At 42.8% G+C, this 72089-nt stretch overlaps 1 long non-coding RNA gene across 1 annotated transcript; it reads left to right on the plus strand.

The window, feature by feature from the left end:
- Positions 1-16842: 16842 nt before the first annotated feature.
- Positions 16843-45897, plus strand: LOC100699444 (NACHT, LRR and PYD domains-containing protein 12; the record flags this gene model as incomplete). The annotated part of the gene is made up of 6 exons (XR_003217621.1): positions 16843-17603; positions 21528-21701; positions 27657-27824; positions 28114-28287; positions 33731-33890; positions 45385-45897. It is a non-coding gene; the product is annotated as an NACHT, LRR and PYD domains-containing protein 12 (long non-coding RNA).
- Positions 45898-72089: the final 26192 nt, after the last annotated feature.

Genomic DNA, 72089 nt, shown 5'->3' on the forward strand with positions numbered 1-72089 from the left:
GTGCAAGATCGCCAGGACAAAACTAGTTTTTCTCCTCGTCAACGTCAAGATGACGTCATCGTACAGCAAAACATGCAGATCAGGTGACATGACTGTCTGAGAGGCGGAGTTAAACTGTGGCAGGTGAGCATGAGGAGGAGCATGAGCAGGTAAGCATGTGGAGGAGGAGCAACAACATGATGCTGGAACATCATCATTGCATTATACAGTTTCCTCTCTAACTGGATGCAGCTGTGAACAAGAACAGCTGTGGAACCAGAGTCCTGAGTGTCATCTGTGGATGAATGCAGGGCAGTGTGTTGCTGGTGGAGGTGCACATATGTGGATGTGTGTGTTTGATCAGTTGGAGTCTTTGTTGTGGAGTATGACAACAGGAGGAAAGACCTGTGAAATCTCTCCGTCCCACACCGTGGGTGCCGCAGTCTCCCACTGAAGGAGCTGCTCAGTGCTGTCACAGTCTCATGCATGGGGTGGGAGATGTTGTCCAACAGGGACGACAGCTTAGCCATTCTCCTGTCACTCACCACCTCCACTGGGTCCAGAGGGCATCCTAGAACATCATCCAGGAAAACAGAAAAAGCAGGGAGTTACAGGAAACTACAGACGGATTTGTAGGCTAATAGTTAGGCTAACACACTTACCTCTCATCTTTTCTTTCTTCACAAAACCGATAGATCCTCCACTTCTTCTTTTAAGTGTCTTAGCATATTTTCAGTTCCTGCAACTCGTCCATCAGGTTATTGTCTCCCCAGAAACACTTCCCGTGTGCTTTTGGAAATCTGTTTTTTCCTATTTCTGTTGTGTTTTGTGTGCTTTTGAAGCGTTTTTCTTATTGCTGGTGTTTTCTTAAGTTGCACTCCATTTGGCCTCTCAAGGCCACCGTAGTTTCTTCCTTTAACAGTTTGACTGTTCCTGTGATGTTTGGACCTAAATGTTATTCTAATGTCTTATTTCTGGACAAACTCTGGATCACTCGTCTGTTTGAAGACAAAGCCACATGATTATAGATTATTGATCAGCTTGAATCAAACTCACTGGCCGAATTTCTTCACAAACAAACTGTGTGTTTGTTTGTGTCCTGTTTAGTTTGTCCTCTTCTCCTTTAGTGCTGACAGTCCCTGTAAAACATGCAGTCTATTTATAGCTGAACATGATCCTGCAGCTGGGCCCTGCAGTCAGTGCAGGCAGATATCTTAGACCTGATCAGGGGAAACACTGGGGACTCAGCCCTGGAACCACAGCAGCTGTTTAAAGTTACTGTGTGTATTTGACAGTAAAGTGAATGTAAATATGAGACACTGTGTGCTCACAGCTGAAGGCTGCAGTCAGCTGTGTTAGAGCGTCTTTCACACAATGATCCTTTAATAAACACTCAGAGCTCCATGTTGATGAAGCAGTCATGTGTGAGCTCGTGTGCTGACATGTTGACAGAGTGACCTCAGAGCTTCTACTGAGCCATAATGGTTTTTGAATGGCACAACAAACTAACTAACTAACTACGAATGCGTACAACATTCTTGAGTGTGAACTAAGATTTATAATGTCTATTCCATGATGGTATTGTAGTATTGTGATATTAGACTTAATTCTTAAATTTACAGATTTTTCAATGGACTTTGATGGCAGCATATTTTACTTTTGCAGTGACTGAAGGATAACCCCCCGTTGTACCGTAGAGCCGACAGTCTGCTGCAGGACCCTGAATGCATCATTAGTGTACAGGTTACTCTCAGTCAGGGGCGATTCTAGGATCAGAGCTTTGGGGGTGCTGAGCACCCAGAGAGCTGCCCATCCAGGCAAAGTAAACTTTACTCGTCACGATGAGACTTCTTCCCTGTCTCTGTCAGTCCCTGCATCCTTAAATGTCTCCAGTTGTCCCGAGTTCCCTCTGACTGTCTCCTTGCTGCATTTAAACCCCTGTTCCTCCCTGTCCTCATCGTCTCTTGTCTTAGTCTCTGTTATCAGTCATCATAATTTTACCATCTCTGTGCAAGTCTGTAAATTTCTTTCTTAAATCATAAGAGTCTTAAATTCATCAAGTCTCTCTGTGCCTGGGTCCTCGTCACAAAACATGACATCACTGTTTTGTACATTTTAACACAATTTAATCCCCACATTTGTGAAAGAAAAGCAAAACACTTTTGAAAAGTCTGTAACAAAACCATCAAATCTGATAAAGATTATTTAAATGCTGCTAAAGAAGAATGGATTGGAATAAAAAAAAATACCTATTCTAACCTTAATTACTGCGGGAGAATAATGAATGATGCTCATAGTGAGTAAAAAGTAAACTGAGTGCATTTTCTGGACAGAGATTCACTTTTAATGTGTACGTATAATATAATACAGATACATAAAAATACACTCCAAAAATAGAAGAGTCCTTGAAATGTACAAAATATTATTACAAAATTAAAAAAATGGAGACACCTTGGCCTGTGGTACAATGTATAAAAAGCTCTTTACTGCAGATGCTACTATGGCTCTGCAGATTTGTTCTTTTCTTTTATCCTATGTCGCCTCACCTTGAGGTTGGCAAATCTGTCGATCATATTTTGGTGGTCAAGTCTCTCAAGCATCTCTTTCTCAACTGACATCACAGCCAGGTGCTGGAGTCTGCTTTGACCCATGGTACTTCTCAGCCACGTATGGAGCTGATGAAAGACTCTAAAAGACCTTTCACAGCTACAGCTGCTAACTGGGTTTGTTAGGGCAACCTGAATAACAGTTTTCAGTGTGGGGAAGATCTGATTATCCAGAAGATTGTACAATGTTAACATATCTGGGATGGCACCAGCCTCACTCTTGAGCTTCAAAAGGTTTTTGCCAACCGTGACTTCCTCTGACTGAAGCTCAATATGGTAATGCAGTGCCAGGGCTGACAACCCAGTTTGCTTTGCAGATTCTGTACAGCAGCTTTAATATAGGGAGAACACAACTTCCAGATTGTATAAGTAAAATTAGTTTTTTTTTCTTTGTCAGTTTAACAGTTTGTTTTGCCTGTTAGTATTCCCTGTCTGTTTTCTTACCTGGTTCTTCCTGATCCTGTACTTTCTCCTCATGTTTTCCTCTTTCCTCTCTCCCTCTTTGAAGTGACAATCACACACAAATACATTGTATTCAATTAGATTAAAAAATACTATTAAGATGACTAATAAAAAAAGTCCTCTCTCAATGTACTTTCAACCAAAAGGCAAATAACCAAACCACATGTACATCTAATAAAGGATATAAATATTGAAACACTGATCCAACATTATCCTTTATTGATGGATCATTTGATCCTACACTTTTACCTGAATGTTTTTTTGAAAAAACGTCCTCATATCCCTTAACAAATCAATTCAAATCAATTTATTTATACAGCACTTTTCACAGGATAAAAACCACAAAGTGCTTCACAGTAATATAAAACAGAAATACATAAAATACATTAATTATCAAACATACAGCACAAATCTAATTAAAAGCCAACCTAAATTAATGAGTCTTAAGCTGCCTTTAAGAAAAATAAATACAATCAAGGCAACGCAATGATGGTGGAAGTGAATTCCACAACCTGGGGGCACCGCTCTAAAAGATCTATCACCTCTGGTCTTAAAACGAGTTCGTGGGACAACAGCCTTGGATTAGATGATCTCAGGCTGCGAAGTGAGCGTGGGGTTATAAAATATCAGAAATGTAGGCAGGGGGCATCGCAATTCAAAGCTTTAAATGTCAGTACCAAGATTTTAAAATGAATTCTAAAATGTACTGGAAACCAGTGCAATGAACATAACACTGGTGTAATGTGCTCTCTTTTTTGTGTCTTAGTTAAAAGTCTTGCATTATGAACCTGGCTTTCTCTCTGTACACACACACACACACACACACACACACACAACAGGAGTTATAAGGTTAATGGGCATCCAGTCAGTTAGCTAGTTAGTACCTTGGGTTCAATATCAGCACATATGACAAAATAAGCAGCTTCTCTCATTACATTTCAAACAGGACAGTGGTAACAACAGCAGCTACGGACAATGTTAAGTTTTAGATTTTAAATAGGCTGTATAAATGTCAATGGGAGCAACAGCACGGTCAAATATCGCTGATTTTACTACAGAGCAGGACGGATTGTAGGGCAGCAAACATAAGTTTCCAACACTGCAGGTTACCTGGGTGTAAGGTTTTTCAGCTAAAAAGAAACATGGCCTGACTCCTACCTAACTATATAACTATATATACATACCTAACTATAGAAAGAGTAACTGAAGGTTAAGCCAGGCACTTCCACCTCCGCTCCGCTGCGTCTCAGCCACTATCGCTCTAGCAGCAGCGGCGCTAGAGCCGGAGAGCCGGAGATGGAACAAACCATTTTGGGGGGGGTTATCTATACTTTTGTTGTAAAAATGTTCCATCTCAATTACGTACTGTATGATTTCTATATTTTTAGTAGTGTATCCCACAAACAGCAAATATTGTCAAAAAAAGTACGAAATCTTTGGGGGTGCTTTGATTCATGGGCTAAAATGCTGCTCCCAGGTTAAATGTTTGACTGTCAGCAGAGAACTCTGAGGATGTTTGGATGAATGTGGAGCTGAAACAAAGTGTTGACAGATGTTTGTTTCAAACAGGAAAATGAGCAGAAATAAATCAGCTCTGAACAAACAGCCGCCTGTCAGTATTATTATGGTCTGTGCAGACAAACATGTGCTGTTCATTCACTCAAACTAATCTATTCAGTGTTTTTCTACGTTCAACAGAAAATCTTATGTGCTGCGTTCACTGACTCCATCCTCTCTGACTGTTACTGACACGCAGTTTACTGCTGTGGAGGAGGGGACGTAACAAAAGCGGAGTGAAATGGAGCGCTGTGATTGGTCAGAATGTTTGTGGCTGTGGGATTGTGGACCCTCTGTCCCACAAGCCCCTCCCTGGTTTTTCCCTTCCCGAAGTTTTTCTCTCCTGAAATTTGACGCTGATCGTCTCCGTGTGAAGCTCCGTGTTAAGGTAACGTTAGCAGTGTGTAATGTTTTCCTGGCTAACATCAGCTGTGTGCAGCTTAGTTCAGCACAAATCAGCCGCTCCACAGTTCACAGTAACGGACTCACAGCTGGACCAAGAGGCTGACCCGCCCTGAGCTCTGAGTGAGTGAGGCCGCTGTACGTGACGTGGAAACATGTTTCTGCCGAAAAAAGTAAACATGCTGTGAATATTTGCTCTGTCGTTTCTTTCTCTGCTCGCTCTGCTGTCGCTTTGTTTTTAAGACGAAAAAACGTTTTCAGTTAGTGTCTGTGTTTCAGGCTCTGAGTGTTTGTAGGAATCTGGACTTAAATGTAAAGTTAAAGTAAAGCTGTTTGTCATCGTGTGTCTGGGATGACGTCACATCAGAAACAGAGGGTTTGGAATCAACCTGAATAATTAGGAACAGAAACACACCAGAGTCATTACGTCACTGAGAACAGCGAGAAACTCCCTCCTGCAGCTGCGCACACTGACGTCAGCGCTGCACAGCCTCTCTCTGCTCTCAGTGCACACAGGTGACAGTCAGTAACCATGGATACAGGTGACAGGGAGGGTTTCTCTTGGATGAAGAGTCCCAATAAAAGATCTCAGCTCATTAACAGACAAACTGGTCTCTAGAGTAACTCGACTGGAAACCATATGATCCACAGATTTACACAGGTGTGCAGTGATTTGTGTGTTTCATCTGAGGACTCACAAGTGTGTGCTTCAATCCAAACATCCCAGCCTGAATAGATCGTCATCATTTACACTCAGTTTATTAAGTTCAGCTTCACCAATCAAAAACCTTCCTGTGCACAAATATCTAAAACTTTTCTCTCCATCACACGTGCAGTTTTGAGACAAATGTCACGCTGTCAGCTTCATGCAGCTTTCCACAAACTGAGCTACGTTTTGTCTTACAGATAAACAGATTTATCAGCATTTTCATGTGTTCCATATGGATTTTTTTTTTGTTGCTGAAAAACAAATGAACTGTAACAATGATGAAAAACCCAATGTGCTCTGTTTGCTTACATCAGCATCATCCTGTGACTCCAAGCTTTACTTTTCACTCTTTAATGTTTTATATACATTCTGAGCAGCATTAACATGAGTTAGCTTAGCAGTGCAGCTAGCAGTTAGAGTATGAACTCTGTAAGCAGTCAGCTCGGTCCTGGACATTGTTACTGACATAAAGCTGCAGCCATGTTTGACCTTTGTAGGACTACAGTAATGGAGGATTTGGAGGCTGAACTGGGCTCTGTGACACTTTTTGTAGTGAACTGATGAAAGCTGCGTCTCAGATGGATGTTAGTCCAACACATCAGACACGACCTCTGCAGCTCTCAGTTGATGTGCACATGAATGATTTGTGTTTCCTCTGCAGGTAGAAAGTGTGTGTGAGCTGAATTGAGCAGCATGGATCAGTGTGAGGACAGAGAGGAGGGAGTCCCTCCCTCTAAAAGCACTCTGTGTGGGGAACATGAGAGCCAGACCAAAGCTCAGAGGTGAGATGACCATCTCTAACTGTCCATGACTCTTCTCCATGTCACAGCTCAGCACTCACATCACTGCTCCATCATTATTCACAGGAACCAGCCTGGACCTCCACCCAGCTCTGTGTCCTTAAGGAGTGACCGGTCTAATGATCGCTGGATTAATTTTAAAGTCCAGCCTGTGTCTGCTGCAGAGAGGTGAGATGTTAGTAAGATGAACTCTTTGATGTTGTTGGATATAAACTGGAGTGCAAAAAAGTAATTCCCTCTAATCCCATTTAAACTGTTTCTTAAAAACGTGCCTTTGGTTTCTGAACAACTGAAAATCCACTTTAGCAACCAGGAAATTAAACATGTAAAGGATCCCGCAAATGGGCGATAGAAATCCGATCGGTGCCCATGTAATCACAAAAATGTGCTGGCATGATGTTGGGGGAGCAACCTTTTTTTTGCCAATGCCAACATTGACTCCGCCCCCACCACGATGCCGCCCTGATGTCGCCTGTATCAAAACCCACCACTGTACACAGGAGAGGAAACAGAACCATGATTAACACTAAATCAAAGAATATTAATGAACCCAGAGAACACATAAACCCTGGGTCAGAGGACCATAACAGGTACTTTCTGTTTAACACATTTTTGGGGCGTTCTTATTTCACATCACTACGAGCCGTCAAACATCTCAGCCTCAATAGAAACACATGAAAGGCTTCTGTTCCTTCATTTATCACCAGGAGATGTCGCATAAATACAGACGACGTATGCCAAAGCCGTGGGTTAAAAGTGGAACAGTGATTTATTTTGCCAGGTAATTTCAAATGCAGCATTTTTATCAGCTCAAAACATCAACTGACAAACTAACAGACAAAAAAGAAAGAGAGCTGAAGAAAGATCAGGATGGACAGGGATAAGAGAGCTTACATTTAAAGGTACAGACTGCTCATTAGTGTTGGATAAACTGGAAATGTAAATCTCACATATGTTTTTAAATCAGATATCAGGTCTGTACATGTGACATTATGTTTTTTTCATATTGTGAAACGTGCTGCAAAAAACTGAGTCAGACGAACTGTGTTTGATTCAAGCTGAAAACAATCAGAATTAAAAGTTTGGGTTCCCATCTACTGATATTTATTATATTAATGTTCAGTTCATTTTTATTTCAAACATGTGCATCACAATCATTACAAAAAGCAGGAACTCCAGCAACACTTGAAGAAAGAAGAACAATGTTAGGTTTTGTATTGTTGATTGTCATTTATGCTTAGAAATATCTACTCATATATGCTTAGAGTTTTATAATTAGTTGTAGATTAATAGAAGTTTGATCCTTAGTAGTCTGCAGACACACGTTGTGTGCATTCCAGAGCACACTGGCTTTCACACCCACATCCTGGGAGCATGGGAGAGGTCGTACCTTGTCTTATTGTTTTATGGTATAGGAGGACACCTACTCTGTATCTGGTTAAGCATAAGAGCCTTTTGTTTAGATGGACCGCTAGACTCCTGGCACCAGCTTTGGGGAGTCTTCCTGGGGTCACATCTTGACCCCACACATTTCAAACAGGACAGTGGTAACAGCAGCAGCTACGGACAATGTTAAGTTTTAGATTTTAAATAGGCTGTATAAATTTCAATGGGAGCAACAGGACGGTCAGATATCGCTGATTTTACTACAGAGCAGGACGGATTGTAGGGTAGCAAACATCGTCGGGAAACACGTTTCCAACACTGCAGGTTACCTGGGTGTAAGGTTTTTCAGCTAAAAAGAAACATGGCCTGACTCGTGACACACACACACACACACACACACACACACACACACACACACACACACAGGGTATTCTTTGTTCACATTTATACCTACAGTATATGAAACGTCATATGTTCATGAACCTATGTATGTTCATGTAACCACAATAAAAGGAGTGCTATGGGGAACCTGGCTGAGAGTCTGACGGAGGTCAAGCGGGTGGAACGACACTTGGCTCCAGGCAGGCCTCCTCATGCATGAGTAACACAAAGAACGTTGCCTACTTGTGTCTTGCTTTGCTGTGTAATTACATTGCCTTCAACGTTCCAGCGAATGGGTTCAAGCTACGAACCTATCAAACAGCTTTAATAATTGACCAACACGTTTCAGCTTGTGGCCTTCATCAGGGTCATTCACAATCATTACAAAATATACTTCCATTCTTTTGTTTGAAAAGGAGTAGGCAGAAGTATACACTTATTATTCCCTACCCCCTCAAATTGTACCTCTCATTTATTTAATTTTCTTTGTAGCACAAAGTTCAGTGAGCTTTGAACCAAAACAGGTGGTAGAAACGAGTTACGTTTACTTTCTTACTTTGAGCACAAACAGCACAAATCTGTTCAAGATTCTGATCATTTTCTCTTTCAAGACCCTTCCTGTGTGCACAAATGTATAAAACTAAGCAACAAGAAAATGATCTGAGTCAGGACAGTATGGGAACAATGATCAGTAGGGCTGTGCGATATGACCACAATCTCATATCCCGATATTAAGACATCTATCGTCCGATAACGATATAAATCACAAAAATGTAACATTTTCTGTAAATTCTGTGAATCTCGGGCAGCTCGACTTGCGTGAAGTGTTTCCAGCTGGGCGTCGCGTACCTGGAGTCGAGTGTTTTAACTGATGCATGAAACGATACATTTTTAGACATAGGTTGTAACGGCCGCCGTTTTCTTTGTGAGTATTTATTACACAGCGTGCTGCGGGGAAAAGCCTGTTTTAACGTTTGAGTCTAAGGTTTATTTTTTTAGCACCTGACGGCTCTTTTTTGCTTCTCATCCGTAAATACTCTGCATCTTTCACGTGATTCAGTTTATTTTGAAAAGTCTCAACAGGATCTTGAGCTTTATTGTGAAAGGTTTATGTGGAAAATAAACAAGCGGACACGAGGTGGTTTTACCGTCGTTGTTGCTAACGACAACGAATAAAAACAAGCACTTGTCCGTCTGTAGTGTGGTTATATTAAATATAAGAGAAAGAGAGAACTTTAAGACAGTGGTTCCCAAACTTTTTTTGCCAGGCCCCCCTTTTTTACAAGAAAAATGTTCGCGCCCCCCCACCACCTAACCCCCCCCCCGCACAAACACATCCTCCAAACACACACACCCATGTTTTGTTTACAAACTCCATTGCGGTTTATTTCACACCTCAAACATTTAGTAAACAATTAAGCAAATACAAGTAAACAGCAATAAATTACAGGTAGTAATAAAATATACTACTAACTCTTTTACGCTGCGTCCACACCTACACGGGTATTTTTGAAAACTCAGCTGTTTCTATGAGTTTGGGCTTTTCGTCAACACGTAAACGGTGTTGCGATTCACCGAAAACGGAGATTATTTAAAACTCCTTTTTTGCGTTTACGTGTGGACGAGGATTACAGAGTTCGTCACGCAACGTCAAAGGTATGTGCCTCTTTTCACGTCACACTGTGCGCCACGTTATTGTTTACATGAGATGAATTGCAGAATGGCAGATAGAGACAAAATACTGTTAATCTGACTATCTGCAGGTTTTACACGCTTACATATACACAGGCAGTTACTGTCCCTGCATTTAGAAAGGCAGAGGCGTCACGGTGTGATTATTTTACGTGTAGTTGTTTTTTTCCCTGTGTAATAATTTTCAACATTGTTATCAATACATTTTTCAAAAAATGCCTCTCTGTGCAAAATGGGTTTAAACACACAAACAGCTGTGGGATACTGTTTGTCCGTGATTTGGAGAGCCCAGCCCGTGCTCCCGCAGGGAAAACTATTTGCAGGGGAGACCTACCTTGGCACTTGTGCAGGTGAAGCCAAAGGGAAGATATGCTTCACCATATTTTCTAGTCTTTGGCTTGGAAGGAAGTTGGTTTGGAAACATATTTGGCGATGCTTCATCTCCTGCTTTGCGTTTGTGTGGGAGCCCCGTCAAAAACTTGTCCACAGTGTCCAAGCGCTCTTTTTTTTTTTTCTTTTCATACCGCGCCCCCCTGCAATGGCTCTGCGCCCCCCCTAGGGGGCGGGCCCCACACTTTGGGAACCTCTGGTTTAAGAAATTAATATAGCCACTACAGTGACCATCAAAATGATGAAAAAATATTGCCGTAAACAGTTTATTTTGCGACACCACGAAACCAATGATAGCGTAAAATGAAACGATAGACGTTTTTATATCGTCATCCGATGTATATCGTTATATCGAACAGCCCTAATGATCAGGTCTCCAAAGTGTTTCTACACTGAGTAGTTTCACTGTGGATCTTCTTCATGTGAACATCAGGTGAACTCTTCTGCTGTGGATCAGAGTTTCACACAGTCACAGAAACAAAGTTCTCCAATTCAGCAGAGAAGAGTTTGAGCTGCATGTGAATGAGTCTCTCTGACAGCTGATTGGTGCTGATTACAGCTGTCAGCTGATGTGTTAGTTTCACTCAGGATTAAACATCTTCAATTCAAACTGAGGAGATAAAACAGTCCAAATGTGGATAAAACCATGTGATTCATGTGTCTCCAGGAATAAAGTCAGAGCCTGCAGGAGCTCCAAGTTCATCCTTGTTTCCTCAGACTGTTTGAATTCAGTGTGTCAGAGAAACAGAAACATGGAGGTGTGTTCATGACAGCGTCTGATTCCTGATGTCAGAGAAACTTTAGATTATTCAGCAGAGCTGATGTGGAGCTCAGATCTGCATCATCATGAAGTTCACTAGGACAGTCACAGATATCATGTGTGAACATCATGTGATCCTAAAGTGTCTGAGAGCCCATAAAAGAGCTTTAATTCATACTGAGGTCGGAGTTTACAGTGAGCTGACTGTATCACACTCAGAGCTGTTCCTAATGTTCTGTCAGTTTCTGCTTGTTGTGTTTTGTTATTGGAAAGTCTTACATTTCTGAGTCAGCAGGTGAGATCAGGTTTCTGTGATCCCTGATCTGGATCATGTGACCTGGTTTCTAGGTTACATGACAGGTCAGAGGTCAGCGACTGTAACTCAGTGACTCCTGTTAATGTGAACTCACTGAGTGTTTGTGGTTTGCCTCTCAGACTGACTGAGGTCCACAAGAAGATGATGATGGAGGAAGAGGAGGACAGAGCAGAGTCTGCAGGGTCCAGCTGTCCGTCTGTGAGGAGTGACCGGTCCAAAGATCACCCTCCACACTTCAGTGGTGAACCTGGACCAACGAGGTCAGAGAGCTGTGATGACTCCTTTACATGTTTGTGTTTCCTGGATAAATCTGACCTGAAACATCCTCAGATTGTTACAAAGATTCATTAAAAAGAAAACAATGAAAGAGAAAAGATCCAAATGTTAGACTTGGTCATTTGCTGTTTGAGGACAGTGATGCTCATATCTGTGGGGAAAGTGTGACCTGAGTGGGTTCATGTTTGTCTTTAAAGAGCTGCTCTGATTCTCTTTGTGTCTGATCTGTTAAACAGTCTGAGAGGTCACACAGAGACCCAGCAGCTAAAGCCTGGATCATACTGGCTGCTGTTACTCCATCAGGACAACACTGAACCACAGTGGTGTTCATGGAAATCAGTGCAACTTTACACTGTATCACCAAAAGTACTGACTCGTCTGCCTTCACACACATGTAAACTTGAGTGACATCATATTCTGAATCCACAGGGTTTAATATGATGTCAGCCAAGTGTTGATGACAACTTTATTTTTTGGCGCAATGTAGTCATACAAGTACTGTCGCCCTGGCAACCACCAAACCTATAGTCATCAATAAGATTGCCAGATGGAGAAGCGTGATTGGTCACTCCACAGAACACATCTCCACTGCTCTAGAGTCCAGTGGCCGTGTGCTTTACACCACTGCACTAGTGATGGGATTTCCGGCACAAAAGGAATTGCTAATGTAAAAAAAATAAAACCACGTTGTTGTAAAAAAACAGCAACATGGTTTTATTTGTATATGTTTATATATAAATATATACGGTGGCACCTAGAAACGAAGCATGTATAAACTCCAAAACACATTTCTAGCGTTAACTGAACTTCCAAAACAGAGCTACCTAGATCACTTAAATTACACAATTGAAAGCATATGTGTATTGTTTGTGTATTTATACACAAGCACTCATATATATTCAAATAATTAAAAAAAATGTTCATTTACCTGTTACTACCACACACCAAATCCGGTTGTTGGTACTTGCTGGCTTGTGTAGCCTCTAGGTAACAAAACCTCAACGCTGGGCCTAGCATCCTGGAGCACTTCTGTTGAGTTTTTATGTGCTTTGTCTCTATTGGCCTCCGTAAATATACTTTTATTTATTCACTCCACATAAAATGTAATAAAAAAATCATATAATACAAAAACAACTATTTACATTTCAACTTTTAACTATTTAAATTTTCAGCTTTTTCCTTTTACAAATTTAAAGTGAAACAACACAAAACACTGCAAACCACAACACAATTAAATATAAATTAAAATATCAAAACAAAAAGAAGATGCATATTCTCTGTCATATGGACCTGCATGAATAAACTTTCTGAATCCTTTATCATCTGCAACTGAAAATAGTTGTGTATGATCACTATACCTTTCTAATGTGACGTTGTTGTCCCTGGCTCTCTTTCTCTCTCTCTCCCTCCCGCTCTGTTCCTGTGATACTGCGACTGTAACTACCGCCCCTCCCCCCTCTGCCCAGCGCGTGCGGAGTGAAGCGGAAAAAAAGTGCGAGAGAGAAAGGGGAAAAAACCCGGAGCCGGCTTGCGTCGTTCACTTCAGAGTCGGCTCTAAGAGCCGTTTTGTTCGCAACCAACACATCACTACACTGCACCATTGTGCTTGGTGATGTAAGGCTTGGATGCAGCTAGTCGCCATGGAAACCCATTTAATGAAGCTCTGTTCATGAGCTCATCTGAAGGCCAAATGAAGTGGTGATTGGCTCTGCAGAAACTCTGCACTTCACCATCCACGGAGCCCACTCTGTGTTTTCCACTTCATGGCTGAGCTGCTGTCGTTCCCAGTCACTTCCACTCTGTTATAATCCCACTAACAGCTGACTGTGGAATATTAAGTAGTGAGGTCATTTCACAGCTGGACATGATGCACTGGTAGCATCCTGTCACAGCACCACGCTGGACTTCACTGAGCTCCTGAGAGCGAGCCATTCTTTCACAGATATTTGTAGAAGCAGTCTGTATGCCTGGGTGCTGATTTGGTACATACACGGTCATGGAAGAGACTGGAACACCTGAGTTTAGTGTTTTTGATGGTGAGTGAATTCTGTTGGCAGTATCCTCCTGCAAACTGAGGCAAAAAGAATCGTCCCATCAAACTTTTCTTGTGATTTCCTGCCTATTTAGAGCTCAAAGAGGCCACCAAACATTAGATATCAATGGAAAGCCCAGGATGTCCTCTATCTAACACATCAGGAGTTAGTAGGGTAGCTTGAATAACTCAAAAGATATATACCAAAAACAAATGTCCTTTACAGAGGACATAAATAGGCTGGTTCTCATGAGGATATTGTGTCTATGAAGTAAGTGTCAGGAGAAAGTAAGACAGACACAAAGCAAACAAGTCGTTGTTCCAAAGAACATCAAAGAAAAGTAAGAAAATGTTTTAGAAGCTTCAAACTGATGGGAACGATCAGCAGGTACAGAAATGTTTAGAGCTGCTGTACAAAGTCGTCACAGCAGATTCTGTCAGCAATGTTTCACATATTTATTTGATCTTATAGATGGATCGTACTGCAGTGAATGATCACCTAAAACAGGTTTTCTTTTACTTCCTGGATACGACTCATCATGTTGTCCTGTGACAATAAGTTTCCTAGCATAGCATTTAAAGTCTATAGTTCTAATCTAAGAGTTGTAGTTTGATCAGCAGAGACCAGAGCTGTGGATGTGATTGTGGTGAACCTTCACTCCTGAGACTGAACTTAGGAAATATTGTGAAATATTTACTCTCTATGCAGACGTCCTGGAGTCTTCATCTCACACCTGCTGCACACAGAGAAAAATCTGATTAGTTTAACTCAGAGGAAAACTTGTCCTGATCAAAATGAGCTTGGGGGGAAAAGAACAGGAGAATCACATAAATAATAAATGAATGAATACTGGAGCTACTTGAGCCAGTGTGGACATAGAGTCACCAGGAGAACCCAACGACGCTACAGAAGCTGATCTGTTAGTGTTCCCTTTGATTGCTTCCTTTCCTCAGTCTTTCTTATCTCTCCTCCTTCTTTTGTAATTGTTGTTTGATTTGACACTAGGACCAGTGTGCAGTGTGGGCTGCCCTCAGACTGAGTGGGAGTGGGTCGGCCCACTGCATGACCCCCTGACTGTGACAGAGTCAGCAGTGGGTTGATTGTAATAACTTCTGTGTCGGCCCCTCTCAACAGTTTCTGACCATGTTTCTGTTGCAGACATGCTAACAATGCTAATGTTAAACGCTGCATAACTAATACTGGGACAAGAACTACATGTTGTGTTGTTCAATCAGAAAGAATCAGCAAAGACAAAGATGTTTGGACTTGTGTTTGATCCTGCAGCTGGAACAGCTGTCAGAAACCACATCTGTAATGTGGCACCGAGTACAGTCTGACTGACAGCTGGGACACTTCTTACATTCATTCATGTTTTAGCTGCTTAGAGGTGATGCTGGAGGGGAACCTGCTCGACTTGGATATGATTCTGTAACTAATCAGTTACTTCTGTAAAGTAATCAAAATGACCTAAACTAAGCTAATCTGCACACTGACTGGAAAACATGAAGAATATAAGCAGCGCCCTCTGATGGAAGGCTTTTATTGTGAAGTCTTTTCAGGAAGTGTGTATTCATAGCAAACTGCAGGCAGATCACTGAGTGTTTAATAAGACAGGCAGACAGGAAAAGCAGCTCATTAGTGTTGATGAAATCAAAGAAGCATCACTTTGTTTCCAGACTGAACGCTGCCTTCAAACAGAAAAGTATCTCCACTTTACTCTGTGACCATCACAACTTCTGCACAAACTGTTATATTTGAATAGTTTTTAGCAAACATTTTAGTGATGAAGAAATGTGTTCACAGGAAGAGGAAGATGAGTGGTGTGTGTGAGGAGGAGCAGCTGTCCTGCTGTGCTTTGTGTCAGGACGTCCTGAAGGATCCAGTCTCTACCAGCTGTGGATCCAGATCCAGACCCAGAGCTGGACTGCAGACAGCCAGTCAGAGCAGCTGTGTACAAAGTAAGACTGAACATCTGTCTGCTGATGGACTCGTTTCTGAAAACTGGACTTCTTGTTGTTGTTCAGACATTGAAGAGTTTTCTTTCTGTTTCTCTTTCTTTCAGCAGATGTTGGTCTGCAGGAGGTTTTAGATGAACATAAGATCAGTCTGAGGAGGAGATGTGAACGTGTGACTGAAGGCAGTGATGAAACAGGAAGTAGAACCCTCCTCAACACAATCTACACTGAGCTCTACATCACAGAGGGACAGAGTGAAGAGGTTCATACCCAACATGAGGTGAGGCAGCTGGAGACAGCTTCCAAGATGGACGCCCTCCATGACGCTCCAATCAGGTGCCAGGACATCTTTAAAGCCTTACCTGACCAACAGAGACCCATCAGAGTGGTTCTGACCAACGGCGTGGCTGGTGTTGGAAAAACCTTCTCAGTGCAGAAGTTCACTCTGGACTGGGCAGAGGGCTTGGAGAACCAACATGTCAGTGTGGTGGTTCTGCTTTCATTCAGGGAGCTGAACCTGATCAGAGATGAGCAGTACAGTCTTCTGGAGCTGCTCCATGTTTTCCATCCAACATTACAGAAGGTCACAGCAGAGAAGCTGGCTGTCTCTCAGCTTTTGTTCATCTTTGACGGCCTGGATGAAAGCAGACTTTCATTGGATTTCACCAACAGGAAGCTGCTGTCTGATGTCACACAGAAGTCATCAGTCAGCCAGCTGCTGACAAACCTCATCCAGGGGAATCTGCTTCCCTCGGCTCTCGTCTGGATAACTTCCCGACCTGCAGCAGCCAATCAGATCCCTCCTACATGTGTTGACAGGCTAACAGAAGTACGAGGCTTCACTGACGCCCAAAAGGAGGAGTACTTCAGGAGGAGATTCAGTGATGAAGAGCTGTCCAGCAGAATCATCTCCCACATGAAGACATCCAGGAGCCTCCACATCATGTGTAGTATCCCAGTCTTCTGCTGGATCACTGCTACAGTTCTGGAGCACATGTTGACTACAGAGCAGAGAGGAGAGCTGCCCAAGACCCTGACTGACATGTACTCACACTTCCTGCTGGTTCAGACAAAGAGGAAGAAGAACAAGTACCATGAGGGACATGAGACGAGTCCACAGGAGCTGACGGAGGCTGACAGGGAAGTTCTTCTGAAGCTGGGGAGGCTGGCGTTTGAACATCTGGAGAAAGGAAACATCATGTTCTACCAAGAAGACCTGGAGCAGTGTGGTCTGGATGTGACAGAGGCCTCGGTGTACTCAGGAGTTTGTACAGAGATCTTCAAAAGAGAGTGTGTGATCTTCCAGAAACCAGTCTACTGCTTTGTTCATCTGAGCATTCAGGAGTTTCTGGCTGCTGTCTACATGTTCCACTGTTTCACCAATAGGAACACAGAGGTGCTGAAGAACTTCCTCGGGAACAAATATAAAGAGTCATCGTTGGATGATTTTCTGAAGCAAGTCATGAGAAAATCCCTCCAGAGTCAAAATGGCCACCTGGACCTGTTTGTTCGCTTCCTTCATGGCCTCTGTCTGGAGTCCAACCAGAGACTCTTAGTAGGTCTTCTGGGTCAGACAGAGAACAGTCCAGGAATCATCCAGAGAGTCACCAAGAACCTGAGGAAAGTGAACAGTGATAAAATCTCTCCTGACAGAAGCCTCAACATCTTCCACTGTCTGATGGAGATGAACGACCTCTCAGTACACCAGGAGATCCAAAAGTTCCTGAAGTCAGAGAAAGGATCAAAGAAGAAACTCACTGAGATCCAGTGCTCAGCTCTGGCCTTCATGCTGCAGATGTCAGAGGAGGTTCTGGATGAGTTGGACCTGCAGAAGTACAACACATCAAAACGGGGACGACTGAGACTGATTCCAGCTGTGAGGAACTGCAGGAAGGCTCGGTGAGTCACACTTGATTATTCAACATCATCAGCATAGAGCAGTAGATTTGTTATCCAGAAATACACCAAGTGTCTGTGGGTTATTAAAGTCTGAATTTGAAATCAAGGAAAACTAACAGTTTAGCTCATATTTCTAAATTAAGCTATCTCTCAGTTTTATTTTGTATCTGGATACAGAGCATAGTCATTAAGATACATTCTTATGGTTTTATGTCACTCAGATATATATATGTATATATATATGTATGTATATGTATATATATGTATATAGAATAGAATAGAATAGAATAGAATAGCCTTTATTGTCATTGTACAGGGTACAACGAAATTGGAGTGCCACTCCCTTGGTGCAAAATGCAATAATAAATATAATAAATAAAAAATAGTAAGATATAAAAGGTACAATAAAACAAACATAAGTACTCAAACAAAAGTAAGTATGATATTTACAGGATAGCAGCATTAATATAATGACAGTATGACAGTATGAATAGCAGCATAATATAATGACAGTGACAGTATGATATATCTAAGCAGGTTCAATTGTTTTTGTGCTTATTTGCAATGGTGATAGCTCTGGGAAAGAAGCTATCCCTGAATCTGTTTGTCCTGGTTTTATGTGACCTGTACCGTCGGCCTGACGGTAATAGTTCAAACAGTTGATTGCTGGGGTGAGAGTAGTCCTTGATGATATTGCCAGCTCTGCTGAGGTACCGAGAGTTTGCAATGACCTCCAGGCTGGGCAGAGAGCAGCCAGTGATCTTCTGGGCTGTGTTGATGACCCTCTGCAGTGCTTTCCTGTCTGCAGCTGAGCACCCTGCATACCATGTTGTTATGCCGTACGTTAGGATGCTCTCTATGGTGGCTCTGTAGAATGTCACCAGCAGCCTCTCCTCCAGGTTGCTCCTCCTGAGCACTCTCAGAAAGTGGAGACGCTGCTGGGCCTTTTTTACCACCGCCGTGGTATTTGCAGTCCAGGAGAGATCATCAGAGATCTGCACGCCCAGAAACCTCATGGAGTGTACCCTCTCCACACGGTTCCCGTGAATGTAAAGTGGGGCCGGGTCTGCTCTTCCCTTCCTAAAGTCCAAGATGAGTTCTTTAGTTTTTGTGGTGTTCAGTTGGAGGTTGTTAACTGAACACCACTCAGTCAGTCTGTTGACCTCATCTCTGTAGTCCGACTCATCCCCCCTTGAGATGAGTCCAACCACAGTGGTGTCATCCGCAAACTTTATGATGGTGTTTGAGAGATGGGTAGGGGAGCAGTCGGATGTGTAGAGCGTAAACAGGAGGGGACTCAGAACACATCCTTGTGGAGACCCGGTGCTGAGTGTGATGGTGCTGGACAGGTGGGGGCCGAGTCTGACAGACTGAGGTCTGTTTGTCAGGAAGTCCTTGATCCAGAGGCAGATGGGGGTGGAGAGTCCCAGGTGAGACAGTTTCTGGACCAGGATCTCCGGGATGATATGATTGAATGCTGAGCTGAAGTCCAGGAAGAGCATTCTCACATAGCTTCCTCGGTGCTCCAGATGACTGAGCGCAGTGTGGAGCGCTATGGTGATAGCGTCCTCGGTGGATCGATTGTATATATATATGTATATATACATGTATGTATATATATGTATATATATATATATATATGTATATATATGTATATATATATATATGTATATATATGTATATATGGGGTGCAACGATACACAAAATTCACAGTTTGGTTCGGTTCGGTTCGATATTTTTTCGATACAAAAAAAATGTTCCTGCCTTTTTTAATCTTTAATTTATCAAAATGATAAATATTTCTTTTAACTCAAAAGTACAGTTTTTAAATTAAATGTTGCTGAAACAACAAACTAATAAAAAATAAATCTATCTGATCGGGAAATCACTCATCTGTGGAAAAGAGAGTTTATTACAGAGAAATGACTCTATACAGCTTATACAAAAACAACAAGGAATATTTTAACGGGGCTCAAGTACTCTCAGCATTTCCTGCAACGGTTGCGTGTCTACAGCAATAAAAGTAGACATTGCCCTGTCGATTTCTTTTGCCCTCTAAGAATCATGTGCTAACGGCTGTCTAAATGACTCGGGTATAGTTTGTAGCATGCGTGCTTTTTGTCTGCTTCCATTTGTCTTTTCACTAGCGTGATGTTGGCATAAATGTGCAGTCATATTCGTTGTGTTCCCACCGATGTAATACACACACATATCTGTCCTCTCCTCTTTGACTCCCATCACCCTCTGGAACACAAACTTGGAGTAATCAGGACCCTACACCACCGGGCAAAACATGTTCCCTCTAAGCCTGAAGGGAAAAAAGAAGGAACACACACACGTAAAGGAAGCACTTAAAACATGTGGTTATCCTAATTGGGCGTTCATAAAGTCAGTAAAGATGCACAGAAAAGAAGATCAGACACCAGCGAGGGAGGATAAGAAGGACAGACGCAACAACGTTGTCATCCCCTATGTAGCCGGTGTATCAGAGAAACTCAGGAGAGTTTTCTCCAAGCACGACATCCCAGTGTACTTCAGACCCAGCAACACACTCAGACAGAAACTGGTTCACCCTAAAGACAAAACTCCTAAACACAAACTGAACAACGTGGTGTATGCTGTACAGTGCAGTGAGGAATGCCCGGACCTCTACATCGGAGAGACCAAACAGCCACTTCACAAGTGCACAACATAGAAGAGCCACCTCCACAGGACAAGACTCAGCAGTTCATCTGCATCTTAAGGTCAAAGGTCACTCTTTCGAGGATGCCAATGTTCACATTTTGGACAGAGAGGACAGATGGTTTGAAAGAGGAGTGAAAGAAGCCATTTACGTCCACTGTGAGCGACCATCTTTGAACAGAGGCGGTGGTTTACGACACCAATTGTCTGCCATCTATAATCCAGTTTTGAGATCCCTCCCCAGACGCCTTAACGCCCACTCACATCCTGGGCCATCTGACCTCAGGAAATCACATGACAAGGTGGGGCCAGGTTTCACAATGAGCTCACAAGAAAAACCCTGGCTGATTGTGACCCACACCCGCTTTCACACCTTGGCTCATGTGATTAGAGGATCACCAGGGGGTCCTTTGTCCCTCTTTGGGGGGAAACTCCCACTGGGTTTAAATCTGGGACTCTCGGCCATTTGACCCTAGAACTGAAGAAGCTTCTCGGATGAGAGGTGAAACGTCTTCAAGCAACTTAAAGAAGTCCAGACGCTTTTCTTTGCAAACTCCTTTGACCCCTAACTATATGCTTTAGCAAAAAGGAAAGTTTGAAGCCTAATCTTGAAAGTAGAGATAGTGTCTGTCTCCTGAATCCAAACTGGAAGCTGGTTCCACAGAAGAGGGGCCTGAAAACTGAAGGCTCTGCCTCCCATTCTACTTTTAAATACTCTAGGAACAACAAGTAGGCCTGCAGAGCGAGAGCAAAGTGCTCTAATAGGGTGATATGGTACTACAAGGTCATTAAGATAAGATGGGGCCTGATTATTTAAGACCTTGTATGTGAGGAGCAGGATTTTGAATTCGGGATTTAACAGGAAGCCAAAACAGGACAAATATGCTCTCTCTTCCTAGTCCCTGTCAGGACTCTTGCTGCAGCATTTTGGATTAACTGAAGGCTTTTCAGGGAGTTTTTAGGACATCCTGATAATAATGAATTACAGTAGTCCAGCCTGGAAGTAATGAATGCAAGAACTAGTTTTTCAGCATCACTCTGAGACAGGATATTTCATCCCTTCACACAGCTTAGTTAATATTATTTCACTTCACCTGTCTCTGTCTGCTCTACATTTTAAGTGTGCCAGAAGTTGTAGGAAAAAGGAGAAGCTAGTGTCTGTCTATTATATGCATGCAGTCTGTTCATAATGCAGATTTTCTGCTGTTATAATAACACATTTTATATTTTCTATAATCACAGACTGACTCGGTGTGGACTCTCAGAGACTCACTGTGAAGTTGTAGCTTCAGCTCTGAAGTCCAACCCCTCCCATCTGACAGAGCTGGACATGAGTGAGAACAAGCTGCAGGATTCAGCAGTGAAGCTTCTGTGTGCTGGACTGGAGAGTCCAAACTGTCGACTGGAGACTCTGAGGTGAGTTCACTGACTGCAGCTGTTGTTTTTTTTCTATATTTCAGATCCTTGACTGATTTTTGAAAATTTCTTTAGTTGCTATATGTCCAGGATGTGTCTGAAGAGAAATGTGAAGACGTTTGAGTGCTTTCAGAAATGTTGTCTTTCCAAACGACAACAGTTTAAGCAGATTTCATTTAGAGACTTAGACTTAGAGACTTAGAGCTTTTTATTGTCATTGTGCAATTTCTTGCACAGCAAAATTGGGTAGCTGGACCACAAAGGTGCTAAAGTAAGAAGAAGAGAAACCAATATACAACGAAGGCGGAAAAAAGTAAATAAATAAATAAATAAATAGATAAGTAGAATAAAATACAAAGCAGTGTATATGTATACATATGTGAGTGGAACTATATACATGGTGTATGTGTAGGAAACATTGAACAGACTGGGACCAAAATAATTGCACATGAGCCATAAATATTGCACAGAAACATGGAAAGACTGAGATATTGCACATAGATGATCAACAGCAGTGTCAGGGTGGATGTGTTGGGGAAGTCTTTACACACTCTTAGTTTGCATTAATAGTTCTGACAGCCCACGGGAAGAAGCTGTTCTTTAGTCTGTTGGTTTTGCACCTGATGGATCTGAGCCTTTTTCCAGAAGGCAGGATGTTGAAGAGGTGGTGGTTAGGATGGAGGTGGTCCTTTATAATTGCACTGGCTCTGGAGAGACATCTTGAGCTGGCAATTAAGTCCAGGGAGGGGAGTGGACAGCCGATCACCTTCTCTGCAGTTCTGATGACCCTCTGTAGTCTCTTCTTGTCAGCTGTTGTGCAACCAGCGTACCACACAGGGATGGCGTGCACCAGCACACTCTCGATAGTGGCATGGTAGAAGGACACTAGGAGTTCAGCCTGCAGCCTGTTCCATCTCAGAACCCTCAAGAAATGGAGGCGCTGCTGGGCTTTCTTTACTAGGGCTGATGTGTTTGTGGACCAGGATAGGTTCCTCGGATATGTGGGTGCCGAGGAACTTAAAGGAGGACACCCTCTCCACATAGTCACCTTTTATGGATAGGGGAGGGGGATCAGTTCTTGTTTTGGGGAAGTCCATGACCACTTCCTTGGTTTTCTTGGTGTTTAGGGTGAGGTTATTGTAGTTACACCATTCTGACAGTCGCTGGACCTCATCCCTGTAGGCGGTGTCATCATCGTTGGTGATGAGCCCCATCAGAGTGGTGTCGTCTGCAAATTTGATGATGATGTTGCAGGGGTGCGTAGGGGTGCAGTCACTGGTGTAGATGGTGTATAAGAGTGGACTCAGCACACATCCCTGTGGTGAGCCAGTGCTGAGTGACAAGGTGGATGATTGCTGGTTGCAAACCTTGACTGATTGTGAGCGGTCTGTGAGGAAGTTTTTGATCCATGCACAAGTGGAGGGGGGGAAGTCCAAGTTTACCAGCTTGTCTATAAGAATGTCTGGGATGATGGTATTGAAGGCCGAGCTGTAATCAACAAAGAGCATCCTTACTGATGTCCCAGGATTCTCCAGGTGGTGCAGAGCGAAGTGGAGAGCAGTGGAAATTGCATCCTCTGTGGACCTATTTGCCCTGTAGGCAAACTGGTGGGGGTCGAAGCTGGGTGGGAGGCAGTCCTTTATGTGTTTTAGGACCAGCTTCTCAAAGCACTTAGCAACCACTGGAGTCAGTGCGATGGGTCTGTAGTCACTGAGGCTACTGATGGTGGTGGACTTGGGGACTGGGACTATTGTTGATGATTTCAGGCAGTGAGGGACAGTGGCATGTGTCAGGGAGAGGTTGAATAGTCTGGTGAACACAGGAGCCAGCTGGTCGGCACAGGCTTTGAGCACTCTACCAGGTATTCCGTCGGGGCCAGCAGCTTTCCTCTGATTCACTGCTCTGAACACATTGCGGACCTGATGTTGTTGGAGGCTAAATGTGTGGGGGCTGTGCTCAGAGGACGCTGTGGGCAGGGTGGTGTGCATGGTGGGGATGACGGCAGTTTTCTCGAAGCGGGCAAAAAAGTGGTTAAGTTCCTCCGCTAACGAGATGTCCATGTTATCTATATTTGTCCCATTGGCTTTGTAATTGGTGATGTGTTTCAGGCCCTCCCATACCTTCCTGGAGTTGTTGTCAGAGAGGTGATCTGATAGCTTGTTTGAGTAGTCCAGTTTTGCTGCTCTGATGCCTTTTTTAAGGTCTGCTCCTGCTCTGCTGAACATGTCCTGGTCCCCAGATTTGTATGCAGAGTTGCGTGCCTTTAACAGTGCCTGAACCTTGCTTGTCATCCAGGGTTTATGGTTGGGGTAGACCCGGACCCGCTTTTCTGTGGTGACAGTGTCCATGCAGTGTTTGATGTAACCCAGCACTGCGGTTGTGTGAGTCTCTAGGTCATCCTGTTCAAAGACACTCCACTCTGTGAGAGCAAAACAGTCCTGCAATTGAGCGAGAGCTTCCTCAGAAACGGTGTTAATGGTTCTGATGGTGTGCTTTGTCCTTTTCCTGAGTGGTGTGTATGCCGGGACAAGAAGTAGAGAGAGGTGGCGACATGCTCAGGTGGGGGAGGGGAACAGATCTGTAGGCTTGCTCGATATTTGAGTAAACATGATCCAAGCTGTTATTTCCTCTCGTAGGGCATTTCACATGTTGTACAAATTTAGGCAGCACAGTTCTTAAGCATGCTCTGTTGAAATCCCCTGCAATGATGTGTACTCCCTCTGGGTATGTCCGTTGCTGTTCGGAGATAATGTCGTGCAGGTATGCAAGGGCTGAGCTAGCATTAGCGTCTGGTGGTATGTAGACTGCTGTTATTAGCACTGCAGGCAGTTCTCTGGGCAAGTAGAAAGGTCTGCACATGACAGACATTGCCTCTATGTCCGGGGAGCAGACTGTGGTGATGATCTTAGTGTTTGTGCACCAGTTGTTATGTGTGTAAATACACAAACCTCCTCCTCTGCTTTTCCCCACTGTAGCCTTTCTGTCGCTGCGGTGCATTGTGCGGCCCGCTAGCCGCACGGAGGCGTCGGGAATGCCCTCTCGTAGCCATGTCTCCGTGACGACCAGGACACAGCAGTCGCGGACGATTGGCTGTGCCGCGAGAAGTAGGTTCAGTTCGTCTATTTTGTTGACGACCGACCGTGCGTTGGTCAGAAAGATGCTAGGGAGCAGTGGTTTGAAAGGCTGCCTCTTTAGCCTGGCTAGCAGGCCCGACCGGCATCCCCGCTTTTGTTTGCGTTCCTTTCGCCGCCTGCGTTTCTTGGCAGAGCCGAAAACAATCCACGGAGCACCCGATGTTCTTGCTATCTCCGGGGGGATGTTGTGCACCCTCTGATAATCACTGGTAATGGGGATCTGGCTGTTATATCCGATCTCGCATAATTCCAGATGGTTGTAGGAAAATTTGGCTTCACAATAAGGAAAACAAAAGAAGAAGAAAAAGAGGAGAAACGAAAAAGAAAGGCACCTAAGTGGAGAGCATAGAGCCGCTGCGTCTGTGTGCGCCGCCATCTTGCTAACTTTAATTTAAATTTAGAAGTGGAGTGGTGATGGGGAGATGTTTGACAGGACAGTGTTTCAGCCTCCACAGGTTCATGTTGTGCTCCATCAGTCAGTGAAGATGAAGTCAGTGCTGATGAGGCTGTAGAGTGTGTGAGGGATGTGAATGAGGATGATGAAGATCTGATGATAGCAGATACAAACAGGCTGCAGAGACTTTGAGCTTGTGTAGAACAGATAGACATGACAAAGGTACTAAAGGTGAAGTTAGGAGCTGTGATGATGTTCATGTATCAGATAGGGCTGCACGATTTTGCATAAAATGAGAATCACGATTTTTTTGCTTAGAATTGAGATCACGATTCTCTCACGATTTTCTTTTCCAATATAAATATTTATTGCACTTATTAACTGCACATCAACTTCGTAACAGTTGAAACTGAACATAAAAACAATAAATAAACATAAAAACAATAAATGCCTCACATTTTGTGGTTGCCGCAAAATGTTGTACTGCTTGAAATTCCGTCTCCACCGTTGCTCGACACTGCGTGTATAGAGCAGGTAGTGCAACAATAGAAAAATAGTTGCGGGACGGCACTGTGTAGCGTTTGTCTAGGGTGTTGATCATTTTCCTAAATCCCTCGTTTTGCACAGTGTTGATATATCTTTGGTCAGGTGATAAGTAATAGCCTCCGTAATTTCTTTGTGCCCGCGGGAGTTCGACATGTATAGGGAAGCGCTGTATAAGGTTCCCGTTATTGATGTTTGGGTGGTTGACCGGGACGAATTTTCTCCTGTCACTTTCTCGTCATCCCTGACGTGCTCTCCGTTGTTTTTCCCCTGCCAATTTGAGCATCACGGCACAGCTTCTGTATCACATGGTATAAGGCTCCGCCCTTGTCATTTGTTGAGCAGGAAGAGGGAGCGCTTGTTTTCATGCAGATTACGTCCCGGATCAAAATGCGGTACAATCGTCGTCGTCTTTTTTTTTTTTTTTTTTTTTTTTTTTTTTAAAATCGTTGCCATTTGGAAATGAGATCGCGCATAAGTATGAATCGAGATCGCGATTTTCTAACGATTAATCGTGCAGCCCTAGTATCAGAAGCTGATCTGGCTGCTACAGAGACGACCCACACAGCTGCTGTGGTGAGGTGTGTGTTAAAGCAGAGGAACACAGAGCAGCCTAACAGGTCCAAACATGACAACAAAGCAGGATTCAGGCTCTGTGAGAGGATTTCAAACAGAAACTGGAGAAGAGAAAGGACTCTGTTGGACTACAGAAAGAAGGCAGCTGAGACCAGTCCAAGTGTTTCCATGGAGCCCAGTCTAACATTCATTTATACACTAACGTACAGAGGTGAATACAGTTCACAAGGAAATGAGAAATGTTCAAAACAGAAGCTGATAAAAACACAGAAAGACCTTTACACTTTAAAAATCAAAATTTCAGATATCAGAGAGTCCTCTGTGGGCTCTCATTCTCACACACACTTTTATATCTCTGAAGGCAGTTTCTCCAGAGACTGTCATCTGAGTTAGGCCTGTCACTGAAATGATCTTTTCTTTCTTTTATTCTTTTTCGGAATTTTAGTTAAACTCAAACTTCTTTATAGTTAATGCTTATGTTCTGATCAGGATAATGAACTATCAACAAGTATGAATCATAATTCTGTGTTTAACCCTTACAACATTTAACAGTATGTCTTTGTTCAGAAATATGATAGGCTCGTGACACAGTTCTTAGCTTCTTAAACTCAGACATGAATTAAAAGATTGATGATGGATAATGTCTACACACAAAATCTAAAAATAGACATACATTAGAGAAACAATAGACATTCTCATGACTCAGACTACATCTCTTCTATCGTGTTGATCAGACTCCTATCTTGGATTTATCTTTGATTATCTACCTACTAGCAGACAAGAAAAACTTCTGTTTGAGGACTCTGACCATTTCCACCATGTTTTAACCCATAAGGCTGGGTTAGGGACACAGCTGGACAGCGTCACTGAGAGAGTACTGCACTTAATGTTTTAGATCTCTCTTTATTTTATTTTATTTTTTGCTTCGGAGCATAAGTGGATCACAGTTAAGTGAATATGTCAGATTTGTTCATCTTTTCTTCTCTTTCTGCATCATCAGTCTTTTTTTAATCTTTTCACACAGTTTTCCCAGGGATTAATAAAATATTCTGAAACTGATGTTCATAATCTAAAATGTACAGATATATCTGACAAGGTAAAAATTTCCTGCACTAGGGTCACTAAATGTAACAGCTTCTTACTGGTTTCTATTTAGAGCTAAAATTGTGATTTTGTGATGTTCTATCCAATTCCAGCCAGTCCTGAAACTTTTAATATTGCCAGATATAGTTAACTCATCACTGCACCATCACTAACCTTTAAATTCAACTGTCTGTGTGTGTTTGTGTTTGTGTTCTTTACTTCTAGACTGAGTGGCTGTAACCTCTCAGAGAGAAGCTGTGAAGCTCTGTGCTCAGTTCTCAGCTCCTGTAGCCTGAGAGAGCTAGACCTGTGTAACAACAACCTGCAAGATTCAGGAGTGAAGCTTCTGTCTGCTGCACTGCAGAGTCCACATTGTACACTGGAAATTCTGAGGTCAGAAAAACGATATTTATTTTTCATCGACGGAAACAATTAGCCAAATAACTCTTAGAGGTAATAAATGTCCACCTCATCCTCATGTAATTTCAGCTTAGTATTGTTTCATTATTTCCAAATTACAGTAAATTGCCACATTTCTCTGGTGTTTAAAATACTGAAATGCCAATTCTAGCCAGTCCCGAAACATTCAATATTGCCAGACCTAGTAATTCATTACTGCCCCAACAATAACCTTTAAATTCTGCTTTGTGTGCTTGTGTGTGTTTGTGTTCTTTATTTTTAGACTGAGTGGCTGCAACCTCTCAGAGAGAAGCTGTGAAGCTCTGTGCCCAGTTCTCAGCTTGCAGTCCTCTAGTCTGAGAGAGCTGGACCTGAGTCACAGTGACCTGGGGGAGTCAGGAGCGACACTTATGTCTGCCGCACTGCAGAGTCCACACTGTAAATTGGAATCTCTAAGGTCAGGATTCAGTGTCTTCCTCTTAGCAATATTTGGAATCTTTATTCCATTACTGGACAAATGGTTAAAAGTTCTAGAATTGTCAGACACCTTTTATTTACCTTGGCTGTGAATACTTGAATTACTCTCTGTATTTTCATAACAGTATTAGTGCTGCAACTGAAGATTATTTTTGGTAGTCCGTAATCTACAAATTTTTCTTTGATTAGTGAATTACCAAAAGTTGAATCTGTTCATCTGGACGTAGCGTTTTGTGGGAGAAACGTTTCGTCACTCATCCAATGTATCCAAATGTACTGTTTATAAGGTTTGGGGAAACCTGCAGTCAGCTGAGACTGAAGAAGTCACTTGGGTGAGTGACGAAACGTTTCTCCCACAAAACGCTACGTCCAGATGAACAGATTCAACTTTTGGAGATTTACTTTCCTGGATGATTGAGAATGCATCAAGACGATTAGTGAATTACTTTACGATTATTTTATTAACTCTTATCTCCACTTCCTGTGGGAAACCTGCATTTCCAGGCTCCAGTACCTCACCTGCTAATACCAAAAAGGTTTCCAAAGTTTACAGATCATTCAGTTCATACCTTCATGATTGCAGAGGGCAAGTTCTGCAGGGCAGTCTGCAAAATGCTTTCACATTTTTTTTAAGTTTTGGTGCCTATTTCCTTCTTTCCTCCTGTTTTGCTGTTTGTACTACATTCTTCTTTATTGTGAATGTTGTGCGCATGCGTCAACCAGCGTGCAGCCTGTTACAGTCGCTCCTGCCTTTTCTCTTAGTTTAGCTCTTTTTCTTACGTATTCTTTTTTTTTCCTGACTTGTATTTTCACCCGTTTATTATATTTTACTCAATCATGTGGATTGAGAGAGTTTTTCTTCTTCTGGTGGCTGTGGAACTGCTACTTTTATCAAGGAACAGGACCGCGGCACATCTCCTACACGCACGGACTGTTTACTCCAGAGATCAGCTGATCGCCCTGATGCCGGCCGGCTCGCTGGCCAGGCCCGCAGAAGTACCAGCTGAAATTTGGAGGAAAACACATCGGGGATGCAGAGGTCAAGGACAGAAGAGAAAAAAGAAGGAGACGGTTAGACAGCGGAGGGTCGAAGTGAGGAGGAGGTATAAACCGTGTCTGCCGTCTATGGTGATGGGAAACGTGAGGTCCTTAGCGAATAAAATCGACGAGCTCTCAGCACTGGCACGGAGTCAGAGGGAATACCGAGAGTGTAGCCTGATGTGTTTCACCGAATCATGGATGCACCAGGACATTCCCGACGAGAATGCCTCCGTGGAAGGCTTCCACACTGTTCGGGCGGACAGGGACAGCATCACTAGCGGTAAGCGGAAAGGAGGTGGGCTTGCTGTTTTAGTTAACAACCGGTGGTGTAACCCTGCCAACATAACAATCAAAGAAAGGATTTGTTGCCCGGACATTGAACTGTGTGCTGTTGGACTCAGGCCGTATTATTTACCCAGGGAATTCTCTCACGTCATCTTGGTGGCTGTTTATGTTCCTCCCTCTGCTAACTCCATAGCTGCATGTGACACTATCCACTCTGCCATAGCCCGGTTACAGACTCAGCACCCGAGTGCCCTTATTGTGATCTCGGGTGACTTCAACCATGTATCACTGGACAACACACTTCCAACATTCAAACAATATGTGGACTGTCCCACCAGGGGAGAGAAAATTCTAGATCTGCTGTATGCTAATGTAAAGGATGCATACAGCTCCTCCTCCCTCCCCCCACTTGGTAGGTCAGATCATAACCTGATTCACCTCACCCCCCGCTATGTGCCAATTGTGAGGAGGGAACCTGTGACCATGAGGAGCGTTAGGAGGTGGTCAGAGGAGGCCTTAGCGGAACTACAGGACTGTTTCGAGGTGACCGACTGGGAGACACTCTGTGAGCCTCACGCTGAGGACATCAATGGGCTTACTGAGTGTATAACAGACTACATAACTTTCTGCACCGACTCCATTGTTCCAACTCAGACTGTTCATTGTTACCCAAATAACAAGCCGTGGGTGACTAAGGACATTAAAGCCCTCCTCAACGACAAGAAGAGGGCTTTCAGAGGGGGCAATAAAGAGGAGGTGAGGAAGGTCCAGGTGTTACTTAAGGACAAGATCAGAGAGGCTAAGGACAATTACAGGAAGAAGCTGGAGTGGAAACTCCAGCAGAACAGCATGAGAGAGGTGTGGAGGGGCATGAAGACCATCACTGGATTCAGCCCAACCAACAGCAGGGGAGCTGAGGGAGGTGAGGACAGAGCTAACGAGTTGAATCTGTTTTTCAATAGATTCGACACCACAGTGTCTGCTCACACCCCCGTAACCTCACCTGTAGTCAGCCTGGAATCCAGAGCCACACCACTGGGCCAGCCTTTCTCTTCCCATAGTGCTGTGGCCTCCTGTGAGACTCCTGACACCCCTCCCCCACCCATCACCTTCACTCAATACCAGGTGGAGATGCAAATGAGGAGACTGCACTCAGGCAAGTCTGCTGGACCAGACGGAATGAGTCCCCTCGTCCTCAAGACCTGTGCCCCCCAGCTATGTGGAGTCTTTCATAAACTGTTTATGCTGAGTTTGAGTCTTCAGAGGGTCCCAGTGATGTGGAAGACATCATGCCTCGTCCCTATTCCAAAGATGCCACGTCCCACATCATGAAGACCCTGGAAAGGCTTGTCCTGAACCAGCTGCGACCCATTGTCAGACCACATCTGGATCCCCTTCAATTTGCCTATCAGCCTCGTCTCGGAACAGAGGACGCCATCATCTACCTGCTTGATCGTGTCTACACCCACCTGGACCAGCCAGCGAGCACTGTGAGGGTCATGTTTTTTGACTTTTCCAGTCCTTTCAACACCATCAGGCCGACCCTCCTGGGTGATAAGTTAGCAGCGATGCAGGTGGATGCTTCACTGGTGTCCTGGATTGTTGATTACCTGTCAGGAAGACCACAATATGTACGTCTCCCACAGTGTGTGTCTGACAAGGTAATCAGCAACACAGGGGCACCACAGGGGACTGTCCTCTCCCCCTTCCTCTTCACCCTCTACACCACGGACTTCAGCCACCGCACAGAGACCTGCCATCTTCAGAAGTTTTCTGATGACTCTGCGGTGGTTGGATGCATCAGCAGGGATGATGAGACAGAGTACTGGGCTGTGGTCGACTCCTTTGTCACGTGGTGTGAGCAGAATCATCTGCAGCTCAACGTGGCAAAGACCAAAGAACTGATCGTGGACTTCAGGAAGACAAGGAAACACTTGACCCCTGTTTAAATCCAGGGGGTCAGTGTTGACATTGTGGAGGATTATAAATACCTTGGAGTCCACATTGACAATAAACTGGACTGGGCTAAAAACACCAAAGCACTCTACAGGAAGGGCCAGAGTCGTCTCTATTTTTTGAGGCGACTGAGGTCCTTCAACATCTGCCACAAAATGCTGAGGATTTTCTACGAGTCTGTTGTGGCCAGTGCGATCCTCTATGCTGTGGCATGCTGGGGGAGCAGGCTGAGGGTCGCAGATGCCAACAGACTCAATAAACTGATCCGTAAGGCCAGTAGTGTTGTGGGGATGGAGCTGGACTCCCTCAAGGTGGTGTCGGAGAGGCGGATGTTGTCCAAAATAAAGACAATGTTGGATAACACCTCCCACCCACTCCATGACATGCTGGTCAGTCACAGGAGCACGTTCAGTGAGAGACTGAGAGTACCGAAAAGCACCACTGAACGTCACAGGAAATCATTCCTGCCCGTGGCCATCTCCCTGTATAATGCATCTGCTTAACATACTGGTTACAGCCACAACTACACGGTTCTTTTCCTGCTATTTATTATTGTGACTTATGTATATATATATATATATAGATATATATATTGTACTATTCTTAGTTACCGTGTTGTCTGTTTTGTTAATGTTGGTGTATAATGGAGCACTGTAACAAAGAAATAATTTCCCCCAGGGATCAATAAAGTATTCTGATTCTGATTCTGATCTGATTAATGTTATAGGCAATACTTCCCCCACAGCTTCCTGCATTGTTCCTGCACATGCAACTGCATTGCCCTTACAAAAGTCCAAATTCATATGTCAATCATATGTAAAAACTTGTATGATACCATATTACTGTGAGGCTGCAGGCGTTGGTCACCAGCATACATCCCCCAGATCAGCACTGATGCAGAAAGAGAAGAAGTCAGAAGTGAAAACAACAACAGTTTTTTCCAAACTTTTTCAGACAATGTCATGCCCACCCCACTATGGTGGGGGCTAAGGCAGGGAGGAGACACCAACACAAGACAACCAAAATTAATGAAAGAGAGGTACACCAGCTAGGCTAACCATCAGACAATATTTATTGACAGTTTTCTAGGCTACCCTAAGCTTACCTATTCAGCCTCCCACCAAAACACTCTACAGTTTAGCTTAACAGTTCAGCAGGAGTCAAAACCTGCCAGCTGGCCAGGGAGCTGCTCTTTTGTAATGATCCCTATTAGCCAATAGGTGGAGGCTTGACACCCCTGAAAGATAAGAGCAACAGAAAAACAAAGCAATGTATCTTGGCATGTAACAGACAAAGTCTCATGTTTTCAAAGTCTTGCAATAACTCCTAGCTACAATCTGTGAATCTCTGAACTTCTGTGCTGAAATATCATTAAAATGGCAGAAAAACTAACACAATCAATATAGTCGCGCCTTCAACCCAGCTGTGAAGGTTCAATGTGCTATGATTAAAGTAATCAAGAGGCGTACAAGTGACCAAAGCAACATTAAAACTTCAGATGGGACATCAGTTTTGGTTTGTGATGGAGCAGGTGACCCTGAACTATCCCTTTTATTATGCTGTTATAGTTTTTAGACTACATATGTCCTATTAACACTAGAACTAGAAATGTCCTATAAATATTTTTGAAATGATAGCCTCACAAACGAAAATCCTTGCTGCACAAACCAGCACAAATGAAACACAAATGTTCTAGAAACTCTTGTTAATATCTTTAAAATGATAGCGTCAAAAACGAACATTTTTGCAGCACAAACCAGCACAAACATGTGACACCACTCTTGTTGGATTTGAAGAATATCAGGGTGCCAACTTCACTCACATTTTGTCTTTGGCTCTTGATGTTTTTGTTTTTGCGCTTCACTTTTTTCCCCTCATTCTGCATCTGCTGGAGGTTTCTGCATGTCAAAAGGTTCTTCCTCCCCACTGTGGCCAAGTGCTCAACAGAAATTGTTGGATTGTAATATTGTAGAGCCTACTGCTACACAACTTGCGATCACTGTTCTCATCACTTGTTTTTTATAAAGCTAACTTGAATTGAATGGATGGAATGTATGAGGGGCAATGAATCTGAAAAAAAAAGGAAAAGCAAAGACAAACCTTCAATGATGTGTTCAAAGATGTTGTTTTTGTGTCTGCAGCCTGTCAGGCTGTCTGATCTCAGAGGAAGGCTGTACTTCTCTGGCCTCAGCTCTGAGCTCCAACCCCTCCCATCTGAGAGAGCTGGACCTGAGCTACAATCATCCAGGTGACTCAGGAATGAAGCTGCTATCGGCTGGACTGAAGGATCCAGGCTGGAGACTGGACACTGTCAGGTATGGAGAGAATGTCTGATAGAGGAGGAAGAGCTGGAAACATGTCCTGTGTTTTTCACTCACTTCCTGTTTGTTTCCTGCAGATGAGACATGAACAATCACACATGCAGGAATATTTTCAGGGACAGACAAACTAGTCTAGCTGGATAGTACATGGATATTTATGTAGGGGTCTCCAAGGAGACAGGTCACAGGCGTACCTGAGATAGATGCCAGTGTACCTAATAAAGTGTCAGCCATGTGTATGTTTCCCATGCTGTATGTCCACAGTGACAGAAGGATGAAACAAGGCTGTGAATCATTTCAGTCTGTGTGTGTGTGACAAAGAGGCAGACAGGAGCAGCTAACATTTGGAAATGGAAGCTTAAATAATGAGAAACTCTACATTCACAGCTGAATTCACAACAAATTTGTTCTCAAGTGCACATTTTTCTGTTATTGTTCTCAAACAACAGAATGAGAATGAAATATTGATTCTAACAGGGCCCATAAACAGCATTAGCTTAGCAGCATTAGCTTATCAGAGTTTCCATCATGGTCACAGAAATCCTTAGCAAAGCAGGCCTACTTAGCATTAGCTGCTCAAGTTGTACAAAGCAAGGGGAAACAGTATTAGCATTAGCTGCTAATGGCAGCCTACTTAGCATAAACTCTTCGCATCGTTATAGCACAAGAGAAAAGGGTATTAGCGTTAGCTACTAATGCTTATTCACCTCAAATTAGCTTTAGCTGCTAATGGCAGCCTACGTAGCATTAACTCCTCACTAATATAATGCTAATTCACATCAAATTAGCATAAGCTGCTCATATTGTTAAAAGGAAAGAGAAAACGGTATTAGCATTAGCTGCTAATAATTATTCAACCCTAATTAGAATAAGCCGCTAAAAGCAGCCTACTTAGTATTAACTCTTCGCATCGTTGTTACCCAACAGAAAAGAATATTAGTATTAGCTACTATCATTTTTAATCGGTAAGAGAAAACACTATTGGCATTATTGGATAATGCTAATTCACATCAAATTAGCATTAGCTATTTACAACAGCGTACTTAGAATTAGCTGCTCACATTGTTAAAAAGTAAGGGAAAACAGTATTAGCATTAGCGCATAATGCTAATTAACATCAAAGAAGCATTAGTTAATAACGGCAGCCTACTTAGCATTAACTCCTGACATCGTTATAATGCAGGGGAAAAGAGGTCGTGTCCAAATTCATGGGCTGCATCCTCCTGAGGACCCGGCCTTCGCGGTCTACGTGGGCCGGGTCCTCAGACGGTCGGGTAGGCCGGAAGTAAACGGCAGTGAAATTGGACGGTCTAGCCTTCTGATTAACGTCACCGCTGTCTCGGTGGAGTTTAATAAACTCGGCCGTCTTCTCCTTGCTATGTAAAATATAACAGGACACTGGCGTAAATTCTCGACCGTCTCACACTTCTGTTTAATCAGTTTTCTGTTTGACGTTTAGTCAGCTGTATAAAAACCAAGGAGGAACCCACTTAGGGGATTAATCAGAGGTGGGTCGAGTATCCAAAAATTGTACTCAAGTAAGAGTATCATTACTTTAAAATATTATTACTCAAGTAAAAGTAAAAAGTAGTTGTCAAAAAAGTTACTCAAGTAAGAGTAAAAAAGTACTTGGTGAAATGGCTACTCAAGTAAGAGTATCTAGCGAGTAACTGTTTGAAATGTCCGATTTATTTTATAAATAAAAGCTATCAGAAAATCAAAAATAAATAAATATACAAATTTTAGTATTTTCAAAAGGAATATATGTAAAAAGATCCACAAAATAAAGCACAACAATTCTTATTTCAAGATTTCAGTTTTTTACAACGTAAAGCTTTTTCAAGCAAAACCCACAGTGAATATATTCACATTTACAGCAGCCTCAGAGAAAACATTAGAACGAGGCAACTTCAACATAACAGACTACAGCTGATGCGCCAGAATGTCATACTAGGGGTGGTTCTTTTAAATACAAGGAGGGATTAAGTAAATCAGAAACAAATGACACAGAGATGCAACAGGTATAATCAGGAAAAGTTTATTCCCAAAGCGGACAGCAGGAATAAAAAACAAACAAAAAAAACACATCTGTGCTAAAATTCCATAAGAATAGACATTCTAACAAAACTTATTTTGTATACTAAAATACCCTGAAGTATAGACAGTGGATTAACACAATGTAATATGTAAAAATGTAAAAACTACACTCACAAATAAACACTGAAATCAGAGTAAAACTAATTATAAAAGACAAATACAAATTTCCACTATGTGGATGTTCATATGTGTATGGCTCACTTTACCATAAATTGTTTCTTCAGTGAAATGGTGGTTCAGCTTCAGCTGAAAGATTAATTGCCTCTGTTTTCAGTTTTGTTCAAAAAAGAATGACTTCATATAGGGAAAAATATATATCACATATGCAGGACACCTTAAACTAGTTTTTAAATTAAGCAGCAAGGCAGAGCAAAATCAGGGCTGTATCAAGACACAGGGACTAAACCCTAATTCAACCAGACCCAGAACTGATCTGGAATTAAAACAGGACTACAACAGTTCAAAATCAGGACTACTTAGGATTTAACCAAGACAGAACTAGAACCAGAACTAGATGATAGTAGCACTAAAAACCATCATAGACCTGCACTACACTTATTTTTTAATTCTACCAAAGTCCACTATTTAGATTCAGAAAAGTTTATATAATTATTTAGCCTTGTTGTGCAAACAAGCCTGCATAACTTAATAAATATAGAATTTGAAAAATAACAAACCTAAAAAGAAACACTAGGTACGAGATACATGAGTTCCTATGATACAGTGATACTTTCGGTAAACAACCATTTGACTAACATGTCTGTCTCACCTGCTCTTGTTCCTCTCTCTCCCTCTTTGTGCTGACATTCATCACATATACAGTGGAAACCAGATATTTATAAACTCTTCAGATAAAAACACAAACATTTTTAATTGTAACATCAAATCAGACAGCAGTTGGCTCTCAAGGTTCTTGCTGTGAAGCTGTGACCGTTTGGCAGTGAACAGGAGTCCTGCATGACTAAAAAGTCTCTCACAGGCTGCAGATGCAGGAAGAGCTGTATTGACTTTGATCGACAGCTTCTTGATCTGAGGAAAGCCATGCAATAGATCCACACCTCCAGTGAATGGACATGAAAGGTACCTCTCCAGTTCCTCTGCTTCTGGCTTTCCTGACCCCATGAATCCATCATCTTCGTCGGTTAGGCTGCTGTTTGTGCTGGCCTCATCCAGCTCTGTGTCTAGGTGATGTCTGATGAAGTGGAGACCTGTGGAAAGACGTAAGGTTTTCAAAAGAATTAGGTCTGGTCATCATAGTGCTGTATACACTGCCAAGCTGCAGATGTTTGTTTGGAGCTAGCCTCCAAAAGCTGCCCATACACTGTGCGATTTTTTGGCCCATTTTGAGACGATTTTTCAGTCATGCAACAGTTTTGGGGATCGGCCGTGTTTTGCCTTAATCGTGTGTGCATCGTGTAGTATACATGGGGTAATGCCGGGCTCACACTGTGCGATTTTTGCAGTCGCGCGATTCAGCTCCTGCTCAAACTGTACGATTGACTCGCAGGGGTTAGAAGTTCATAGGTCACGATGCAGGGTCTCACACTATACGACCCGATGCTCTGATGCGACCTGAGTGCTCACACTGTGCGTCCATAAAATGAAGGTTATAACAGAAAATCTGTCGCTCGCTCTCCCTCTCTGTCTTTCACTCACACCACCACCATCAACTTTGCTAATTTGCTAATGAAAAACATTGATCAGGCAGCTGTGATTCAGCAGCAATGTAAATCCAACTCTTTTCACGGTTGTTGTGGTCAATGTTTTTCATTAGTAATTTAGCAGAGTTGATGTGTGCCTGTGTGAGTGAAAGACAGAGAGGGAGAGCGAGTGACCGATTTTGTATGATAAGCTTCATGTTATGGACGCACAGTTTGAGCACTCAGGTCGCATCAGAGCATCAGGCTGTATAGTGTGAGACCCTGCATCGTGACCTATGACCTATGAACCTCTGCGATTTAATTGTACAGTTTGAGCAGGAGCGGAATAACGTGACTGAAAAAACTCGCACAGTGTTTGCCCAGCTTAATGCAGACTGTTTAAACTAAACAAGCTGCTGTTTCACATAATAAACCCTGTCAGCCGCAGTATTGCCTTCTGTTTTAACAGTTAAAGCTGTAGAGACGAGCTGTTTGCATGTGCGTGGAACTCTAGCGTCATTAACCAGGCTAGCTGTTAGCTTATAGCTCACGCTAGCTAACCAGCGAGCAGTAAAAAAAGACAGCCGAAGCTGCACAAAACACCCATAAACTTATCTCACTACAACGTAGGGCCGGAAATATGACTCGCAGCTCGAGCTCGACACAGCTGCTGTAACATCCAGCTAACCACAGCTAAAAAGATATTTAGAGAAAACTTACCGTTTCCTCAGTTGTTTCATGCTGGTTTGTTTCGGCTCTCACTGAAGACACCGACACTGCAGACACAGCTGTTCTTTTGTGCTGCTTTTAAGCGAAACATTCTTTGTATGTGAGGCCAAAGGTGTTTATCCTCTTCAGCTCTAGCGTAGACTCTGCCATCACATTTCTTCTTTCCGTGTGTCCGCTACTTTGAAACGCTTCAGCCGCTCTGCCCGCCACGATTTCAAACTGGTCATGTGACTGTATGGCCACGTCTCATTGGTGAAAAAGTTACCGGAAACGCCACTGACGGCATGTTATCTAATGTGTTAAACTAATTATTTTTTTTAAAGTAACGAGTCGAATTTTGCAAATGTAGCGGAGTAAAAGTACCGTTTCTTCTTCATAAATGTACTCAAGTAAAAGTAAAAAGTATTGTGCAAAAAAGGTACTTAAAAAGTACATTTTTTTCAAAAACTTACTCAAGTAAATGTAACGGAGTAAATGTAGCTCGTTACTACCCACCTCTGGGATTAATAAAGTTTTATTTTATCTAATCTAATCTAATAACTTTAATCCCAGCCAAACTGATTTACTCACGAACAAACAAAACACTGAAGAAGCCTAATAATAACATTTTTAGGTTGTCTCAGGTACTTATATACCACGTTTAACCCAAGTAGCGAAAGTCCGCGGTGATCTGAAAATGATGTGCCGGGAGTTGTGCCGTTCTCAGCGGCTTCAGTGACCCTCGAGCTCCCGGCTCGCTATCGAGCTGGTGGGTAGCAGGCGTCTCCGAAAACGTTGAAGCACTTTTCCAAATATGCGATATCTTGATAAACCGAGCAGCTATTTGATGTTTACACAGCTACTTTTCAACTGAAAATATGTTAAAAGTTTATTTTGTGACCCAGAAAAAATAATAAGACTAATTTTAAAACGTAGTACCGGCCGCCACTGCCGGAAACTAGAGTTTGGCTGGGCCGCGCTATGAATTCTGGGATATGGTGGGCCAAGAAGGATACACTCGACCCATCCTCAAATTCAGGGAAAAGGAGGACTCATTTGTCGGCTGCATTCGGAGCAGTCTACGAATTTGGAAAGCCTTCGGCGCGTTGCTGTGACGTAATCGGTCTACAAATGCGGCCTCAGGAGGATGCAGCCCATGAATTTGGACACGACCAGAGTTACCATTATCGGATAATGCTAATTCACATCAAATTAGCATTAGCTGCTAGCATCAGCCTTCTTACCACTAGCTACTCACATAGTTAAAAGGGAAGGGAAAAGTGTTAGGATTATCGGATAATGCTAACTCACATCAATTTAGCATTAGCTAATAACAGCATCCTTCTTAGCATTAGCTGCCCACATCGTTATAATGCAAGGGAAAATAGTTAGCATTATTTAGGTAACCTACCTACTGATTATTAGCTTCTCACATTGTTAAAATTGAAGGAAAAATAATATTAGCATTGGCTACTCATGTTGTTGAAAAGTAAGAAAAAACGCTGTTAACATTAGCGGATAAACTAGCATTAGCTAATAACGGCAACCTACTTAGCATTAGCTGCTTACATTGTTATAAATCAAGGGAATATGGTATTAGCATTAGTTGCCAATGCTTATTCACCTAAAATTAGCATTAGCCACTAATGGTAGCCTATTTAGCATAAACCTCTTAATGTTAAATGAAGTCAATTAATGCTAAATAGGCTTAACTGAAATGAAAGTAGTGTTAGCATTAGCTGCTGATATTGTTAAAGAATAATAAAATGTAAAAAAAAAAAAACATTGTTAGCATTAGCGGATAATGCTAATTCACCTCAAATTAGCATTAGCTAATAAAGGCAACATACCTAGCATTAGCTGCTCACATTGTTATAAAGGAAGAGAATATGGTATTACTATTGTATTAGCATTAGCTACTAATGCTTATTCACTATTACTATTACTATTAGTATTAGTTAATAACGGTAGACTTCGTATCAACGAATGGCGCTGATACGATAATGGCGTCCTATTTAGCATTAACTCTTCACATCGCAGGGGAAAAGTTAAAATTGAATGAAAAATAGTGTTCACACTAGCTACTCATATTGTTAAAAAGTACAAAACAAAATTGTTAGCATAAGCAAATAATTCAGCTAAAATTAGTATTAGCCACTAATGGCAGTCTACTTAGCATTAACTCCTCACTAATATAATGCTAATTCATATCAAATTAGCATTAGCTGCTAGCATCAGCCTACCTAGCACTAGCTGCTCACATTGTTAAAAGGGAAGGGAAAATGATATTAGCATTAGCTGGTAATAATTATTCACCCCAAATTAGAATTAGCCGCTCATGGCAGCATACTTAGCATTGACTCCTCACATTGTTATAATGTAAGGGAAAACAGTTAGCATTATCGGATAATGCTCACTCGCATTAAATTAGCATTAGCTAATAACAGCAGTCTACTTAGCAGTAGCTGTTCACATTGTTATAAAGTAAAGAGATTAGCCGTTCACATTGTTAAAAAGTAAGGGAAAACGGTGTTAGCATTAGCGCATAATGCTAATTCACATCAAATTAGCTTTAGCTGCTAACATCAGCCTACATAGCAATAGCGGCTCACATTGTTATAATGCAAGGGAAAACAGTTAGCATTAGCGGATAATGTTTACTTTGGCCCACTGGAAAAGTTCAAAACTCTGTTTGCTAAAGATTTAGGAGTGTTTCTCGATAGCTCTTTCTCATTTGAGAAACAAATAAATTCTGTTATTAAAACAGCTGTAAGGTTTATATTATTGATTGTCATTTATGCTTAGAAATATTTACTCATATATGCTTAGAGTTTTATAATCGATTGCATAATGATAGAGGTTTGATCCTTAGCAGTCTGTAAAGACTCTGTGTGCCTTCCAGAGTGCTCTGGCATGCACACACAACTTGGGGCCATGAGAGAGGTCGTACCTTCTCTTACTGATTTATGGTGTAGGACAGGCGTCGGCAACCTGCGGCTCCTTAGTCCTTTTAGTGCGGCTCCGCGTGGTTTGGGAAAATAAATTAGTTTTTTAAGTAATTAGCTGAAGTGTATTTTATTTATGTTAGTTCTTTTTTAACTTGTATTTCGAAATTGGAAGATTATTGTGATATTGAAATATAAAAATAAAATTATATTCTATTATTTTTTGATCACTCATAATAAGCGTCACACTCGCGGAAGCTGATATACCCGCCGAAACGCCGTGCATTTATCGAGACTTTCAACCCCAGGTAGGCCAATTATGGATCTTCGGATCCACATTGTGTCAGCAGCTGTTCTCCACCGTGAACTATGTTAAAAACAAACACCGCTCACGCCTCACAGATGACCGCTTACAGTCCTGCGTAAAGATGAAAGTGACTTCGTACAGCCCCGATCTGCAGACGCTGTGCGCAGAGGCTCAGGAGCAGAAGTCCCATTGTAAACATATCACGGCAGACCCGACGATGTTTCCATCAACACGCTTTTCAGCATCTCTGTATTGACCACTTTTCACACACGGTTGCTGTACGCATACAGCCGGCTGTAGCTTTGCAGCTCACAGCCCTACACATACCAACAACAACACAACAGCAGAGAGAGCACAGACTTTAATTGTGGGTCCCGCTCATATAGCGTCCGCCTCCCCTGCAGCGGCGCTGCAGACCACGCCCCGCCACACACATTAACCAGGTAAAATACACATTTAGACAGAATTTTAAAAATATCTATTTTTCATTTTTTAGCAGCATAGTGCTTTTTTTTTACTTTTTAAAAGTCAGGTCAAGGCTCCAAAATCCCAAAGGTGATATGAGGGTGGCGGCTCACAACAGTTTTTGTTTGCTACATGGATCATTGTAGTTCAGATGGGTGTCTTTCCTTTTGTTATATTTCTTTAAGAGTTCAAAATGTGTTAATTACATAAATAAAATGTAATTTTCTCTGGAGCACTTCATGGATTTCATAAGCAACACACCTTAGTTGTTCACACAAAGGTAAAAAACAATATATACAGGGGTGGCTGTAGCTCAGGTGGCAGAGCAGGTCAGCCGCTAATCAGAAGGTCAGTGGTTCGATCCCAGGCTGCCTCCTGGCTGCATGCCAAATATCCTTGGGCAAAATACTAACCCCACGTTTGCCTACTGGTGGTGGCGCCAGTGTCCGGCAGCCTCGCCTCTGTCAGTGCGCCCCAGGGTGGCTGTGGCTACAATCAATGTTCCCTCTAATATTTCATGTGTCTGAGCGAACACACAAACTCTCTGAGCGATCCCTTGGACCACTGTGAGCGACATCATACGTGTGCACTGTGGTCACGCCAGCATCAAATCCATCCAAGTTACATGGTTTATTAAAATAATTAAATTACAGCATTTACATTTTCGTTAGACTACTTTTAATTAACTGCTTTAGCCCACTTATAAATGAAAATTTAAAAAACTTTGTTCATGACCTGTGTAGTATGTTAACACTATTAGAAGTAAAAATAACTTGAACTCCAATTTTGAAGACACAACTTTCTTTCTTTTAAAAAAAGCTCTGACATGTATTATGAGTCTGTGGTCTGGGAGAGAGTCCTGTAACTCTGTCTGCCAAATACAGTATATAATGACCAATGCTGGGCAATTAATTCTATAGTTACTTCTTCAAAAAGTAACTGAGTTTGGCAAACAACAAAGTTTTTTGCAGCTATTTCTTTAATGCAGCCAAGGCGTTTTTAAATAAACATTTCAAACTATTTACAGAACAATCAGCTGTTCTGCATCAAATCTGATGCCACACAAATTATTTGTGCCACTCCAAAAAATAATTTCTGTCCACTATGAGATAAAGGAGAACAACAGCCTGATACCTGCAGGCCTGACAACAGGAGATGTATCACTCCTGTAACACCTGTAACATTCAGCAGTTGCCTCATTGTTCTGACACACACAACAAAACTATTGACTACACTACACACTAACTACACACTAACTACGCAAGATTTGCGCTAAACGTGGCAAATCTCTCACATCTCAAACACCGCCGTCACTCCTAAAACTTCCTCATGTTTCTTAACAACTAGATGCCACATTGCCATATCATTTTTTGATTGGTCGACATGGTACTTTTTTCCACCAATAGGAAAGGGTGGGGTTGTTTTGTTTTTGCTCACAGGCGGAGAGCGCTTTCCTTATAAAACGCCGTTTTTACCGTTTCTTCCCACAGTAAATATAAACAACGACAGCATTCAGGAAGAAAACCAAACATTGCATATATTTTTATCATAACTCCGGTTTTACGTGGCCGATCAACAATTTAAAAACTGGTATAAAGTCCACACTTTTCCCGTCAATTGTTCCGTCTGTCCTGCTCACATCTCCAATGGTTGTACACGTTGTCATTAACGTGGCTTCACTCCACATCAGCCACGCCGCTTTGCTAGCTACAACACCGGTGTCGGCACATCAGGACGCTGTCATAGCCTGTCAACGACGTTGATTGGCTGAGTATATACGAATGTGAATCGCATCATTGGCTGGACTATGGGATAAGGTGGCATCGTTCTAATCCCATACAGGAGCAGCCAGTCACTCACTGACTAACACTGCAAAACAGAATTGTTAAAGTTTTAATTTTAATTTCAATTCAGGTTAGATTTTGTTTTGTGTGCAACACAGATTTTCTGTGCGCAGAGACCGTGCCAGCAGTGCGCAATTGCGCACGTGCGCAGCTTAGAGGGAACATTGGCTACAATGTAGCTTGCCATTGCCAGTGTGTGAATGTCTGAATGTAGTGTAAAGCGCTTTGGGGTCCTTAGGGACTGAGTAACGCGCTATACAAATGCAGGCCATTTACCATTTATCTTCATTTTAGATGTCAACAAGTTTTTGTGGCTCCCAGAGTTTTCTTTTGTGTGGAAATCGTGTCCTAATGGCTGTTAAAGGTTGCCGACCCCTGGTGTAGGAGGACACCTACTCTCTGTGTGGTTAAGTATAAGAGCCCTTTGTTAGGGGGACCGCTGGACTCTTAGCACCAGCTTTGGGGTCACAGGGTCACATCTGGAACACACACACACACACACACACACACACTATGCACAGACTGGTACTCTTTGTTCATACCTGTGTAAGACGTCATATGTTAATGAACTTATGCATATTCATGTAACCTCAATAAAGAGCAGTGTTACGAGGGAGCAGACGAGAGCGACTGAGGTCAAGTGAAGGAACGGCGCTGTCACAGTTCTCTCCCTCATGAATTGTCTGGTTCCAGCGGTGGCTCTGTGCTAGACGACCCATCACCAGCTTTTTCCAGCTTTTTCCACTGGTTACCAGTACGTCGTAGAATCCACATCCAGATCTTGTTGTTTGTCTTTAAATCTCTGAATGGATTGGCTCCATCTTATCTCTCTTTAACAAAAATAATCCAAGCAGAGCCCTCAGGTCTGCAGATAAGTAGCTTCTGACCAGAACTAGCCGTAAAAACAGAGGTGAGCTTTATCGATGGCTGCAGCCAAACTCTGGAACAGTCGCCCTTCACATCAGGTCGTCACCAACACTCGACATTTTAAAACCCGGTTGGAAACACATTTGTACTCTGTAGCTTTCAATTCTGACGAGTCTTTATAGTAATTACTGTGTATGTTTCCTATTTTATCTCTACTCTGTGCAGCACTTTGGCTCAACCTGTTTTTAAATGTGCTGATAAATAAATGTAGATTTCTTTGAATAAAACAGTGGAGCCGAGCTTTGAGCTCAGTGTGTAACAGTGTGTGTGTGAGAGCCATGTAATGTCCATGTGAGCATGCTGACTGCTCTGACCCCTCCTCCTTTCAGGGTGGAGCCTGCTGGAGTCCGATGGTTGAGACCAGGTCTGAGGAAGTGTAAGTGTGTTTTTAATGGGATTCATGAAAACAAAGCAGCACACATTCAACCATCTTCATCATGTCAGGAGTCATCATCAAAGTGTCAATCAATGAACAGATGATGGATCAATAACTGCAGCTGGATTGTGTTTGTTCTCTCCATCAGATTCCTGTCAACTCACAATCGACACAAACACAGTGAACACAAAGCTCCAACTGTCTGACAACAACAGGAAGGTGACACATGTGAGGAAGGTTCAGTCATATCCTGATCATCCAGACAGATTTGATGTTGTTCCTCAGCTGCTGTGTAGAAATGGTCTGACTGGTCGCTGTTACTGGGAGGTCGAGTGGAGAGGAAGAGTTTGTATATCAGTGAGTTACAGAAGCATCAGAAGGAAAGGAGGCAGTGCTGACTGTTTGTTTGGATACAATGATCAGTCCTGGAGTCTAATCTGCTCTGATGATGGTCCTCAGTCTGTCTGGCACAATAACAGCTACACACCCATCTCCTCCTCCTCCTCTGTCTCTAACAGAGTAGCAGTGTATGTGGACTGTCCTGCTCGCACTCTGTCCTTCTACAGAGTCTCCTCTGACACTCTGATCCACCTCCACACCTTCAACACCACATTCACTCAAACTCTTTATCCTGGGTTTACACTCTGGTCTCCTGGTTCCTCAGTGTCCCTGTGCTGAGTGGAGTGTAAAGAGTGTCTCCTGTTAGAGAAACACTCTGACTGTTGAACAGATAGTTCAGTCTGTACATGTCTGTCTCTTTCACTCACAAACACGTTTTCAGATTCATGGATTCAATCAGTTGATGTTTGAAACTCTTCTAAATGATTCCTTGTAAACTTCTTCCTCTTCAGTCACAAACAAACAGGAAGTGATGTCACGTGTTCCTGTCCACACAGCAGAATGAGTCTATTGCTGACAGTGATGTACAAACAGAGTGAGCATTTCTGAGGCCCAAAATAAACTGAGTAGTTCACTGAATGAACACTGTGAGCTCAGTTCCTTCATCATTAGTATGGATTATATATGTATATGTATTATATTAGTATCATATATATCAGGTGCTGCTGGTTTCAGTCATTGTGCAAATGTGCTGTTTGTAAGGTTGTAAAGCTGCAGTCAGCTGAGACTGAAGAAGTCACCTGATCAGTGAGCAAACATTTCTGAAAACGTCCAGATGAACAGAATCAAGCTTTTGGGATCAGCCAGCAATGCAGCATCATTGTTGTTCAGGTTCAGAGGTTTGCAGGAATGAACTGATGACCAGAAACAGCTGCAGAGTCCAATCAAATACCAGCTGGAGTTCAGCTGCATTTGAAGAAGTCAAAGAAAAGTAAGGATGGCAAAGGGCGATGTTTTCTTCCAAAGAACTGAAAACATGGTCGACGCCTCATTAGAAGAATAATCTGGACATTTGTGAGGAACTCTAACCAAGAAAGCAACACAAGAAAGCAACGTCACACAGATCCAACAGACAGTTTCCATGACTGGTAGTGTTCAGTGTAAATGCATGTAAATGTTGCTGAACTGCAGAGCTGCTTCAGTGACAGACTGCTGCATCCTCGATGCATGAAGGAGCGTTTCCGCAGGTCCTTCCTCCCTGCAGCTGTCAGACTGTACAATCAGAACTGCTCCCAACAATCATAGATGTTTACATCTGCGCTGTAACTGCAATAAGTTAACCAACCGATTCGCACTACAACCTGGTCTACCTCTTATTTGTAGATATTTTTATTTAATTAATAACTGTACAATACTCTGTAAATAGTAACCATTGTCCTTGATGTAAATATTTAAAAAATTGTGTATGTTTCTGTTCTGTGTCCTGTGTACTGTTTGTTTGTATATGTGTCTTTTTGGCTGCTGTTACAACCAAATTTCCCCTTGTGGGACAATTAAAGGATTATTCTATTCTAAAAATGCTACATTGCATTATTGCATCCTCTCACCACAGGAGGCGCTGTTGGCACCACTGATTGCTGATCATCTCTGATGATCTGATTGATCCTGTGAATAACGGGACTCACTGAACTCTGTGACACAGTGAAGATTACAGAGTTTAACATCTGACTGACGTCACACAGACAGAAGGATGAACCAGTGAGGCACAGAACACAGTTACTGGAGATACTGGATCAGCTCCATGTGAACCTCTGATGGAGAAGCTGCTGACCCAGAGAAACATCAGGACATGACAGGCAGCTGCACTGATCTAACAACATGTAGCAGAGCTGATCTATGTTAGAGGATCTATCACAGCAGCTGAAAGTCCAACACTGGATACCAGCTGAGCCTGTGCTGAGTGTTACAGGAAAAGAAACACTGACACTGGTAGACACAGTGATGCTGACTGGGGCACAGAGCTGAATGATGCAGCATCAGGACACTGTTTCAGTCTGACTGACAGAGAAACCTGTAGCTGCATCTACATGTGAGGCAGAGGCCACACAAGCAGGTTTCTATGTTTCACAGTGACTGAGATCTTCAGTGGGGGTGGACATGCTCCTGTACAGACCTCTGAGGAGAACCAAGGTGCAGTCAAAGAGTCCAGTCTGTCCTCACAGATGTCAACATGTGGTTTCATCAGGTCTGCTGTCAGCTAGCAGGCTCACATCAGAATCACTGTTCCTGAAAAACACAGTCTGTGTGACATCATCAGTCAGCTGATCGTCCCAGATCTGAATGGTTTCTGTCTCTACTGAGGAAGTCAGAGAATCTCACTGAGGTGTGGATCAGGTCTGAGTGAGCTGTGGAGGGACAGCTTTAAACAGTCCACAGGTCTCACGTCCTGCTCAGTCTGGTAGCAGATACCTCGTATTGTTCCAGATGTGCTGACATCACCAGCAGCAGCACAGCTGTGTGATACGATGAATCTCTGTTATTGATCCAACACACAGTAAATACAAAGATCAGGATTTATGAGAGTAATCATTATGAGTCTGAACACATGATCACTGAATGTTAGTCTCCACAATAATAAGCTAACACAAGCAAACACAGCTTTCAGCTCTTATTTTGAAACTTCTTTAGAGAGCTGTGATGTGAGCGTGCCTGGCTCTGAGGCACTTGGGTCAGCCTCTGTTGTTTAGAAGTGTTACAGACTGTGAATGACACAGACCTGTCAGTTTCATGTTTGTCTGTAACACAGCTCAGGGGCTCCATGCTGAACGCATCCATCCAGTGTTATTGATCCAGGACTAATACCAGCATTGGGATCAATACTACACAATCACATGTGTCCACGTGATGGATTTGACCACATATATATATGTATATATATATACACGTATATATATGTATATATATATACACGTATATATATATATATATACACGTATATATATATATATATATACACGTATATATATATATACACGTATATATATATATATACACATATATATATATTGTTAGGGTTCAATGTTGAGAGAAGAATCCATAAATAACCACAGATCCAGGTGTGTGCAATTTAGACGGCATTTTAATGAACACATGTGTGAGTTCAACAACCCAATCAGTGTTGAACTGTCTTTATCATATTCAGACAACTGTTTTATGGGGTTAAGATAGTACAGCCTCCTTTTCTGTTGCTAGGCAGATTTAAACAAAGCATACGTCACTCCAAAACCACAATGACTTTTAACATAGAACATCATCTTCGTGTCGACGGCTGATGCTTCCTGTCTCCATCCTCGCTGTCGCTCCATGAGCGCCTCCTTATCTCCCCGAACATCAGGTGGACTTCCTGTAACAGACTACCACGTACGCCTCGACTTTGCAGTTATAAACTCTTACCTAAATGAGTCCATCTGTGTGTGTGTGCACGTGCGGGGGCGCGTGCATGCTGTGTACTGCGTACGTGTCATGACCTCTCACTATTTGTCTGTCTGTACGTGCAGAGTTTGCATCTGCTTTCTGAACCTTAGTTGACCTCAACTTAAGCAACCAACCAGGCTAAGGCCATCCTGTGTGTAATGATCTTGACTTATATGTAAAATATATAACAACTGTTTCAGTCTACCACAACTACTTAAGGCTTAATCCGCAATAAATGCATAATAAACACCCTGCTCTTAACTTGCACTCACTCTGCTTTCGGTTTCACTTCTGCAAAAGCATGCTCTGCAGACGCGTTTCCTGTCTCATTTTGGCACAGAGTGTATTTTCCTGTCTCTGCCCTCTACACTGAGATCATAAAAGCATTAAAAACATTTAAATTATAGATTCAACTCAACCGTTTAAAGTGGTTCTTCTTGGACCTGTAATAAAGGCTAATATAATACCAATATATTTGAACATCTGAATGCATCTGAATGCAACATCCCTATTAACATGAAACGGTAATGATGATTATCAAAATAGCAGCAAATAATAGCAGTAAAATATTTCTCCCCTTCACAATATATACATATATATATATATATATACATATATACACACATACTAATATATAGCCCAAAATGTTTCAAGATCCTAGTGATGCCCCTAAGATAGATAGATAGATAGATAGATAGATAGACTGCGACAGACTGGCGACCTGTCCAGGGTGTGCCCCGCCTCTCGCCCTATGACAGCTGGGATAGGCTCCAGCGCCCCCCGCGACTCTGAAAAGGATAAGCGAATGGATGGATATATATATATATATGTATATTTTAGGGGTGCAACAATACACAAAATTCACGGTTCGGTTCGGTTCGGTTCGATACTTTGGTGTCACGGTTCGATATTTTTTCGATACAAAAAATGTTCATGCTTCTTTAATTTGTCATTTATTAAAATTATAAATATATATTTTAACTCAAAAGTACAGTTTTTAAATGTAATGTTGCTGAAACAACAAAGTAATAAAAAAATAAATCTGATGGAGAAATCCCTCTTTGGAAAAGAGAGTTTATTACAGAAAAATGGCTCTTTCCAAAATAAAAGCTATACTATACGCTTCTTCTGGGCTATATTCTCAGCAGCATATTAAATATATCAGGTCCCCATAAGGAGAATCATGTGCTAACGGCTGTCTAAATGACTCGGGTAAAGTTTGTAGCATGCGTGATTGTTGTTTTTGCTGTCAGCACTAATCTGAAATGACGTTAACACCACAACACGGCAAATCTCCGTTAACGAGCTACCGCGGATTGACCCGTGCGTGGGGCTGGACGGCGTCAACACATTAACGAGCTAACTGCGCTAACGCAGTAGTTCCCACCCATGTAACTGAGCATTGCGTGGCACATCCGACATACTGTTTTACTTTTGTCCATGACGCTTACCTTCAGGGTCATACTTCACATGAAGACCAAAATAGTTCCAAAAGCCAGATCTGAATGCGGGCGGGGGAGGTTCAATTTGCCATGTTGCAATGAGCTTAGCTTCTGTCTTGCTAGCTTGCGCTGCGCTCAGTGGATCTGCGCTCGACAGTGCAGCCTAGGTGGAGTAGTCAAACGCAGATCCACTGAGCTCTCAACACAGACAGCATCGTCAGAAGAAAAGTTGATAAAATAAATTAAAAATGTTGTATTGTTCGATACACATGCGGACCGAACCGAAAGCACTGTATCGAACGGTTCAATATTGATACGAGTATTGTTGCACCCCTAGTATATATATATATATATACACACACGCGCGCGCGCACACACACACACACACACACACACACACACACACACACACACACACACTCACCAAGGCTCAGTAATTCTAGTGTTAAAGATGGCACCCGGTCTGCCAGTCCAGGGGTACTGCCCCTGATCTCCATGCAACATTGCAGAGACATGTCAACCAAGACAACCCTACAAGGTCCAGAGCCTTCAGGAACTCGGGGCTGACCTTGTCCACCCCAGGGATTCTGCCACCAAGGAGTTAAGCTACCTCAGTGACCTTGCCCCCAGAGATTGGCGGGTCATCCCCTTTGTCCCCAGACTCTGCTTCTGCCACGGAAGACGTGCCAGTGGGATTGAGGAGATCCTCTTAGTATTCCTTCCACTGCCTGACAATTTTCTCAGTCGAAATCAGCAGCACTATACACAGTGCAGGTAGAACACCGCTTTCCCCTCCTGAGTCGCCTGACAGTTTGCCAGAATCTCTTCGAGGCATTCCGAAAATCTTTTTCCATGGCCTCTCCGAACTCCTCCCACTCACAAGTTTTTGCTTCTGCCACCGCATTCTGCTTGGCCTGTCAGTACCTATCAGCTGCCTCCAAAGTCCAGGCTAACCAAGCCTCCTTCTTCAGCTTGGTGGCTCCCTCTGGTGTCCCAGAAGAAACCTCCATGATGTGTAAAGTTCAGCTTCTTATGATGAACGTTTTTAATATTATTGGATGTTTATTCCAACAATATTTTAACATTTTGAAGTCATCAGTGAAAATGAAGAATAACAGCTGATTCCAGGATCATGTAAGGGCCGCCAAACATCTTTAATATTGTCACATGCAGTGTTGGGAAGGTTACTTTTAAAATGTATTCCACTACAGAATACTGAATACATGCCCCAAAATGTATTCTGTAACGTATTCCATTACGTTACTCAATGAGAGTAACGTATTCTGAATACTTTGGAATACTTAATATATTATCATGCTGTTTACAACTACATGAATGTCCTATTGCTGTGATTTATTACTGTTACTGAAGGTACGTAGTACCAAACGTAGTAAAGGGACCTCTGGCTAATACGTCCGGTTCCCTGTCGGGCTGGTAGCCGAAAACTAGCTTTACTTTGTTGTCTGGGTCAACTTTGCTTGCGGGAGACAGAGAGAGGCGTTGAAAGGCTGCTCCAACGGAACTTATTTTTTCCGGAGGAAAACACGAACACAGTGTACAGTTGAGTCTTAATAGCTTACTTACAGCTGGGCTCGTCAGGCACTCTTCTTGGTTGCTGTGGTTATTATTATATTTACATGCTTCCAGCTCCCGTTTTTGCTCCGTGACAGCTCGGACTTTTCCTTTCTCTCCCTCCCTCGCTCACAGACACATAACGGGTATGGTAGTCCATTCTCCCTGCAGCACGGACTACACTGCCCATCAGGCTACATTCTTTAGGGCCATGCCTGTAGCATTCTGCCTTTTAGCTTAGCACAACAACAACAACAAAAAAGCGCTCTCTCACCCAGGAAACACGCAGAGAGAGAGCGCGTCACCCTGTAACCATGGCAACCGTAACGCTGCCGCCTGGAACAACATTACGTAGCTGTCAAACAAACCCAAATAATCCTGACCCGCGACAATATGAAACAGGGAAGTACCGCCGTGTATTCCATTTATTTCAACAAAGTAACTGTATTCTGAATACCACCTTTTTAAACGGTAACTGTAACGGAATACAGTTACTCATATTTTGTATTCTGAATACGTAACGGCGGTACATGTATTCCGTTACTCCCCAACACTGGTCACATGTGACAAGTTTGTCATTGATCTAACTGGACAAACTGATGATGTTTAAAGACGGATTATTGATGAAGCTCAACGGAGTTCTATTATAACTGTGACGTCCCCACGAAGAGGTCTACGGGTGTGTGTGGGGACTGGCAACAAATGGGTCCAGAACAGAATGAAAGGAAAACAGACAGAGGTGTTTAGTAAATAAACTAGTTTTTATTATAGAGAATCTTAACATAAACAGCCGGCAAAACTGGGGCCTGTTCTTCGTACCTCGCTTACTACATCCAAGATCAAATGACACATCCAAGATCAAATCATCGCGCTAACTTTGAGCTCGCTAATCCGGTTCTCCGAACACACCTGTTGTTGACGATTAGTATAGCTGGATGAAGTAATCTGAGATCACTGGGTGGCTTAAAAGGGGCTACGCATCGATAGTAGAAACATTGATCGGCAACCCTGTGATTGGTCGGCGAAGATGTCGAAGGAGCGCGCGCAGTATTTCACGGCAGCAGACCAAGAACTCTTGATTGAGGGATATCAGGAGTTTCAGAGTTTAATTAAAACGCAGGGGAACACTGCAAAGGCTGCAAAAGCAAGGAGAGAGGGCTGGCAGAAAGTTGCTGACAAATTAAACTCGTAAGTGATCCATGACATTACATTATATCATGTGACATTATTTTATTCCACATTATATTATATTACATCATATCCTCTTTCACATTGGAGCCACAACAGGACCCACTAGAACATGGGAAAAAGTAAAAGTGAAATATAAAAATATTCCACAGAATGGTAATATTTATCACTTATATTGCTTTTAGTCTATGACAAGAGACCCTGGAATAATCTGTTTGTTTATAACAGCAACCAAGAAAAGGGCAGAGCAAATAAAGACAGGTGGTGGTCCTGCACCCCCTCGTCACACCCCGGCTTTTTGTACTGTGACATTTATTGACATTGTGGGTTTTTGTGTGTGTAGTTTGACATAACACTCCATCACTTTTACCTGTTCCCATGCAAGGGGTGACTGAAGCATGCACAGTAAGTCGGGAGTAAGTATATACAGTACAGTAAGTATATATATATATATGTATATGTAGAGAGAGAGAGAGAGAGAGAGAGAGAGAGAGAGAGAGAGAGAGAGAGAGAGAGAGAGAGAAGGTAAATAATACCCTCACGGGAGAATCGATATCTCTCTATGAGCACACCGTCGCGCTGAGCTAAAGGATCCTGTCTATCCCGCAATATACGCTAAATTCTGTAAACTCTCCTTATCAATCTTGCACCTTCCTTGCTCGCGTACAAACGGACAGGACATGGCTGCGACAGACTTCCCAAATCCACCTTCGCTTTTTTAGCCGTGGTCTGTCATCTTGATTGCACGTAGTAATTTACTATTACTACTCTAAACTATGAATTACATCTGACATGATCTACTACATGAAATAGAATGATTAATAGTACATTTCCCTTTTTTTCGGAAATGACCTGTATGTATCTGTATGCAATCAATAAAAGAATCAAATACATTATCTTTAGTTACATTGCTAATATTTATTTATGGTAAAACAGTGGCGAAATATCGCTCTTGCTTTCATATAACTGCAGCGGACATACCTGAGAGGCCGCGATCTAATCCTGTTTACATAAAGTAAACCTGCTCCCGAGCAGGTTTACGCTTACGGATCTGTTGCTATGACAGCAAGTCCCAGATGAGCTTCGGAGAACCGAACGATCCAAGATCACGCGAAATCGTCAACATTCAAATCCGGCTAACTTACTTAGCGAGGTACGAAGAACAGGCCCCTGTTTTGAAAATAACACAAGAAAAAGGTTGCAACAACAAAGAACACAAAAACCTAACAAAAAACTCCACACCACGAGGAGGCATTTCCAGGGGCTGACAAGCCCAGCCTGTCACTAGCAGCAGCCAGCTTTACTGCTGCTGAGGCCCACAAACCCACACGAAGCAGCTAGACTGCACACTGCTTCCACAACTCCACACCACAGGCAGGACAATCACACACCTAAAACGCAAAGCGGAAACACCAGAGAAACCGCCCTCCCACATCCAGTTCATCCCCAGGTTATATGACCTTAAAGAGGTGATTGCTGACTGGGCCCAGGTGGTAAATGAGAATGAGGCCAATGAACAGCAGCTGTGTCCTGGGGAGAGAGAAGAGTGGGTGAGGGTGGGTGGAGAGAGGAGGCAGAGAGAGAACACCACACCCACACAGTTTCAGGACTAACATGGACGTTAACTGTGAAGGAGTTTGGTGCTCCGTGGAAGCTGATTTATCGCCCTCTGGTGGTGAGAAGATAAACTGTAGCTGTCTGTCTCCATGGAGATGTCCTCCAGCATCTTTGTTTCCATGGTTTCTTTGTGTCACGCCTACAGCATGTGAACAAAATGACATATTTGATCTCGGGTTCAAAGACAAAGCAGCATCCTCACTCCAACCTGTTTCTCCATCTTCTACAACACCTGATTCAGCTTCTAAGTCATGTGACCTGCCTCCACTATCCAAAGCGCTTCGAGTGCTCACATAGAGTACAAAAGTGCTATAAAAGAACCAGTCAACATAGAAGAGATAAAAACATCAACTCATTGAATCCAACTCAGCACAGACACAGTGATGAATTAGGAGGATCAGACCCAACCCTAAAACCAGCATAAAGAGTTTGAGTGAATGTGGTGTTGAAGGTGTGGAGGTGGATCAAAGTGTCAGAGGAGACTCTGTAGAAGGACAGAGTGCCAGCAGGACAGTCCACATACACTGCTGCTCTGTTAGAGACAGAGGAGGAGGAGATCGATGTTTCTCTGTTATTGTGCCAGACAGAACGAGGACCATTATCAGTGCAGTACAGACTCCAGGACTGATCATTTTGTCCAAACAAACAGTCATCACTGTCTCCTTTCTTTCTGATTCTTCTGTAACTCACTGATATCTCAATCTTGCCTCTCCACTCGACCTCCCAGTAACAGCGACCAGTCAGACCATTTTCACACAGAAGCTGCTCACAAGCATCAAATCTGTCTGGATGATCAGGATATGACTGAATTTGCTCCACATGTATCACCTTCCTGTTGTTGTCAGACAGTTGGAGGTTTGTGTGTACTGTGTTTGTGTCGATTGTGAGTTGACAGGAATCTGATGGAGAGAACAAACACAATCCAGCTGCAGTTATTGATCCATCATCTGTTCATTGATTGACACTTTGATGATGACTCCTGACATGATGAAGATGGTTGAATGTGTGCTGCTTTGTTTTCATGAATCCCATTAAAAACACACTTACACTTCCTCAGACCTGGTCTCAACCATCGGACTCCAGCAGGCTCCACCCTGAAAGGAGGAGGGGTCAGAGCAGTCAGCATGCACACATGGACATTACATGGCTCTCACACACACTGTTACACACTGATAAAGGAACAGTTCAACATTTTCACAAATACACTTCAATCCATACATGGATCAAACTGCTGACCATTTGGTCTGATCCTGGATCTGTCAGTACACCACTGTATTAAATGAAACATGACTGATTCAAACCATCATTATCTTTATATTCCTCTTCTATTTAGCTGGAAATGACACCTCCCTGCCTTTGCTGCCAGCTGTTTTTCTCCTCTTGGTGTCAGTGTGGTTACTGTACATGACCTCTGACAATATGAAGCAGGGGTCCGTTCTTCGTACCTCGCTTACTACATCCAAGATCAAATCATCGCGCTAACTTTGAGCTCGCTAATCCGGTTCTCCGAACACACCTGTTGTTGACGATTAGTATAGCTGGATGAAGTAATGTGAGATCACTGGATGGCTTAAAAGGGGCTACGCATCGATAGTAGAAACATTGATCGGCAACCCTTTGATTGGTCAGCGAAGATATCGAAGGAGTGCGCTCAGTATTTCACGGTAGCAGACCAAGAACTCTTGATTGAGGGATTTCAGGAGTTTCAGAGTTTAATTAAAATGCAAGGGAAGACTGCAAAGGCTGCAAAAGCAAGGAGAGAGGGCTGGCAGAAAGTTGCTGACAAATTAAACTCGTAAGTAATTTATTATATTATATTACATTATATCCTCTTTCACATTAGAGCCACAACAGGACCCACTAGAACATGGGAACAAGTAAAAGTGAAATATAAGAATATTCTACAGAATGGTAATATTTATCACTTATATTGCTTTTAGTCTATGACAAGAGACCCTGGAATAATCTGTTTGTTTGTTTATAACAGCAACCAAGAAAAGGGCAGAGCAAATAAAGACAGGTGGTGGTCCTGCACCCCCTCGTCACACCCCGGCAGAGAAGCTGGCCCTAGGGTTTAATGCCACCAGACCCATTGTTGAGGGCATCCCTGGGGGCAGCTCTTCCTTAGACCAGCAGCCGGGGTGCAGTAGCAGCAGCACCTTCATAACTGGTAAATGAGCTCATAATCCTATTTGTACAATGTAAAATATTTGGTTGCTGCCTTAATTAAAATGCTCTTTGTACTGTGACATTTATTGACATTGTGGGTTTTTTTGTGTGTAGTTATGTGTGCCTATGCCAAGAGGCACACATATTACTATTCGTCGGATTTATTATTCTTATTATTATTATTATGTGTGCCTATGCCAAGAGGCACACATATTACTATTCGTCGGATTTATTATTCTTATTATTATTATTATTATTCTCCATCTTCCGCCTAAATTTCGGCACGTATCACGCCCCGCAGTTTTGAGAAAAGCTTCATATATGTTACCTCATTTTGTGCGGCTGGATCTGGAATGGTGTGCTATGACTTTTGGTGTTTATGACTATTATAGTTTTTTAAATATTAATATTTTAGTGAAAATTTTCCCGCGCTCCTCTGCCAAACAGTTTTGACAATAGGGGTACATATGTTACATCATTTTGTGCGGCTGGAGCTGGGCTAGTATGGTGTGACTTTTGGTGTTTATAACTTTTATAGTTTTTGAAATATTTAGATTTTAGTGCAAATTTAGGCCAATTTCTAGGCTCCTGAGAAAGATTCTGCTTTTGGCACCATAGAAACAGACTTCATTTGTGGTGTGTTGGCTCTCTCTAGTGGTATACCGGGAGTAGTACGGCCTAAAGGGTGCCATGCTTGGTGAAAACTACATATCCCACAATTCATAGCATGCCTCTACCGAGTCAAACAATGGCGGACACCACTTCGTTTTATATGTCTTTTATTCGTGTTTCTAGGTCACAAAATACACTTTTAAGATATTTTCAGGCGAGAATGTAGGTGTGTAAACTTCAAATATCTGCTCGTTTTATCAAGACATCCCATATTAGCGACAATTCTCTTAAGTGTTGCTGATAGCCGGCTAGCTAGCTAGCGCCGCTAGCTTAGCTAGCTAGCGCCCCTTCGTGAAAAACCACCCAGGCTTGGCTGATAGTGAGGTGGCTAAAATTTGTTTAATCGCCCGATCGCTCGGCAAGGGTCTGTGTCTTAGCTGGACTTATTTTTCGTTTATATGGGCCGATGATGCTGGTCGATGTGGAAAAAATAACTGAGTTGTTTGGTGGTGGAGCTACAACAGAGGGCAGCTATCCACCGGTGTGTGACAGAAAGGACATGCCGCGAACGAGACATACAAGGCGGTGAGGGTATCGCCGATCGTCCGGTGTTTGCTAACGCGGAGGTCAATCGTGGATCAGGGAAAGCGAAGGCAGGAGCGTGAGGTGAACTGAATTTCAGGTAAGAAGTTATGACCTGCACTCTATTTGGGTCAGATATAAACCGAGTTTAGGTGTAGTTTATTTAGCAACAGTTCTCTTACGTGTTGCTGATAGCCGGCTGGCTAGCTAGCTAGCGCCGCTAGCTTAGCTAGCTAGCGCGGCTAGCGACCCTTCGTGAAAAACCACCCAGGCTTGGCTGATAGTGAGGTGGCTAAAATTTGTTTAATCGCCCGATCGCTCGGCAAGGGTCTGTGTCTTAGCTGGACTTATTTTTCGTTTATATGGGCCGATGATGCTGGTCGATGTGGAAAAAATAACTGAGTTGTTTGGTGGTGGAGCTACAACAGAGGGCAGCTATCCGTTATTGACCGGTGTGTGACAGAAAGGACATGCCGCGAACGAGACATACAAGGCGGTGAGGCTACCGCCGATCGTCCGGTGTTTGCTAACGCGGAGGTCAATCGTGGATCAGGGAAAGCGAAGGCAGGAGCGTGAGGTGAACTGAATTTCAGGTAAGAAGTTATGACCTGCACTCTATTTGGGTCAGATATAAACCGAGTTTAGGTGTAGTTTATTTAGCAACAGTTCTCTTACGTGTTGCTGATAGCTGGCTGGCTAGCTAGCTAGCGCCGCTAGCTTAGCTAGCTAGCGCGGCTAGCGACCCTTCGTGAAAACCACCCAGGCTTGGCTGATAGTGAGGTGGCTAAAATTTGTTTAATCGCTCGATCGCTCGGCAAGGGTCTGTGTCTTAGCTGGACTTATTTTTCGTTTATATGGGCCGATGATGCTGGTCGATGTGGAAAAAATAACTGAGTTGTTTGGTGGTGGAGCTACAACAGAGGGCAGCTATCCACCGGTGTGTGACAGAAAGGACATGCCGCGAACGAGACATACAAGGCGGTGAGGGTACCGCCGATCGACCGGTGTTTGCTAACGCGGAGGTCAATCGTGGATCAGGGAAAGCGAAGGCAGGAGCGTGAGGTGAACTGAATTTCAGGTAAGAAGTTATGACCTGCACTCTATTTGGGTCAGATATAAACCGAGTTTAGGTGTAGTTTATTTTCGTTGTGCTGACTTTTTCAATCACTTACAATAACTCGTACTGCGTGCTAGCTAGCACTACGGAGTTTGTATACAGCTGTGTGCGCCCTAAGTTACCGATGTTACCGATGTTGAACTTTATGACAGCCTCCCCTGTCATTCTCTCGCCTGTTGAAACTTCAGTCATGAAACTGATCAATGATCGGCTTTTCTCTCTTGTTTGTTTATCGCGCTAAACAACAGCAGCACGTTTAAGCTTGATCAGCTGTTGTTAGAATTCTTTTGATTTTAATTTCTGGTATCAGCTGATGTTTGCTGGAGCATGAAGATGAAATCAGGAGATGTCCTTACTGAATCATCAGAGCTGAACTGGTGATGGAGAAACAGGTTTACCCTTAGGTGACATGAATGAGTTGAAGGGAAGTTATGAACTGTTTCTGACAGACAAATATACACCAAGCTCCTTTTTTTGTGTAGCTGACAGCTGGTAACTGTGCAGGGGCGGATCTAGCAAAGCTTTTGCCAGGGGCCAGGTAGGGCATTAACAGAGAAAGGTGGACATAAAGATATACTTTTCTTTCTTACTCTCATATAAAATATTTAGCTTTTATTAATAGTTATCTGAATCTTACAACCAAAGTTTGTATAATAATACACAAGATTGGCTGTAGACCATTGTTCATCATTCAGAACACTGTGTAAAAATAACAAAAAACAAAAAGTGAATGCAAAAGTGCATAAATATTTATTTTACGTGTTTGATGTGTGTGGCGGGGCGTGGTCTGCAGTGCCGCTGCAGGGGAGGTGGACCCACCTGAGCGGCACCTGCAATCACGCCTCTCAGGCGTAGTCTGTGCTCTCTCGGCTGTTTTTGGGTGTGTGTCGGGCTGTGAGTTGAAAAGCTACAGCCGGCTGTTTGGGTACACCAACCATGTGTGAAAAGTGGTCCATAACGTAATGCTTCAAAGCGTGTTCATGCAAACATTGTCGGATCTGCCGTGGTACAATGGGACTTCTGCTCATGAACCTGTGTGCACAGCGTCTGCAAATCGGCGCTGTACGAAGTAACTTCATCTTTACACAAAACTGTAAGCTGTTATCTGTGAAGCGTGAGCGGTGTTTGTTTTTACCATAGTTCATGGTGGAGAATGGGTGCTCTTCTGAGTTTTGCTCTCTGTAGCTATATGAATGGCAAACTACACTGAATAGCAGCGGCATAGGCACACATAAAATTTCTTCTGAAATTTTCGCTTTCTAGTTATTATTATTCTCCATCTTCCGCCTAAATTTCGGCACGTATCACGCCCCGCAGTTTTGAGAAAAGCTTCATATATGTTACCTCATTTTGTGCGGCTGGATCTGGAATGGTGTGCTATGACTTTTGGTGTTTATGAATTTATAGTTTTTAAATATTAATATTTTAGTGAAAATTTTCCCGCGCTCCTCTGCCAAACAGTTTTGACATTAGGATTACATATGTTAGATCATTTTGTGCGGCTGGAGCTGGACTATTATGTTGTGACTTTTGGTGTTTATGACTTTTATAGTTTTTTAAATATTAATATTTTAGTACAAATTTAGGCCAATTCATCTTTTGGCGCCAAATAAACAGACTTCATTTGTGGTGTCTTGGCTCTCTCTAGTGGTATACCGGGAGTAGTACAGCCGAAAAGATTTATCCTTGTGTTGAAAACTCCATATCCCACAATTCATAGCACGCCTCTACAGAGTGAACAATGGCGGCCACCACTTCGTTTTATATGTCTTTTATTCGTGTTTCTAGGTCACAAAATAAACTTTTAAGATATTTTCAGGCGAGAATGTAGGTGTGTAAACTTCAAATATCTGCTTGTTTTATCAAGACATCCCATATTTAGCGACAGTGCTCTGACTACGTTGGTCCTGCCTGACAGCTAGCCGGCTACCTAGCTAGCTGCCGCACTTGGCTGCAAATGGATAGCGAGGGGACTCTCTCTGTCGTTTCACCTCCCCGGTCTCTCGCAAATGCTCGCACAGAATCGGAGTTACAGCTGGATGTGGAAAAATAACTGAGTTGTTTGGTGGTGCTATAATGCGGAGCTACAACAGTGGGCAGCTATCCACCGGTGTATGACAGAAAGGACATGCCGCGACCGCCGATCGACAGGTGTTTGCTAACGCGGAGGTCAATCATGGATCAGGGAAAGCGAAGGCAGGAGCGTGAGGTGAACTGAATTTCAGGTAAGAAGTTATGACCTGCACTCTATTTGGGTCAGATATAAACCGAGTTTAGGTGTAGTTTATTTAGCAGCAGTTCTCTTATGTGTTGCTGATAGCCGGCTAGCTAGCTAGCTAGCGCCGCTAGCATAGTTAGCTAGCACCGCTAGCGACCCTTCGTGAAAAGCACCCAGGCTTGGCTTATATTGAGGCGGGTGAAACTCGTGTCAGCACCCGGTCGCTCGCCGACAGTATGTGTTTTAGCTGGACTTATTTTTCGTTTATATGGACCGATGATTTATTTATTATTCATTTTAGTAACGGTATAAACAGTGAAAGGTGGTGGATTGGCCAGATGTAAACTTCAAATATCTGCTCGTGTTACCAAGACATCCCATATTAGCTCTGATGTTTTCGGTGCCTGCAAAGAGCTAGACAGGTAGTTAGCTAACCCGAGCTGGCTGTCTTTTTGACTCAGGGTCATAGCTGGACTTATTTTTCGTTTTTATGAGCCGATGAGGGGTTTTTTTTAGTAACGGTACAAACAGTGAAAGGCGGTGGATTGTCCAGATGCTGGTCGTTGTGGAAAAAATAACTGAATTGTTTGGTAGTCGCTGACGCGGAGCTACAACCGAGGGCAGCTATCCACCGGTGTGTGTCAGAAAGAACATGCGGGAACGAGGCGGCGAGGTGACCGCCGATCGACCGGTGGTAGATCGTGGATCAGGGAAACCGAAGGCAGGAGAAGCAGGCGGCTGCCGGTCGGAGCGTGAGGTGAACTGAATTTCAGGTAAGAAGTTATGACCTGAACTCTATTTGGGTCAGATATAAACCGAGTTTAGGTGTAGTTTATTTTCGTTGTGCTGACTTTTTACAATCAGTTATAATAACTCGTACTGCGTGGTAGCTAGCACGATGGAGTTTCTATACAGCTGTGTGCGCGCTAAGTTACTGATGTTGAACTTTATGACAGCCTCCCCTGTCATTCTCTCGCCTGTTGAAACTTCAGTCATGAAACTGATCAATGATCGGCTTTTCTCTCTTGTTTGTTTATCGCGCTAAACAACAGCAGCACGTTTAAGCTTGATCAGCTGTTGTTAGAATTCATTTGATTTTAATTTCTAGTATCAGCTGATGTTTGCTGGAGCCACAGCTGTAGAAGCGGCTGGTCGAAACCAGGAGATGACCTTACTGAATCATCAGAGCTGAACTGGTGATGGAGAAACAGGTTTACCTTTTTTTTAGGTGACATGAATGAGTTGAAGGGAAGTTATGAACTGTTTCTGAGAGAAATAACCACCAAGCTCCTTTTTTATTTAGCTGACAGCTGGTAACTGTGCAGGGGCGGATCTAGCAAAGCTTTTGCCAGGGGGCCAGGTAGGGCATTAACAGAGAAAGGTGGACACAAAGATATACTTTTCTTTCTTACTCTCATACAGGGAGTGCAGAATTATTAGGCAAGTTGTATTTTTGAGGAATAATTTTATTATTGAACAACAACCATGTTCTCAATGAACCCAAAAAACACATTAATATCAAAGCTGAATGTTTTCGGAAGTAGTTTTTAGTTTGTGTTTAGTTTTAGCTATTTTAGGGGATATCTGTGTGTGCAGGTGACTATTACTGTGCATAATTATTAGGCAACTTAACAAAAAACAAATATATACCCATTTCAATTATTTATTTTTACCAGTGAAACCAATATAACAGCTCCACATTCACAAATATACATTTCTGACATTCAAAAACAAAACAAAAACAAATCAGCCACCAATATAGCCACCTTTCTTTGCAAGGACACTCAAAAGCCTGCCATCCATGGATTCTGTCAGTGTTTTGATCTGTTCACCATCAACATTGCGTGCAGCAGCAACCACAGCCTCCCAGACACTGTTCAGAGAGGTGTACTGTTTTCCCTCCTTGTAAATCTCACATTTGATGATGGACCACAGGTTCTCAATGGGGTTCAGATCAGGTGAACAAGGAGGCCATGTCATTAGTTTTTCTTCTTTTATACCCTTTCTTGCCAGCCACGCTGTGGAGTACTTGGACGCGTGTGATGGAGCATTGTCCTGCATGAAAATCATGTTTTTCTTGAAGGATGCAGACTTCTTCCTGTACCACTGCTTGAAGAAGGTGTCTTCCAGAAACTGGCAGCAGGACTGGGAGTTGAGCTTGACTCCATCCTCAACCCGAAAAGGCCCCACAAGCTCATCTTTGATGATACCAGCCCAAACCAGTACTCCACCTCCACCTTGCTGGCGTCTGAGTGGGACTGGAGCTCTCTGCCCTTTACCAATCCAGCCACGGGCCCATCCATCTGGCCCATCAAGACTCACTCTCATTTCATCAGTCCATAAAACCTTAGAAAAATCAGTCTTGAGATATTTCTTGGCCCAGTCTTGACGTTTCAGCTTGTGTGTCTTGTTCAGTGGTGGTCGTCTTTCAGCCTTTCTTACCTTGGCCATGTCTCTGAGTATTGCACACCTTGTGCTTTTGGGCACTCCAGTGATGTTGCAGCTCTGAAATATGGCCAAACTGGTGGCAAGTGGCATCTTGGCAGCTGCACGCTTGACTTTTCTCAGTTCATGGGCAGTTATTTTGCGCCTTGGTTTTTCCACACGCTTCTTGCGACCCTGTTGACTATTTTGAATGAAACGCTTGATTGTTTGATGATCACGCTTCAGAAGCTTTGCAATTTTAAGACTGCCGCATCCCTCTGCAAGATATCTCACTATTTTTGACTTTTCTGAGCCTGTCAAGTCCTTCTTTTGACCCATTTTGCCAAAGGAAAGGAAGCTGCCTAATAATTATGCACACCTGATATAGGGTGTTGATGTCATTAGACCACACCCCTTCTCATTACAGAGATGCACATCACCTAATATGCTTAATTGGTAGTGGGCTTTCGAGCCTATACAGCTTGCAGTAAGACAACATGCATGAAGAGGATGATGTGGACAAAATACTCATTTGCCTAATAATTCTGCACACCCTGTATAAAATATTTAGCTTTTATTAAATAGTTATCTGAATCTTACAACCAAAGTTTGTATAATAATACACAAGATTGGCTGTAGACCATTGTTCATCATTCAGAACACTGTGTAAAAATAACAAAAACAAAAAGTGAATGCAAAAGTGCATAAATATTTATTTTACGTGTTTGATGTGTGTGGCGGGGCGTGGTCTGCAGTGCCGCTGCAGGGGAGGTGGACCCACCTGAGCGGCACCTGCAATCACGCCTCTCGGGCGTAGTCTGTGCTCTCTCGGCTGTTTTTGAGTGTGTGTCGGGCTGTGAGTTGAAAAGCTACAGCCGGCTGTGTGGGTAAACCAACCATGTATGAAAAGTGGTCCATAACGTAATGCTTCAAAGCGTGTTCATGCAAACATTGTCGGGTCTGCCGTGGTACAATGGGACTTCTGCTCATGAACCTGTGTGCACAGCGTCTGCAAATCGGCGCTGTACGAAGTAACTTCATCTTTACACAAAACTGTAAGCTGTCATCTGTGAAGCGTGAGCGGTGTTTGTTTTTACCATAGTTCATGTTGGAGAATGGCTGCTCTTCTGAGTTTTGCTCTCTGTAGCCGTATGAATGGCAAACTACAGTGATTAGCAGCGGCATAGGCACACATAAAATTTCTTCTGAAATTTTCGCTTTCTAGTTATTATTATTATTCTCCAGTTTCCGCCTGAAATTTTGCAGCGAATCTCGCCTCGCAGTTTTGAGACAAGCTTCATATATGTTACCTCATTTTGTGCGGCCGGATCTGGAATGGTGTGCTATGACTTTTGGTGTTTATGAATTTTATAGTTTTTTAAATATTAATATTTTAGTGAAAATTTTCCCGCGCTCCTCTGCCAAACAGTTTTGACATTAGGGTTACATATGTTAGATCATTTTGTGCGGCTGGAGCTGGACTATTATGTTATGACTTTTGGTGTTTATAACTTTTATAGTTTTTTAAATATTAATATTTTAGTGCAAATTTAGGCCAATTCATCTTTTGGCGCCAAATAAACAGACTTCATTTGTGGTGTGTTGGCTCTCTCTAGTGGTATGCCGGGAGTGGTACAGCCTGTGTACCCTTATTTGGATTACCGTAATGATGACAATTTCAACGGTGCGCACAGCGTCGCTGCTTTCAGGAGCCCTTGGAATTTTTAAGGTTGCGCAAATCATTCAAAAGTTACGGTAATGCTTGGTGGAAAACTCAATATCCCACAATTCATAGCACGCCTCTACAGAGTGAACAATGGCGGCCACCACTTCGTTTTATATGTCTTTTATTCGTGTTTCTAGGTCACAAAATAAGCTTTTAAGATATTTTCAGGCGAGAATGTAGGTGTGTAAACTTCAAATATCTGCTTGTTTTATCAAGACATCCCATATTTAGCGACAGTGCTCTGACTACGTCGGTCCTGCCTGACAGCTAGCCGGCTACCTAGCTGGCTACCTAGCTAGCTGCCGCACTTGGCTGCAAATGGATAGCGAGGGGACTCTCTCTGTCGTTTCACCTCCCTGGTCTCTCGCAAATGCTCGCATAGAATCGGAGTTACAGCTGGATGTGGAAAAAATAACTGAGTTGTTTGGTGGTGGAGCTACAACAGAGGGCAGCTACCCACCGGTGTGTGACAGAAAGGACATGCCGCCAACGAGACATATGAGGCCGGGCAGGCGATTGCTAACGCGGTGGTCAATCATGGATCAGGGAAAGCGAAGGCAGGAGCGTGAGGTGAACTGAATTTCAGGTAAGAAGTTATGAACTGCACTCTATTTGGGTCAGATATAAACCGAGTTTAGGTGTAGTTTATTTAGCAGCAGTTCTCTTATGTGTTGCTGATAGCCGGCTAGCTAGCTAGCGCCGCTAGCATAGTTAGCTCGCGCCGCTAGCAACCCTTCGTGAAAAAGCACCCAGGCTTGGCTTATATTGAGGCGGGTGAAACTCGTGTCAGCACCCGGTCGCTCTCTATTTGGGTCAGATATAAACCGAGTTTAGGTGTAGTTTATTTAGCAGCAGTTCTCTTATGTGTTGCTGATAGCCGGCTAGCTAGCTAGCGCCGCTAGCATAGTTAGCTCGCGCCGCTAGCAACCCTTCGTGAAAAAGCACCCAGGCTTGGCTTATATTGAGGCGGGTGAAACTCGTGTCAGCACCCGGTCGCTCTCTATTTGGGTCAGATATAAACCGAGTTTAGGTGTAATTTATTTTCGTTGACCTTTTACAATCGTAATGCCACGGGAGTTTATATACAGCTGTGTGCGTACTAAGTTACTGACGTTGGACTTTATTTTATTCATTAGGGTTAGTTCATAGAGTTGCCGTACAAACGGAATCGTCCCACATTCAGAGAAAACATTATGATTTATTCTGTCGTTACGAAGCCTCCCCTGTCATTCTCTCGCGTGTTGAAACGTCAATCATGAAACTGATCAATGATCGGCTGTTCGCTCTTATTTATCGCGCTAAACAACAGCAGCACGTTTAAGCTTGATCAGCTGTTGTTAGAATTCTTTTGATTTTAATTTCTAGTATCAGCTGATGTTTGCTGGAGCATGAAGATGAAATCAGGAGATGTCCTTACTGAATCATCAGAGCTGAACTGGTGATGGAGAAACAGGTTTACACTTTAGGTGACATGAATGAGTTGAAGGGAAGTTATGAGTTGTTTCTGAGAGACAAAGACCAAGCTCCTTTTTTGTGTAGCTGACAGCTGGTAACTGTGCAGGGGCGGATCTAGCAAAGCTTTTAGGGGGGGGGAAGCTAGGGCATTAACAGAGAAAGGTGGACACAAAGATATACTTTTCTTTCTTACTCTCATATAAAATATTTAGCTTTTATTAAATAGTTATCTGAATCTCACAACCAAAGTTTGTATAATAATACACAGGATTGGCTGTAGACCATTGTTCATAATTCAGAACACTGTGTAAAAATAACAAAAAACAAAAAGTGAATGCATGTGTGAAAAGTGGTCTATAATGTAATGCTTCAAAGTGTGTTCATGCAAACATTGTCGGGTCTGCCGTGGTACAATGGGACTTCTGCTCATGAACCTGTGTGCACAGCGTCTGCAAATCGGCGCTGTACAAAGTAACTTCATCTTTACACAAAACTGTAAGCTGTCATCTGTGAAGCGTGAGCGGTGTTTGTTTTTACCATAGTTCATGGTGGAGAATGGCTGCTCTTCTGAGTTTTGCTCTCTGTAGCCGTATGAATGGCAAACTACAGTGATTAGCAGCGGCATAGGCACACATAAAATTTCTTCTGAAATTTTCGCTTTCTAGTTTTACATAACACTCCATCACTTCTACCCGTTCCCATGCAAGGGGTGACTGAAGCATGCACAGTATGATAGATAGCTAGATAGATAGATAGATATAGATATATATATATAGATATATATATATATATATATATATAGATATATAGATATATATATATATATATATATAAGGAAGGATCCTGTCTATCCCGTAATATACGCTGAATTCTGAAAACTCTCCTTATCAATCTTGCACCTTCCTTGCTCGCGTACAAACGGACAGGACATGGCTGCGACAGACTTCCCAAATCCACCTTCGCTTTTATAGCCGTGGTCTCTCATCTTGATTACACGAAATAATTTACTATTACTACTCTAAAATATGAATTACATCTGAAATAATCACATACATGTAATAGAATGATTAATAGTACATTTCCATTTTTTTAGGAAATGACCTGTATGTATCTGTATGAAATCAATGAAAGAATCAAATGCTGCATTATCTTTAGTTACATTGATAATATTTATTTATGGTAAAACAGTGGAGAAATGTCGCTGTTGCTTTCGTATAAATGAAGCGGATATACCTGAGTGGCCGCGATCTAATCCTGTTTACATAAAGTAAGCCTGCTCCCGAGCAGGTTTACGCTTACGGATCTGTTGCTATGACAGCAAGTCCCGGATGACCTTCGGAGAACCAAACGATCCAAGATCACGCGAAATCGTCAACAATCAAATCCAGCTAACTTACTTAGCGAGGTACGAAGAACGGATGCCAGATCTCATGTAACCATGGTAACTTAACAGCTCGTCTGACACAGCCAATGAAAGTTCAGGAGTTAAGTCATGTAAATATTATCTGATTGGTTTGAATCCTCTAGGCATTAGACTTGTGGTCAAGACTAGAGATGGACCAATCTGATATTACATATCGGTATCGGTCCAATACTGACCTAAATTACTGGATCGTATATCGGAGAGAAATAAAAAATGTAATCTGATCTGAAGTGTCACAAAATCACGTCACAAAACGCGCCATTTGGCGTAACCCAGCTCGGCGCATTGGAGCAGTATGTGTCACATGATAGAGCGGCTGTTATCTGTGAGACCTGTCGATGGTCTGCTGGAGCATTTGGAGCCTCGCTACATGCTTCCTAACCACGGCATTTCATCTTGGCGAAAACTATCCCAGAGAAGTAAAGCAAGTGTGTAAGTTCATCCCTGAATGTTTGCATAGTATTTCCACGTTAAGCTTAACAACTGATATATTGAGCCACAGCTGGACTGGCCATTGGAGTTCCATATTGAGCTGAAAAGGAAGTGATTTGTCCCGTACTTCAGCTAGAATGAAAAAAAAAGACAAAAAACTGGAGTTAGACTGTGTCTTTACACTGCAGCTGCCTCTTCTTCTCTCATTCTCCCCCCCTCCTGCTGATCGGCTTTTCTGTCACAAATCCTGTCTTTCTTGTTTGTTTGTCGCCCACTTTGCGCTAGAAAGAGGCAACCAGCGGATAAACAATAGCAGCGCGTTTAGGCTTGATAAGCTGTTGTTAGAATTTATTTAATATTAATTTCTAGTATCAGCTGATGTTTGCTGGAGCCACAGCTGTAAAGCTGCTGGTCATGATATCAGTTTGGATATGTGGTGAGAGGGAAACATGAAGATGAAATCAGGAGATGTCCTTGCTGAATCATCAGAGCTGAGCAGGTGATGGAGCAACAGGTATACCGTTTAGGTGACATGAATGAGTTGAAGGGAAGTTATGAACTGTTTCTGAGAGACAAATAACACTAGGATCCTTTTCTATGTAGCTGATGGCTCGTAACTGTGCAGGGGCAGGTCTAGCAAAGTTTTGCCAGGGGGCCAGGTAGGGCAATAACAGAGAAAGGAGGGCACAAAAAATACTTGTCTTTGTTTTTTCTTTTAAACGGACTAAATTTTAATAAATAATTATCTGAATCTTACAACCAAAGTGGTCATCTGATTAAATGTATCAAAATCCATTACTGTATATAGTAAGTACTGAGCCTAATTTACACCCTGGTAAGCTATAGTACTTTTTCCTTTGGGAAGGTACCATCTGTGCAGTCTGCAGTTCTGTTGAAGAAAGATGTTGAATCTATTTAATTGCTGTCAAAACGGAATTGATTTTTCCTGTGCATTTGTTTTACACGTGCACTACATTAAAGTTGATTACGTCGATTAAGCATTATAAGGTGGGGGGTGGTTCTGAGAGATTTTTGCTGGGAGTTGGCAACCCTATTACGTACGTTGTTTAATATTTCTGCTAAGTACTCTTTATAATACCAAAATAGGAAGAATGGTGCAGGTTTAAGTTTATTAGATTGATCAATGTTGCTGAACTATAAAATGTTTGGGATGCAGTGTATTTTTTGCATATAAGTATAACAGAATAGGTTTAGTGTCTTGTTTTTAAAACCTGAGTATGAACTTATACAAAATGCATCAAGATATTTATTTAAAAAACAGTTTTATTGATTACAAAAAATGCTATATCGGATCCATATCGGTATCGGCAGATTTCCATCACCATGGATCGGTATCGGACATAAAGCAGTGGTATCGTGCCATCTCTAGTCAAGACCACCTAAACCAAGACCAAGACAATACCAAGACCAGAGGGTATCAAGACCAAGACAAGACAAGATAAGACAGACAGAGTCAAGACCAAGACAAAGTTGAGACGAGACAGAGACAGAGACAGTGACCGAGACAAAAAAGTCTTTAAACTGAAGCCAGATGCTGCTTCGTCTACGGATGTCAGGCATATTTATGTGTTTTTGCGATGCACTCGCTCAGCCCTCCTCACCACTGTCTACCGTCTCACTCACCTACTGAGAGGACAGACGAGCACTCCACTTGACTGTCGCGTCTCTCACCCTCTCTGTTTTTCACATAATGATATTATCCTATGTCCTCGCATGTGATTGGCCACCATATGGAGGGATTGGAGCATAGCTGAGCCACTGTGTGAGAGCTAAGCAGTGAAAGGAAATTAAGTGTATCTCAGCCTTGAGAGCTCTTCCCAGACATTAATCCAAGATGGCGACACGTAAACTCTCGGCGTAGCGTCTCCCTCTGGACTGAAATAGGGCTTTGGATAAAGCGGGCCGGTCTAAATACTGACTCTGGGTAGGCAAACCTGTGTCTACTGTGTCCGCCTCCACCTGGACTCTGGATGACGGGCTGGAGCCTGCCGGTGCCTATTGCGTCTACTAGACTTGGAGCTAGCAGGCCTGGAGCCCGCTGCATTCCCCGGACTTGGAGCTGGCAGACCGGAGCCGGCTACACTAACCATATTTTGAAGCTAACGAGGTCGGAGTCTGCTACATCGCCCGGACTCGGAGCAAACAGGACGAAGCCTGCTATACTGCCTGGACGCAGAGTAAACAGGCTGGAAATTGCTACATTGTCCGGACACGCAGCAAACAGGTCGGGCTGGAGTCTGCTACGACGCACCACCATCTGATCCCCGGATTGTTTAGTCCACCTCCGCTCCGATTCGGAGCTAATAGGTTGGAGCCTTTTGTATTCACCCCCATTTTGGACCCTGGGCTATCATTATGAAGACGAGGACACTCATCGAAGCTTTATTGTGTGTATTCGTGGTTTGGGACATGGGACATTGCGGTGCTCCTTGGGTGAGAGCTGCAAAATATGAGCTGATTATGGGTGAAACTTATTTTAGTGGCACTAGGTCAACTGTAGCAGTGCACCTGGAGTCACCAACGATTCAACTGGCTCTGGTTGCTAGTTTAAATCAATATGAAGTATTACCCAAATTACAAGGTTCCCTTGTTCTGTATAATCTTTCACTTTCACTTAAGAAAAAGCAGTATTTGTTGTTAACATCTGCAAAGTACGAAAATGCTTTTAAATGTAATATGAAACGAAGGTTAATGATGATTGTTTTACTTTTACTCATATCCGGAGATGTGCAACCAAATCCTGGACCTGAATTGAAAAGTGTCCACAACCCTGCTGATTTTAAATCTCAGCCAGGGTTAAAATGTGTTCATCTAAACGTACGCAGTTTATTACACAAGACGGACCTGGTCAGAATTTGGGCGAAATCAACAAACGCGGATATTGTGATTATCTCCGAAACTTGGTTGTCCAAATCTATTACAGACGATGACATCAACATAACGGGATACAATCTTTATTGCACAGATAGGCCTAGGAAAGGTGGAGGCGTAGCAATTTATGTTTAATCAAGATATGAAGTCTCCATTGTTTTATCTGTATCTATTCCTAAACAAATGGA

The sequence above is a fragment of the Oreochromis niloticus genome, unplaced genomic scaffold, assembly GCF_001858045.2.
Source record: "Oreochromis niloticus isolate F11D_XX unplaced genomic scaffold, O_niloticus_UMD_NMBU tig00001767_pilon, whole genome shotgun sequence".
NCBI classification, from domain to species: domain Eukaryota; kingdom Metazoa; phylum Chordata; class Actinopteri; order Cichliformes; family Cichlidae; genus Oreochromis; species Oreochromis niloticus.